At 39.6% G+C, this 72,089-nt stretch overlaps 1 protein-coding gene across 2 annotated transcripts; it reads left to right on the top strand.

Moving 5' to 3' along the window:
- The first annotated feature begins 26,039 nt into the window (after positions 1–26,039).
- On the top strand, positions 26,040–57,919 carry sema3d (sema domain, immunoglobulin domain (Ig), short basic domain, secreted, (semaphorin) 3D). Of its 2 annotated transcripts, none has more exons than XM_080505068.1 (18): positions 26,040–26,251; positions 32,896–33,154; positions 37,076–37,236; positions 39,174–39,236; positions 39,373–39,492; positions 39,587–39,680; positions 40,525–40,653; positions 42,569–42,705; positions 44,827–44,941; positions 45,961–46,030; positions 46,118–46,262; positions 46,890–47,112; positions 48,045–48,133; positions 48,418–48,459; positions 49,235–49,386; positions 50,449–50,513; positions 51,526–51,665; positions 56,450–57,919. In XM_080505068.1, the coding sequence occupies exons 2-18, from the start codon at positions 32,947–32,949 to the stop codon at positions 56,888–56,890; spliced, it is 2,394 nt and encodes a 797-aa protein (XP_080361194.1). In that variant the 5' UTR covers positions 26,040–26,251; positions 32,896–32,946; the 3' UTR covers positions 56,891–57,919. The 2 variants fall into 2 exon arrangements, with proteins under 2 accessions (XP_080361194.1, XP_080361193.1); XM_080505067.1 differs by having other exon boundaries at positions 49,229–49,386.
- The last annotated feature ends 14,170 nt before the right edge of the window (positions 57,920–72,089 follow it).

The raw sequence follows: 72,089 nt of genomic DNA, 5'->3' as shown, positions 1-72,089 counted from the left end.
GCCATAAACCCTCCCGTTGTTGTTTACATACGCCCCTTTTCACCACCGTTGACTCGGTTTATTGAAATGTCGGAGCTACATAGCACCCTGGCTTCCACTTTTAACTGTACTTACTGGGGTGGAGCCATGCGACAGAGTTGGGTCTGGGTGTGCTTTGCTTTACCGTACTGTCCCGGCCAATCCCGTCCGGCACGCACTGCACAGTGGGACAGAGGCTTATCTGACTAAGGTTGGTAAACAAGTAGCACAACATCAAATCTTTTAGATGATATTTAGACCATATTTCGTGTAATTTGATATATGATAGATTTGAATTAAACAACATTTTCCACTTGTAGTTTGAAGGATTTCAATTATTTCATATTAAAATCATAATAAGACGTTTCTTTGAAGTGAGAGCCCTAAAAACCCTCAAGACCCTTGCTCAGTTCAAACAAATGGGCGAGGAGATGCACAACATTTGAAAATGACATTAGAAATGATTATCTTTCTTAAATCAGCAAGCAATATGATGCATTGCCTCGATTAGGCTCATTTTAGGGGGTCGGGTGATTTGCAATCCATTAAGCAATATGTAAATGATTCTGTTTGTTTGGGGGGGTTAAAGGGATGGAGAGATGGAGAGAGGGGGAGAGAGAGAGAGAGAGAGAGAGAGAGAGAGAGAGAGAGAGAGAGAGAGAGAGAGAGAGAGAGAGAGAGAGAGAGGGAGAGAGAGAGAGTTTCTTCTATAATTGGCCAGGCTACTATCCTCTGCTGTGGGCTTAATGAGGTAGACACATGGATAAAGGCACACACACATCACATGAAATTTAGATAACAACCATGATGGTTGTTTGGCTTTGTGTATGCAAAAGCAGTTTCATGTGTAATCAATATAACTTGACAGGAAAATGTTGCAGGGGGTTCAGGAATACATTTATGTAATCACCCCCTGTCTTGCATCCTTGCGTTGTGAGACATATTCACCTTAGAATCTTGTACCTGCAGTTGCAAAACGTGCAAGTGAAGAGGACATGTGACAGAATACACTGTCTTTCCTCTGTGTAACAAAATTAATTTACTCTGGGGATGTCTCAGAAAAGGAGTACCCGAAACAAACCGCTGAAGAGGTGAAGAGAAAAGAATCAAACTGATTTGTAAATAAAGAGGTCCCGTCGAGAAAATCATCTGGTCGCCCTTTGGTTTCTCTCACTGCTTTTTACAGAGTGAGAAAAGTGTATGACCCGTAATAAGCTAATCCGTGTGCAGCCACGGTCAGGCCTGCTTGGGGAGACTGTGTTCTCTCAGGCTGAACCATCACTGCACTGTCGCCTCTCACTTAATGACTTTCTGCTCCACGGACAAGTTGGGCCAGAGAGATTACATATAAAAAAAAAAAAAAAAAAAGAGGGGCGGGGGAACGCGTGGCAGACAGACAGACGGCAGGGAAAGACAAAGAAAGCAAGAAAGAGAGAACGAGGTCGGTGTGAGCAGTGAAGCATGGCAGGTTCTCTAAGGTTGTGTAAATTGGCTCGGACTGGTGTTGATCTTGATTACTGATCGGTCTTAGTTCTGTACTCTGTTCTGCCCAACACGCCCTGAAGCCTGAACTACCACTGAGACTGTTTGCCTCTCCCCTTTACGATATGACCTACAGCACTGTAAAACACCATGCCGGTCCATGGAAAAATAGAAGATAATTTCTTTCACACCTGCTTGCTCAGCGTTTTTCCATGTACAGTATACACACAAGACACAATGCACAACCTCCATGGCTAAAGCCTTCAGAAGAAAATTCATCACGCCTGACATGTTTTCAATGTTCATATGTAAAGTCGAATTTATGGGAAAACCAATTTTCAGCATCTGGAATGGTTCTAATAAAAATGGAAGGGAATGAGATAATCAATCACATCAGTTTCTTTTCAAAATGTAAATCAATTGTTACATCCAAGCCAAAAGAGTTTCAAAATAATGTTTAGGTAAAAAACATGAAACTTTACAAATGTGTTGTTTGCTGTTTTCACATTTTTTCTAATGAATCATCATATCGAACAAGAAAGAAATGCCCCTCCAGGTATTTCTCCCTTCATCAGAGCTTTTCTCAGTGTCAGCCTGATGTTATGTGGCATTTCCTGACTGTTCTTGTAGTTCTGGAATGACAGAAGTCCAATGTCTTGTTGTCCTTATGTTGTATTTTAATACAGAATTTCTCCTCTAAGCTTTAAACCATTATGGTTTAATGATGGGTTATGTTGAGTGATAAACTCCACCTATCATAAAGTATGATGTGATGTCTCACCATATGAGGTTCCATGGACTCAGCACATATTTTGATGCTATCAATCTAAAAGCGTGGATCCTGCAACACAATAGCATAGTTTTATCTGTAATGATGACAAAAATTCAAATCAAATCTGGAATTTTTGTGTGAAAGCCATTACACTCCAAGGCAATAGAAAACAGTTCTGACGTGTGATTTTGATAAAGATTTCATATACATGGATATTGGAAAAAGAAACAACAAGAGAAATCTCATCATGTAATCTTTCCCTGACGTTTCTAGTGCTTCCTGACTAAAAGAGAACTCCCCCCTCCTGAAGGTTTATTCAAAACATTTCTTGGACAAAATCTTATTGATCAACGATTACTTAGAGATTATGCCTGGACTTTGAATAGAATTGCATTGACTGAATGTTCAGATTGTTTTCCTCAAGCAACATTTTCTGGATAACATTTAAAAAAGGCTGTATTTGTTTGTTTTTGATGATTGGAACCACGTCATGCGATCCGATACAAATGTAATTAATCTTGATTAGTCAAGGCCTGGAAACTATCACAAAATAACTAATAAATATTACATGTAACAATAATACTGAATGTTTTTCCTTTGTTTTAGTGCATAAAATATATAAGTACATCCTCAAAATGTTCTAATTAAAAAAATGGTGCAGAATGAAATCCTGCCTGTCGCAGTGCCCTGCGTCTCCTCCCAACATTTCTGCATTTCTGCATTTCTGCTGCCTTTAACACAAATATTGTCAAAAACTCAGTCTCATTCAATGACTTTGATACTAATAATACTAGATACATAGTTTTATATAGTGGGGTGTTATATGACCTTCACCCCTACTATAACAAGGTGACCTCCACTGGACAAATAGGAACAGTACTTACTTTCATCCAAAAATTGCATGCAATGTCTTCTTTAATATTTATACACTACAACAGCATCTGCTTGGCCTGCTTTCTTCACGTTTGACACACCTGGTCAACATTTATGTCAAAGAGACAATAAAAGTTGCATTACTCCTTTCATTCAAGTGTTGGCGATGCTATAAATATGTGTTTAGAAACATAGTTTTAACAGTAATGCAAGGTTAAGTAATCACTGTTGATCCAAAGTATGCAGAAGTCTGGCTGTTAATACTTTTTATTTTATTTTTATTTTTTTTTTCAAAACAACTCATTTTTATTCACGAGAAGGACACATTTTCTCTACCTTCATTTAAATTCCCTGACCTTTTGCACAAAAACTTTAGGGTTTACAGACATAGCCTGTGGTTTTGAAAACTCCACGCAAAGTTATTTCCCAGAATGTTGGCCACAGTCAACAAGTGTCGTGTCGTAACGGGGAGATGTTGACGACACCCTGCACATTGGGACGGGTGTGGAGGACTCAGGGTAAAGCAGAAGATGTCAAACCAGCCTGAATGAATCTCTGCCAACAACAGTGTACCAGTGTACCAGCAAGTTACTCTTGTCAGAATTTTTTCTCTAAAGTTTGCAAACCCAAACTACTTTCCAATACACACAAAAAAAACCCCAGCTTTGTTTCATTTGCAAGGTGCAACTGTGGTGTAGCATTGTGTCAAATCAGAGCTCCTAACCCTCGCTGATGCAAATGTGTATCCCCGTCTGAATATGAAATGCTGCTAACCAATGCCACTGTGATTTCAATATCAGATTGGCTGATTCTAACAACAATGTCTCTATTATGCAAACAGATGTTCTTCACAAAAATGGATCCAATTTTATGGGCAGCTCTGCAAAAGCAATGCTTATAAAATAAATGTTCCTTTTTGTCTTGTTGTCCCTTGTTTCCCTTTTTCTCTTGTGCCAATTACAGGCAGAGTGGAGTTTGTTGTGTATCTGTGCATCCCTCTTCCTGTGACCCCTGGGCTCATTCTCATGCTAAACTACTTTTCATTTGCTAACGATGTGGCACGGCTTCAGTCAGGCTGTCTGAATATGTATAGAGGCTGCAAGAAGAGAACAGGTTTTATGGAGATGTGAATCCATCACTGTCGCTTTCGCTTCTGTACTCTGCTCCATTACTGATGACCCTGAACTCTGCATGTAAGCGTACATGCAGAGTTTTTGAGTTTGTTTCTGTTTGTCTGTCTCCCAGAGTGTCTATATGCCTGAGCATGTTTGTCTGTGTGCGTGCGTGCGTGTGCATGGCCACCTCTAGTTTTGTCACCCCCTCATACGGTCATTATGTCCACTAACGCAGAGTGTGCATGGCTCTAGTCACAATCACACTTCTCTGATATGCAAAATGAGCTCTCAGCAGCACCTGGCATCCAGACACACACTTCTCATCAGCAACAGTATCCTCAGCCCCAATTTGCTTCCTGTTGAAACGTAATAGGAAACCACTCATACTGGAAAATGGTTTGTTTTGTCGGCCTTGATAATAATGTGTTAAGGGGTTTTGCTGAATGTGGCTGTGCGTGGAACAAAGGCTTTGTTCAGCTGTGGGAAACAAGAAGAAATTGGATCGAGGAAACAGGTTACAGGCGGATATAATAGAGTGGCTACAGGTGTGTACAATTTTGCATCTACTAATGTTGATATAATACTTTTTCTTTTATCTGCAGCAGTGGGGAACAAATCAGTGTTTCACTTATGTAAGCCAGTGGACCTTGGACAACAGCTCTGGTAAATGTATTAACTGGGAAAAAGCATTTATAATACATATTATAATTAATCATCCAGCGATGTTTCTATTACCCAGCATGTCGTGTGTGTGTGTGGGTGTGTGTGTGTGTGTGTGTGTGTGTGTGTGTGTGTGTGTGTGTGTGTGTGTGTGTGTGTGTGTGTGTGTGTGTGTGTGTGTGTGTGTGTGTGTGTGTGTGTGTGTGTGTGTGTGTGTGTGTGTGTGGGCAGAAGACAGAACAGAAGGTGTGAAAAGCGGATGTGACCGCAAGCTGCAGATAAGACAGTCAAGCCTGTCTATCCACACCTCTCCTTTCTCTCTTCTCTTCTCCCCGACAAAATCTAAATAAGATCAGTCGGGTGTTTAAAGTCGTGGCGGAGCCCCGAGTCCTCATTTCTCCTCCTTAATCGATTACAAAAGCCGGGCGTGAGAGTTTCGCCTGTTACCATGCACCTCAGGGGGTGGAGCAAGATAAGTTTTTATAATGGATTACCCATCAAATTAGAAGAAATGTGACTGAATCAAGTTTAAATGTGTCTTTTTAAAACAACCCAAAGGGACATGTTATTTTAAAACTTAAAATCCTTTCACAGTTTATTCAGGTTTAACATGAAGTCCATTATAAGCTTGAGGTGTAAGTTTAGCTTGTTCTCATGAAGCCAGGCTGAGCAACTTGGGGAATTTTTGGTTCGTAGCGCTCTGAGCTGTCGCCGTCTTTACTGAGCCTTTAAAATAGTATACCTCTGTGGTGGCTCTGCTGTATGTGTGTCAGATTGCAAAGGAGGAACAAACCTGCATACCTATCTAAAAAAAGGTTTGGAAGGGACACATCACCATGACAACACAGGGAGGAGTAGAACACACGCCATTAAAAAAATGGAAGCAGTGTTGTGTGTCTTGGAGTGTCATCTCCATGCTGATTCAGAAACGCCTTATGTGTGTGTGGATAAATAAAAGTACATGTTCACATACACTTACACATGCACGCATGTGCGCGCAGGCACGCACGCATTCACACACACACACACACACACACACACACACACACACACACACACACACACACACACACACACACACACACACACACACACACACACACACACACACACACACACACACACACCAAATGCACCCATTTCTTATAATCCATTTATTCAGTCCTTGCCTAATTTGCCACAGCAATGACAAACTGAAGTAATTTCCTCCACATCTTTTTATTCCAGTTCAATGAACTCTTAAACAATTCAGTTTGAACCTTGATTACTTGCTGCTCATTTGCATATTCTTAGTTTAAGCCAGTGTGTCCTCGTGCTAGTTTAAACGAGGTGACCTTTGAAGAAATGTTTTAACAATACAGCCAGAAGTTACACATTTATCATCTTTATACTTACCCAGTTTGGTTTCCTTTTCAAGGCTGTATTAATTTGTAGCCAGGCCAGATATCATCAGTTACTCTGCAATCATCAAACCTATCGATCACTTTAATGTGACTTTACTCACATATTCATTGGACGGCATAAAAATAACAATTTATTGCTCCGAAACGATTTTGGCAGCTGTTATTTTTGTGAGCCAAACATGTCATGAAGGGCAGTCAAAGTGGTATTTAAGACAGAGATAACAGTGACATCTAGCGGTCACTCGGGAGATTTAGGAGCCTCTTGTGCTTCAAATGGGATGAAAGATGAGGGAGACACTAACTGATGGTGACAAAGCATTGCTCATTACTCAGTTCAACAAGTTGTTTGTCAACTAGTCCTGTGTTTCAGTTTGATTATTTGAAATCATTTTGAAATTGCCTCCTTGCAAGTTTAAAAAATGCTATTATTTACGGACCCATCAAGTGCAGCTGTTTATGGTCTTGGGGGCCAGAGTCGATCCCAGCTACACAACAACCATGCACACTTTTCACATCATCAATTTACCTCACATGCATGTTGTTGGACTATGAGATGAAACTGGGAGAACTTTCAAACTCCACACAGAAAGGCTGTGTCTGTATTTGAACCCATGACCTTCGATGAGGGAAGTGTACAAACCAGTATGCCATCCCAAACAGGAATAAGCAGTCTAGAATATGGATGGATGGATAATCCTCATGAGCATTATACTTTGTATACTGTTCTCCCAACAATAACATGGAAATCTCACATTTGCTTGCATGCCAATAAACCTGTAATTTGTTTTCCAACAACTTTCTTGTCTTTTCTTTCATCCACACATGAGTGAAGACACACTCACACACGTGTTTTCAAGTACGGAGTACATTTTCTGTGTGACATCAAATTTATTTAATCAATCTTGCACAACCCCAGCTGTCCGACATGAAGTGTTTCACAATTATCTTAATGTGATTTGCTCCCTGTTGTTGGCTGCTACATCACTGATTACGGTGTAATAAGATGCTGAGTTTATACACACACACACACACACACACACACACACACACCCACACACACACACACACACACACACACACACACACACACACACACACACACACACACACACACACACACACACAAACATTTTTCTGTCTTCTATGCTCTGGTGTCACCGGATAGCCAGTGTGAGTAATGACAGGACAAGCTGTGACAAAGGGGGGGCTGAGGAGATATAAACCCCAGGAGAGGACGGGCGGTGGAATGGAGGAACAGGATGAATGTAGGGGATAAAAAGGCAGACAGACACAGAGCCTGCAGTCCCCAGCGGAGCATGCAGCAGTGGTTCCACTGTCATCAAATCAAAACAGCGTGTCCTGCAGAACGGCAGGGCAGACATCCTCCTAACTACGTGGTGACAAGGCAGACGAAACCTTAAATACAGATTAGGAGGCACGTTACAAATCCTACAGGGAGCAGAGGGAGAGATTGAATAGAGAAAGAAAGAAAGAGATGACAGATCGGTATATCAATGTACCGGCCTCAGAGGTCTCACCGATCCCAGCAGACAAAAACGGACTCCCGGTCCCTCCCTTCAGTTTAATCCTTAAAGTAACATCCAGGAGACATAACAGTTTTGGCGCCTAAGTGACATCATGATGACAGTGTGAACTCAGGCCACGTATTAGGAAACTATCCATGGAGATAGTGAATCAGAGGTGTCGAGATGCAAACCTTCTGGGCAGAGGATCACACGGTTGACAGTGTGAGCGTCGCAGCCGGTTTGCTGTCAGCAGAGTGGCTCTGTGACAAACGAGGGGAAGGAGGGTTAAAAGAGGCACCAAAAAAAAAAAAGTGGTTCTCTGGGGTATTCTTTGAAGACTAAAGCCAAGAAGATGGCCTGAGCCTCTGAGCTGCTGCAACCATCCCTCAAACCTACCTTTGTAACTTGGAAAGGAAACAAGAAGTCACTACTTACTTTAGGAGCCTTAATGCAGCCGAGAGGAAACAGATTTCAGCAGCCAAGTGTTTTTTTCATTATTAAGAAAATGGGAGATAATTGGAAAAAGAAGAGAAAATATGAAAAACTTTGGTCATCATGCATTTCATCATGTACTTTTCTGTATACAGCTTCAATGTGAGGTTGTGTTTTTAATATTTCTGAGATCTGGTGACAGTTACATGTCTAATGTCTAATGAAGGAATTAGATGCATGCTTCAGCTAACTAATCCACTTCTATCCAAATACATTAGAAAGAACTGATGAATGCCACCAGAAAGATCCAAGTGACTCTTCTAACCCTACAAATATGGGAACGAGGTTTTAGAGTCTGTTAAAAACACTTTGCACTTGTAGTTCTGAAGGTTGTTCTTTCCTCCACCTCTTCTTAACCTGTCTGTCTCATGTAACCATTATCTACGTAAATATTGTTTATGTACCCCGCCAAGTTCATCAGGTGTCTTTGTATTTTCATGCAAATGTTCCACTTCTGCACTCAAATATAATTTTGAGCAGAAAAGGAAAATAAAATGCATGTACAGTACTGCTATCGATTGCAGGCTATAACTTTGCTTCTGTTGTCTTTCAATCTACAATAAAGTAGATTGAAAATGTTATTGTATTATTGTAAATTTTAAAAGTTTTTCTTTGTTATTCAACAGTGCTACTTCTGGGGTGCTAGACCTGTGGAAAATGTACCAATATGATAACATTCTTCGGGCCTATTGGAATCTCATTGCTGTACTAATTTGCTCCATTTATTTTTGTTTCTGTCTGCATTAAGTGTGCAAGCCTGTACAGTTTTGCTTATTTGGCCAAATACTTCATTAAAAACATCTTTAGGCTTCTTGTGGAACCTAATTATGCATCTCACTAATGTCGGAACACACTTTTGGAAAGCCTGATATTTACAATGGCAACGCTCAGCCAGCTACAACTGCTTTTGCATGTTTTTAATCAACCTTTTGAACTAAAGCTACTCTGGGTGACTTTGAGAGTAAACGCATCATCTTTCAATCACCTATTGTATGCATATGAAAAAAATTACCCCAGACCTATTCAAATCTTTAGAAACATTGTATATGGTTTATAGAATTTTAAAACAAATTATACATTATCGCACGAAAAAAAAACCCAGAGAAGAAACTATACACCTTCCTGTAAGACATCTTGATGAACTGGCTTCCTGTATGACGACTATCTCCTGAAGTACTCATATTAAGTTTGGGCACTGACGTTATAATGGTGTCCCTGCCTCTGTTTTCAATTTCACACTCAGTGACTTCCATGTGGTCGGGTCTAATTGGGGCATCATCAGGGGAGTCTTTGAATCTGTGTGCATATGTAGGTATACGCGTGGGTGTCCATGCTTGCGAGCTATATATGAGCCCCACTGTTTTATTGTTACACAAACTTTGCAAAGATGCTTCTCTGGCTGAGCACAAAACAAAGCTGTTTCAAAGTGCTTTATCGTTCAGTGAAAATGAGCCTAAAAAAGAAAAAAATATCATTACATCAGTAAATTCAGGGCCGAAAAAGGAGAACCTGAAGTAAACATCTGGCCGTAAAAACACAAAGCAACCTGACTCAAGACGTGGTTTCTGTGAAGTTTTCAGTTGTAAAAATTAATAGGGAAACTTTTACAGCATTTTAAGATCGACAACTATTTGGGCAGTGGTGGCCGAAAGGTTAGAGAAGAGGTCGGGATCTCACGGGTTCGAAACCCACAGTTGACATGTCACCATTGTAGACTGAGCAGGACCCCCTTGACCCCTATGAGCTCCCTGGAGCCACATAATGTGGCTGCACCTCCTCATCCTATAACAGTGGTCGATAAGTAAAATTAGTTTGAGTTTTGCTTTATATGAAAAGATTAGGTCAATAAGTCAATACTGTAGATAACCACCTGAAAAAGTGTAATAAAAGAAGCAAGGAAACTCAAAAAAAAAAAGTGACACTGCTATTAATGAGATCATTAGAGAGTTAGTCACTGAGACGTATTAATGAGGGATACTGGCAAAGGTTGACTTTGCACAATACAATTAGGATTGGACATATAATATTTCATCAGAATATGCAAACTTAGTACAGACTCGAAAGAAAAAAAAAACCTGGAAATATTCACACTACGAATCTGTGCAGAACCTGTGTGGAGTTTGGATGTTCTCTCTATGAGTGCTTTTCTTCTATGTGTACTTCTGTTTGCGCCACAGGAAACGTGTATTTGTGGCAAATAAGATGTGGTGTGATCGTCTTTTTTTGTTTGCCTCTGTGACATACTGTTGGCATTGTTGGCTTCAGACCATTACTTGAATGAAGCGCCATAGAACCTGGATGGATCTTCTCACTGTGAGGTAAGAATACTAACCACTCTACCTCTTCTCAATAGAATTCTATTTATGCTTTTATCATGTATTTTTTTTAACCCCATTTCATAAATCCACCCTACATACACACAGATGCTCAAACAATTCAATATTTAGTTTTTTTTTTAAGTTAAGCTCCCTCCACACATAAAATATAATAAAGCCCTTCTAATATTCCTCAGAAGTCATTGGTCTTAACTTAAATATGAATACAATTTTATTGGTAACCAAATCCGTGTGCGACTGAATGCGTTTGTTCTCACAAGCCCCAAATAATAAAACTGCCCTAAAAGCTCTCTTTTACTGTAATCGTTCTTGGTTGTTTTTTCAAGTATTCGTCTGAACTTCCACACTTTAAGTCAGATATGGCAAATTACAATACTAAACAATTCAAACTTGAAGAATCCTACAGTAAATCTATTCGACAGCACTCCAGGTGTTTCCTCTGAGCTTCACTGTTTGACCTGCTGGGTCTGGCCAAGCTTACAGACATGAAACACATCAATCTGAGGCTCTATCACAAACTGCACATCAAACGTTTCACTTCTTTTCTGGTTCCATCTGTCCTTTCATGCCTTTGAGTCACTCCCCAGACCCAGAAAGACCTTGTCACCTCTTTTGGATGAGGATGCAGTAAACAGACTATTTACTTATCCAGTAAAAAAAAAAAAAGAAACATGGACTAAAGAGGACACCGAGTCCACGAAAAGGTTCACAGTCGTGTCTCCACAATATATGGCTACATTTATTACAATTATACATTTATTACACTACAGTCCAATCTTAAATCCAAAGACAGAATACTTGAGTTGTTGAATGCACCAAAACTGTTAGACCACAGCATCCAGTATGCAATGTTTTGTTTGGCTGGTGTTGTTCAGAGAAAGATCAATAGCACTCTGATCATTGCTCCATATAAACTGGATTTATAGTTGGAGTGAATTCAACAAGCTCAGCATGGTATTAAAAAACAGGTAATGTTGGACTAGAAAAACACTATAAATAATTTTCCTTTACAACTCAAGAATTTGATTTTATTCACTTATTTCAAACAAAGTACAGAAGTACTGAAAAGTAGATATATGCTTGTATAACAATAAACCTTTCCTTCTTGATCGGTTTTTAGTGCTCAAATGAAATGTCAGTGGAACTAGTTCATTAAAATAGATCAAATTGTCAGATTATATTATATTGTATATATGTTATGTGTTTGTTGGATGTTGTACCAGTCAAACATTTCGACACTCTTTTTTTAAATTTTATTTATTCATTAATTTGCATTTTTCTATGTTGCATACAGCATTCTCATCAACACCATATCATGCTGGAGAATTACTTTTACAGGAGTCGCCACACCAAGTCATTGAACCCTGCCCCATAGACATTGTTAGTTTCTGTGTAGCTTCCTGCTGCTACCCGGACAGAACACAAGTCCACACATCTCAAGTTTGTGAATGACCCAAACTTGTGAATGTACAAGTAAAGGTGAAGGTAATGTAAAAATGTAAAACTGCAAGACACTATTTCATGTCTCTCTTTTCTTTAACTTTCCCTTCTACGTACATGTATCCTCATTTGTTTTTCCACTGGACAATGACCATAAACATGGAGTATGGCGTATTCTGTTCTTCACATACATCTCTGCTTCCATTATAACTGCATCACAAATTTTGCTTTAACATGTAGAGAAACTTTATTGAAAAAGGCATTGCAAACATTTGTCATGCATTGCATGAAAGATAATGATGCACCTCATAAAGAACATGTAAACATTTACTGATTAAAGAAGGTTTTGTTCTCAAACTTAAAAAAAAGAAAAATCAATTGTTATACTCTTTATTTTGTGAACACAGTCTGTCTTTGACTTTTTAAAGCTTTGCTTTATAGTGGACAGCTGAATTGACAGCATGGTTTTTCTGACCTGTACAAGGGGTGACATTAATGAAGACATCGTAAAGACAGTCTTTTCTATAGGCACATAGTGTACACACTTTGGCTGTATGAAGAGGTATGATGAAAGGAGGGTGTGTCACATACAATGATATGGTACATTAACCACAGCGACCAGATGGAAAGGTCTGACAAAGACAGTTTAAAGAGAGAGAAAAGACAGCCAGACAAAGGGGATCAGCCCACTTCAGACAAAAAACTTAGAAACTTGAAGCCATTTTTTTCCCCAGTTATTCATTATGTAGGTTAAGCAGATGTGTTGTATCAAACAGTGTATTACTTCATATGAACATGTTTCAAAAGTCCATGAGAAAAGCAAGCATCCTTCCCTTGCATTTGTAACATGTAACAAAACATGCATCTGCATGATGAGTGCACATGCTCACGGAAGCAGGAAGCTAATCAAGGAAAATGCATTCCATATTAATGTGATGCATTACTGCTGTGTTGGCTGAATCTGATCTTGCAGACCATCAACAGAGGGAATTCATCTATTTCAATTCCAACTAATGACACATGCCACAGGCCCCAGGATGTGTTGTGTTCCTTCTTGCTGACAGCCTATGTTCTTCTGCTCTTCCCAAAGGAATTGTGGGATTAAAGAAAGCTGCACGAGTCTCGTTGTAAACTGTCTCTAAATGGCAAAGTGTTTAGGTAATGATTTTTAAATGCAAATTATTAGATGAACCCTTTTATCACATCATCATAAATTGTGACCTCAATCATTAATCAAACACCATCAATTAACTTATCACAGCTAAAATATACAGAGTTGCAGTAACACATAAACATAATAAGATATCAAGAGAAACAACGATAAAAAGAAGGGAGAAGGTACAAAATATTTTTAACTCAGATTCCTGTCTGTAAAAAGGAGAAAAGGTTGGGTGAATATCAACTCTTTTAGTGTGTCTAGTTGTCAGTCTGAACATTGCCACTAATTGGATGGCGCTGTGCTGTAACCTTGGAAACAGAGGGTCACGCTACATTCACAAACTACAAGGATGAAGGTCATGTAACAATCATGATCTCTGCAAGAAGGGCCACTGTTAAAAGGATGTTGTCGGTTCCCGCATATCAGCAATAATGAGGTCTCCTATCAGAATGAGCTCAAATTCCAGTGAAGCCAAAATTGAACAAGCGGCAACAGTGGCAACACAAAAATCCAAATACATGTGCTTTTGCTGTTTTTCAAAAGACCGGACAAGAATCCACGGATTCAGAGATTATTAGTGGCCATGATACACTGGAACATTTTTTTATCTTTAAATATGCGTGTGCACACACACCCACACACACACACACACACACACACACACACAGACAAACACACACACGCACGCACACACAGGTGACCTCACGCGAGACACCTGATGATTGATTACTGGCCGCGGGCTATCCCCCTGTCTGAACTTCCTGGTTTTTAAAGTCTTGCTTCCTGCAGGGATCATTGCTTTTGGTGATGTGATTAACTCACCAGAGTTAGGTCATGATTCACATGAGGGTCTTCCAAGTGGTAGAGGTTAGAGCAGAGACTAGAGAAAGTTTCCCAGGTCTTCGGGCTCAGGGGGTTCAGGAGGGGTGGGGGGGTTCAAACGGTGGGCTGGAAGGGCAGGCAGGAATACATCCATCAGTTGCTTACTACTGCTTGTAATTAAGCTTGTTTCCTTGTTGTGTTGCTCACAGTCGCATCAAGTCTTTGCCTTCAGGTCTGCTTTTCTCACCGTGCAGACATGCAAGAGTCATCCATCTCTGCATGTACGTATATCTCATTATGTTTTGGTCAACCACCATGAGTACTTTCCTCTTTTTTTGTCTGAGCACCCAGCTTTTGAAACCTAATGCCCTCATTTGACCCTGTTTGCTCACTAATTGAGTTTCTTCCTTTAACAACCATATGGAATTGGTTTCAGTTACACTGCTGCAATCTAATGAGCTATCCCATGTGGAAGAAAATAAAACCCTTTAGATTTATAACCGTCTCCTTACTGATTCTTCAGAATGACCCCGTTATTTGAAGGGTCAACAATTTACTGAAAGCTAGCACAAACTCAGCTAATGACCATTTCTTCAGATGAAAAGCAGATAAAGGGTTTCATTTTCCAAACTTTATCGCTTCTCTACCGTCTTTCCACCTTCTCCAATTTCTTGACTCTCTATTTATTGCGTGTATCTTTTGTTATGAGTGTCCAAGTGTTTAGGTGTCACAAACTTCAAAAATACGTCAAGGTAGACACAAATTCCTTTAGGGAAAATAGCATTTTATTCATATATCATGATTACAATAATGTAACAAATAAACAAGTGAGTGCTAATTTTGGGATTGTTGAAGGTGAATACATTTTCTCAGGCTACATATGTTTCTAATTGGCAGTGATCAGTTCAGCTTAAGTCATACTATGCATTTTCTGGTTTTCGCACACAACACTCCGTCTGTATTCATGCAATGAACCGTTAGAGATTATTGTTGCATGACACAATTAGGTGTTACCAGCCTGTGACATTGTCGACAAAGGAGGTGTGCTAACATGAAGCAACAGGGAGACTGGTACCGGAGTGTACAATTCCGAATGTCCTTTACATATTCACAACACTGGGCTGCTACATTTATCTGTCCCATACACACTCACTCCCACAGAGACACACAAAGGCTGCAAGTCACCTCCTGTTTCAAGCGCCAACACCCTGCAGGTTAATAAGCACCCTGCCACAGATCCTAGCATATACCTCAGGCTTGTCCCATTGCCACTTCCACCTCACAGTGAGTCATTGTACCTATCACTTCTCATTTCCTCTCTCGTGAAGGCTTGAGCTGTGTGGTAGCAGCCAGAGTGCAGTATCCTGCAGCCTGACACAGCACTCATTATGGCCTAATGGAGGTGAAGGTGTTTTTATGACTCAGTCTGGACCATTCAGCCAGTCAGGTGCCATACAAAACCCTCTCTGAGGGCCTTATTACAAATGTCCTTTACACAAATACTCTCACACACCTGTAATTACTTGTGTCTCACACGTTGCAGAGACATTGAGGATTTGTATGCTTCCATCAAAACCATTATGGGGCCTCAATCCCAGGCCCCTACAACCACTTCAGGTTTATTGATACTCCTAAATGCTGCAAATTGTCTCCAATTAGTCGAAATTGGTTGGTAAATCTGATATTTTACAGATGGATTGTGACCATTGTACAAATGAACTCGTTTATAATGGTGCAGAGACTCCACAATAATATTAATGTGTTGGTAATTGGGTACTTAACTACTTTTAATTGTTCTGAGTTGTTTAAAGTAAGGTACTGGATAGATTTATGACTTCCAGCAGCCAGACAAACAAGAGACATGAACAGTGAGAGTTCCCCAAAGTGAGGCAGTAGATTAAAACCACACGTATTTCCAATGTGTTCGTTTGAGATCCGATGAAAACCATGTGAATGCATTCAATTGCTTTAATGAATATGTGCAGAAATACACATCCAATAATAACCTTCTCAATAGGGGAGTCAGTGAAGCGGCTAAGGAGATTAGCAATAACAACGGAGTTGATGCTGTATCTGTAATCTGATCATCTCTCTTCATCTTTGACTTCAGTAAATTGGCATGTCTCCACTAGTCCAGCACCCAGGAGCAGAGGAACTGTAGCTCTTGACAAAGTTAAATAAATAATAGTTTATGTGAGGAGAATTCCAAAAAAGGGGAAAGAAATAAAAGGAAAACACGATACAGAAGAGGCCACTGGCATGCTACTGATCCCCAAACCTGAAGGTTTACAGTACTTGAATAAAGGAAGCTATCATCAGATCTATCTCCCTTACTATTTTGTACTTTTCCTCCTTTGTCTGCCCTTCTCTTGCAGTTTATGCCTGAGTGAACACAACTGCAAATTGAATTCTGCACAGGATGCAACAATGATTTGAAATGGCTCGTTCCAAAATCTTACAACCTCACACAGATACGCACGCACATATAAACACTATGATTTTAAAGGTTGAATTTTCCCTCTGGAATCTGGCCTACAACTGTTTCCCCTGCCTGATTCCATCTTTACATGCGACTGGGTCTCAGTGTTTATGAATGTTGGGCCACCTCAAGGGGACGAGCCCCTCACTGAGTGAGCTGTGATGTTTGATAAGCTGTGAGAACTCTGCTATAAACTCAACCGAGCCAGGATGCAGGTGATGCTTTGTTTCTATCTGCAGTCCACTCTGTTCCCCTGCGCTCCCCTTGGGATTTCTCTATCAACACCCCACCGCCCATTCCGATTGCTCAAAAGTGAAGATATAAATCAAACGGGTTTGTAAGAGTGAACATAAATAATGGAAGAATGATATAAAAAAAAAAAAGGCTTTTTTGTCCAGCTCTGTCATCTGAAGCAGAGTAACATGCACATGCTTCCTTCCCCTTTCTGCTGTCATTGTCTGAATGTTGATGATGACAACACACACACAAAAAAATGTCTATGGGGGTTTTACTATGTCATTGGTTCTAAGTGTTGCAAGTCATTGTATCTTCAAAAAGGAAATGAAGCTCCTCCAAAATAATTCAGAGAGGAAATGCATGACTTGTCTTAATGTTTGTGTGAATAAAACTGAAATCTACATTTCACTATATGACAAATGAGTACTATTCTTGCTTTCTCTTATAATTACAGATGCAATACTCATGCCTATCCTGTCCCCCTGTCACCCTTCTCATCATCCTGTTATCTTTTACTGAGCTGTGAGAGATCTTTCAGTTAAAGGTGAAATATAACACAATCTTTAGTCAAAAATCCTCTTATCTTCAAGTTGTGGCTGTAAATTTTGTGTGTGTGTGTGTGTGTGTGTGTGTGTGTGTGTGTGTGTGTGTGTGTGTGTGTGTGTGTGTGTGTGTGTGTGTGTGTGTGTGTGTGTGTGTGTGTGTGTGTGTGTGTGTGTGTGTGTGTGTGTGTGTGTGTACGTGTGTGTGTGTGTGTGTGTGTGTGTGTGTTTTTTTCACAGAAAGAACAGCTGATTGAGGGAGGAGAACGTCTCCCTGATATAATAACACAGAACACAGCTGGACCGTCTCATGCACACACGCATAAACTCACAAACTCCACCAGGGAGGCCGTTGCTTAATGTGTTTTGTTCAAAGACTCGCAGACCATCTGAGGCTGCATGTCATCCTCCTCCCCTCAAGGTCTAATTTACACTCTATCCTTCGACGTCTCTCCATTGGTCGCCTCCTCCTCTGTTGGCTAATCAGATGAAGTCCACAAATGTTTATTTCACCAAAGAGGAATGTGAAGGCCTATCAACATCTCAGAGGGATGACAGTTCAGCTATTTGGTCTGGATATTGTGTGAGAAAGATTTTATTTCATAGATTCCGTTGAGGTATACGTTCTTGATTCTACTTGAAAGACAGCTAGTGTCTATTTTTTGACAGGATGGAGTGAAAGAAGTTACAGTTTGAAAATCCTCAAGATCCACTGGCTATTCTGTGGAATATGAAGCTCAAAGCAAATAACTGTAAGTTCTGTCTCAATGTTTGTTTCTTTGAATATTAGTCATTTTTACAAGTCCTTGCGAGGTAACAGCCGCTATGACAGTTACTGCCCCCTTCATGATGGGTACTTTCCACCTCTCTGCTGCACCAAAAAGATAAATATGTGGGAGAAAGTGATAGATATTGGCAAGTCTACACTTCTTGGACTACCTGAAAGAGACATTATTGGTTTCCTTTTGGTTATTTCATGCACATAATAATTCCAGGTATTGAATAGTTTCAATTATTGCTTCTAATTCACAGTGAAATACACACTGTTCAGCTGCTGGGACCCCTGCGACCAGGGTTCAATTGGCTGAGAAGGATTTGGGGGGGGGGGCATTGCATAACCCTAGAGTAGATTAGGCAAAACACATCAAATAATTGTATTTTAAAAACCAAGTAAAGCAGAGCTACCAGCTCTTGTATATCCAAAGTGAAAGTCTCATGCTTTGTTGAAAATATTTTGATTTGAGAGGATTCTGCAATCCATAGACAGAACAATGCTTTATTGGAGACGTCTCGATTAAAGGCCTTTACCTTTGAAAATCAAAGTCAAATAGGTAGGATAGTAGGACCTTAAATTTAAGCTAGCAACTGTCATGCCTGTGTTTGTTCACTATAGCATGTTGAATTTGATTAGATTCAGTCTAAAAGATTGCCTGTGTTTGCCATTACACTTTTCATACTGACCATAGTTAGAAAGAAAACTAGCAGCAATAGAAATAAAAGAATAAATGCATTTATTTAATGCGCCTTTAAGCTTTAAAAGATTTACAGTATTTTTGCAAATCTTTACTTAACCTCCATCAAATACTTGAAATTTAGATTACATATCTGTACTGTTACATACCTCTCTGTGTCTCACACTTTCTCTATCCTTCTCTTCCCCAGCTGCCATGCATCCCACCTGTTTCAACTTTCAGGTCACTTCAATCCTCCAGTCGAGTCTGTCCCTCGGTGAGGCACAAAACTGCATGTTCCTGTTGAAAGTAAATAAACAGTCCCACGCTCAGACACTTGCCAATCACCTACAAGTACACAGGATAAATATACAAAATGCCGGAAGGGAGAAAAACAAATACATTTTCCAAGCATGTTCACTGTCTAACTCCCTGATTGCATGTTTTTACTGCAGTTTTCGGTCTTATCGCTTGACATGTATACTGTTTACCTTAGGCCGTACGGTTTGGTGAACCTCGGAACTTGTGTTTTGAAGGATTTGTTTGTAACCTATTTGGAGAATGTATTAAATTGAGCTGTATGTTTATTGTTTATACTCGATTGTGATGCTTGAGGGTGATTGCTGGCCTCCCAGGAACTCAGTGAAATGCAGCCTTTCTTGTTCTTGTTCTTGTGTATGTGTGCGTGCGTGCGTGTGTGTGTGTGTGTGTGTGTGTGTGTCTGTATGTGTGTGTGTGTGTGTGTGTCCACACTGAACGTTTTTGTTGGGTCAGTAACACTGTGGAAACACACCTGTGCGTCTTGTGGGAAAAATAAAAATGTATTGGACATGACAGTAAATAATCTACTAAAAAAATGTCTATTATATATATTTTTTTAACTAATATGTTAGAATTCATGTTTTGGCACAGATTTAATGTAGTTTGACTTCATCTATTTACACCAGTAGTTCAGTAAAGATACATGTTGTTGCTGTTGTGCACTGTGCTCACACATCTTGTCTGTATCACACAGATGACAGACAGGGAAACATATTAGCTCCATGCTGACCCCATAGGGCATATAACATGCGTTCTCCATGTGTTGCTGACTGTTTCTCTCATCCCAATCCAGCTATGGCGTGCAAGGGTGCTGACAAGTGTTTGAATGTTGGCCATATAATTTTATTGTGTCCACCTGTCTGGGAATTGTGAAAGGAGATGCCAAAAAAATAAAAAAATACTGCATGTCTGGTGATGAAGGTGTTTTTGTTTAACGAGACAGAGGATGTAGATTGTGGATAATGGCAACAAATGAGCTGTGAGTTCAGATTATTCCAAGCAAGGGGATGGAAAATATACCCTTACCATCTGTTCGGATGGCCACTAGTGTGGTTACAGCTTGAGGCAGGGGTGAGATACAGATCATTGCCCTTGTTTTATTCCATCCACACAGGAAAATACAAAATACAAGGACACAAACATCAGAAAGTGTATATCTCAAACGGCACAAGGTTTAAGCAGCAGGCTTCTTCACAGTAGGTGGCCACTTTTTATAGACTGCCTCTGATTGACCCTTCAGCTCTCCCATCCCACAGGGTGACTCGCAGCAGCAAATTCAATCCCATTCAAATAGATGAACTATGAGTATAACACATTGCACTATGTACAGTCAAAATGCATTTATTGAGTTCTCTGCCATGAATGTTTTCACAATGGGTAAAAGAATCCTGTGTTAGACACACAAGGTTTTAGCTCGATCCCCCTCACGCAACTATTTGGAGCCTCCCGGAGCATTTATATTGTGCTCAGTCTCACACGGACTGTTTCAGAGAAAGGAATTGCTAAGAAGAGGCAGGAAGAATGATGAAATACTTTACTATCCAAAAGAAAACAGGAGAAATGAACCAGTTGAACAAAGACAAGATTAATTCAAACATTGTTTTTCTTAAAACTATGGTGTAAATAGCACATGAAAGGTAACTAGAAACGATTCATTGGTCATTGTCATCAATACAATGAAGCATGCAAGAGAAAACAAAAAACAAATTAGACATATAAGTGTTACGCAAGTTGATCATGTGAGTATAATACTATTTAAATGTTTAAATAACCTAAAAGAAAAGTGATTGTTAACTTATCCATGACACACTTGAGGTCAGAAGGTGGTGCTGTTCCCATCTACTGAAAAGAGATCAGATATTTTTAAAGTGCATCATCCTGACTTCCATTCAAGTCTGACCAAGGGCCTTTCTGTGTGGCGTTTGCATGTTCTCCCCGTGTGTGCGTGTGTTTCCTCCGGATAATCCGGTTTCCGCCCACAGTCCAAAAACATGCATTTAAGGTCAGTTGGTGTGGTTGTTTATCTATGCGTGTTTACCCTGTGACAGACTGCTGACCTGCCCACAGTAGGCTGGGATTGGCTCCAGCGCCCTGCCACCCGGAACTGGAAAAGCAGGAAAGAAAATGGATGGATGGATCATCCTGACTTCCTAAAACTGACCTATATTGTATGCGCTTCTGTTCATTTTTCATGATAGCCCATCATCACCCATAACAATTCACAAGAAACTATAAAAAATCACACTCAAATCAGATCCTCTATGCTGATGTTGATGTCTGTATTTACCCTTCAACAAATACTTTGTTGCCAATGTGACCTCATGGCCTCCTTCTGCAGTGAAGAGAGCCTTCGTAACAACACGCTCATGGGCCTTTGCAGTTTCACAGATGTTTTTTTTTTAAGTCCTCTACATTTTGGAAAAGTAAATTTTAAAACTGTGAAATCCTCACATTGCTTGTTGGCATGTCTCGTTGAAGTCTAATTAATGATCCTTAACCGTAATCACTGAGAAGTAACAATCATTGATAATTAGCTCTGCTCCACTTCTTTTAGAGTACCACGAGCTTGGTGGTAGTTCATGTAATCAAGATTACTTAATCAGTTCAAGTCTATTGGCACTACAGCTTCGACGAGTGTGTGTGTGTGTGTGTGTGTGTGTGTGTGTGTGTGTGTGTGTGTGTGTGTGTGTGTGTGTGTGTGTGTGTGTGTGTGTGTGTGTGTGTGTGTGTGTGTGTGCGTTTTGCACCGTAAATGGCGTAGGAGCTCCCTGGGTGACCAGCCCTGGATGGCTGCCCTCTTGCAGGAGATCTCAACGATTACTGTTAGAAATTACTCACAGATTGTGCTGCACGCTAACATCCACTGTGTGTGACTGTGCTCAAGAGCCTCTCCCCCATGAATACCACAAGCATCTAAAACAAGCTGTTTCCTTCTCCAAATGAGGGAGGGTTATTAATCTACTAATGGAACATTAATGCCAAAGTTTATAAGAATTTCTGCACTCCCACCTCATTTCGGCCTGCTGCCGACCGTAATTCAACCCACGATGTTATAACAAATGCTTCAACAGAACCTTCAACTGCAGACCAAACCAAACATTAGAATCAAAAGGTCACTTCACATTAACCAACACTTAATGTACCAGTGAAAGTGTTTCAAAGTCTCGAGGATATAAATGAAAAAAAAAAACAAATGTCTGCTCCTCTTGGACTTGAGCGAACATGTTCCCTCTGCTTCATTATCCAGGATCATCTCCTGCTTATACTTTGACAATACCATCTGTGTTGCCGGATAATCAACATTACCCAGAGTGGTATATTCCTTTGAAGCCAACCAACTTCTGATCTTCTTCTTTCCACCTTATCCAAAACTCAACGGTTTATCCTCCATTAAGTAGGATCAGTCCAATTGTAGGAATGACTGGGGATTACAGCACAATTCTTTGGTTTGCTTTATCATATCTTTCGCTGCCAAATCCTCTCAGCTCACTTACACTCAATATTTCAAAGACATGTTTTTCAAAAAAAATGCTGTGCCAATCTGCAAGCAGTTCATATGAGGGGAAATAAAGTTGTGGTTATACATGTGCCCTGGTAAAAATATGTATTTATAGCACTTCCACACCAACACATATATTAAAAAAAAACTAAAATTTGCAAAATTATATTTTTGCAACCTTATGCTTAAATGAAACCAGGTTTCATGTGCGGTCAGCTTTTTATAATCTATACTTAACCACAGATCTTTCTTTCGTTGTATGACTAATCTTTTTAATGGCACCAGCCTCTGTTTGCCTTGGGTTAAGTCATTTCAAGGGGTTGAACAAAACAAAATCAAGAATTATCCATTTTGTCCCTCACTTGAACATCAATGAATTGCTCCTGCACCTAATTGGATAAATGGACCAATCTATGGGATGTTGTTGGTGTCTCCACTTCATTAAAATAGTCTTCAAATAAGTGTGTAAAGAAATAAAATAACCAACAAAAACACTTTTCATTAATATTGAAAAATATTTACATGGACGGTATATATGGTTCTTTTTCTACAATTATATTACTAAAGTCATACTCCTAATTAAGTAGACTTTATTATTTTTTATCGTAAAGGGAAAGGTGTATCCCAAAAAAGTTATTCTCAGAGCATTTAAAAATATAAGAAATATACACATGTGTATCATGCAGTTCTCAGGAGAATGGGCAGGATTGAAAACAACATTGTACTCTGCTACATGCGTATTTCTTGCCGTAACCATTGCTCGTCACTCTTGATTTTAATCTTCTATGGGTGTGCATGGGTTAGACAGTTATCCTAAGGAAGTGCACACCCTGACACAAAGCCTCCCGAAGGGGAGGGAGGATACTGTTTTAACCTGTTAACCTATAACCTAATCTGCTTAGGTAATGCGGATCCAACCACATCTGTGGAGAAACACACCCAGAAAAGGAGAAGCATTTGGTTAATTACCACCACAGCGAAAGAAATAAACACATCCCATCGAGTTTCACGATGACACACTGCTATCCTCTTCAGAGTCCAGCAAAATAACTGTGGTTGTCAGTGGAAATGACCCATGTGCATACTTACCTCCAATCTTTACGCAACTTCTTGCCAAAATAAGTGTGCATTTGTGATGGATTCACATCTGTGTTTTCACCTACGAGTCCAGTGAAATCCTTGGTTACCAAGGAATTTTGTCCATCACTTATCGCACACTCCTCTATGTAGAAACGCAGCTAATAAATCATCCCACCCTACAGAGTCAGCTGGATGAAAATCCATTGAGTTGTTCATTTTCTCCACTTTAGAGACGGATAGAGAAATATAATTCAAGTTAAAAAAAAAAGAAAAAAAGAAAAAGAAAGATCAGCATAAGCTTTAACTTGACATGCATGCCCACATGTCATATCTTTGACAGTTATAGGATTATCCCAAGGGCATAAGACATGCCATGGTCAAATCCATATGAACCACTCCCATTCACAACAAAATAAATCACACACACTCAAGCTCTTGGCTGTTTTTTGTACTGAAATGTTCTTATTTCTTTTACAGTTATTTATCCATCTGCTTCATGTCTTTATCCAAGTTATGGCTGCCTCAGTACTGATCCCAGCAGGTTATGTGTCAAGGCAGGTTACACCTTGTGCAAGTTCAGTCAATTATTCTCTGTCAATACAGTGATCTCACCGCCATAATAAGATATTAATTTTAATATTTTGTGAATCACAGGACATAATGAAGGACATGCAATCACAAAACTGTGAGGCCTCTGTAATATTTTAAAGGTTCAAGTTGCAAAAGAGCACACCTTGTACAGGATCTTTTTGCCCAGTTTAGTGACCAGTTTTCAGGCTTTTTGACATGTATTAGTGGTGGTTCATGTCATGTTTTGGCTGAGGGGAAAAAGCTAAGAAGTCATACTACAGTTTAACATATTCATGAAAAGTAAACAGCAGCAAATAGTTCAGTTCACGTCTTTCGTCATCTTCAAAAAACATACATTCCACAAATGGAGCCAGTAGATTCAGTAACTGCTCATTATAACTATCAGATGTAAGCTTCACCTTCACAAAACATAACAAAACACAGCTTTCGTGATGTCCTGAGCTGAGGCCAGAGCATTGTTTTCTGGCAGGAAAATGTAGAAGCAAAGTCCAGACTTTGTTCAAAACATTCCAAAATTTATTTGGTCTGTTGTGATTTTTTTCTGTATATATTTTAAAGACAGGTCTGCCTTCTGTAAAATCCTGTTATCTGAATATATAGTTACAATGGGTTGATTTTTTGTTCCTATAGTTTTTGAGTAGTTGTGGTCTAGAGCTTAGTGATGGAGTTTTGCGATTTAAAGTTTGCTGGTTCAAATCCCACTGCTGACAGTGGATCTGAGTTGTTGGTCCCCAAGCAAGACCCTTGACCCCACTGCCCCTCCCATTTAATTACTTGAAGTTAGCTCTGAGGAGGATAGTTTCAATTCAGAGAAGTGTCTACCCCAAGGGGATCAGTAAAGTATGCTTGCTTTCTATTTTCATATTACCATGTTCATAACAGCCTCATTCACAACAAGTCAGTGGTTATTGTTTTCAGATGTGGCTGCAAACATTGTTGACACCTAACTTTGTCAAAATCAAAACATGTCTTTAAGGAAGATCTCCACCTGGTTCTTGAGGAAGCTGAGCGCTCATTGGCCCCAAAAATCCCCTAAAAGATTATAACATGACGTATCTGGTGAAACACAGCACATAAATTGATCAAAATTACCGTTTACTGCAGTTTAACTTGTTTGTTGGCAGGTTTAATCAGTCACATCTGTGCCTGAGGCTGGGATGAGCACTGTCACTTCCTTTCTATCAACAGTGAAGGCAGAACAGGAGGACATGATACTGCTCTGTGGGGAGATGCTCTTTTAGAGTTGAAATAGCAGTTTTTGTTCAGATTATACACATTTCTACAAAGAACACACATTTTCTTGATACAACTTTCTTTCTTTCTGTCTTTCTTTCTTTCTTTCCCTTTATATTACATGTGGCCGATGAGCACTCATATAGCAAGTACAAACTGATATTGTTGTTTGTCCATCATAGAGTAAACACAGCCATACAAACAATCACACTCACTTTCACACCTTTGGAATACTTCAAACACATGTCTTTGCATGCACAGGTAGAACATGCAGACTCCGCACACAGGCTATGTATTAATTTTGTTCAGGCATAAAACACAAGTGTAAAAAATAAAATACAAAAAAACCCGCTATTAAGATAGTTTTCAAGGGTGAAGTTGGAAATACGCAGTAACCAATAACTGTGGCCTGGCTGGCAACTGTACAGATGCTGAGGGCCCCTCCCCTCCAGCAGCAACAGCAGGGGAAACAGAGTTTGCTCTCTGTCTTTCCCGGGGTGAACAGCCGCACCATAACCAACCTCTTTTACGCACACACCCAAACAGTGCGCGAAGAGTTCAAGAGCGGACGTTTCCGTTTAGGAAACATTAAGAAGAGTGGAAGTATCTGTGGAAAGTTTGTCCAAAACGTGTTTGGCTTCCTATCGGTGCACTGGGTAACTTTGAGTCCACACAGCATGTGGCGCACGTGAGAGGAGACGGAGTTGAGTGCGCGAGCAGGTGAGTCGAGACGCGCAATCCTGGCACTTAATTCACTGTGAAGTTGAAAGCAATTGTTTAAATGTTGTTCTAAAAGTTTGATTCGGAAGGTAAAGAAAACCTGTAACTTATATTTACTATTTACTTTTAATCTGCATAATTTTGAATTACTTCAAATGAATGCTTGCGCACGATCTGCTTTTGAAGATTGTTTTAGTTAATCTATCTATCTATCATATGAGTTTAAGATTAATGTCATCACGCCACATGACGAGCATACTCTCACCCCCGTTTTCATTCTATAGAAATGTAAAAATATAATTAATTGATTATGCGTATTCACTAGACAGCAGTGACTTAGAAGTTATTATTCAAGGGATGATCTGTATTTAAACATTTTATAGTAAAAGTGTGCCTATCTAAAACAATGCAGCATGAGTTTCTTATTGTCTGATTGATCTAATTGTCAAGTGACAGCAGCAGAACCAAGTTGGTACCAAAGGTGTTTGTGTGTCCTGACAGTTTTTCTAGGCAATGACTTTTTTGTTCCAAGTATTTTGAAGCTGTTGTAGTAGTTTTCTATAAAGTACCTGGGATTCACTGTGCCGCCACAGGGGAAAGCAGGTAAAAAGTTTTGTAATGATTTTGAGATTTATGTAGTTTCAATGACCCTCTCTTCACTTACTGTGCTTAAGGTTTTTTTTTTTTGTTTTTTTTAAATGCCTTTATTTAATCTAACTCCCTACAAGGAGCTGTGGGGGTGTCACTTGAGAGGCAAAGAAGCTAATGAAGAGAGGCAGAGTGAGGGTAAGATGTGCTTGTGTATTGATTTCTCAGGCAGCATGTCGGAGTGTTTCAGGGTTTTCGATCAACATGACTGGGTGAATAAATGATTTCTGCTTCAGGCCATAGAAAAAGGACTCTGAAAATGTTGTAAGAGTTTCTCCTCTAAACAGTGTCCAAGGGTTGCGTCACAAAGATGGTGTCCCAGCATACTTATTACAGAGTGGTTGTATACACAGTCAGTCCCAGGTTATTTGGCTGAGGATGTAGGCTAAAGACTGCTGCTGAAATCTCAGCCTGCAGAGAGCATTCTTTCTGAGAGATCTCTGCTGTGAGTGGTTTCTAAAAAAAAAAATGTTGAGACTAGTCAATAGTCTTGGTTGAATATGTGCCATCGTTCACTATATTAGTGATTTCAAACCCGCATAGCTCTATCCCACCTCTGTTTAATTTCACTCTAGGTAAGTATGGCGTGTCTGGACTGATCCAACGTTGCTCCACTACTCATAGCATCAATCTGTGTTAACGGCTCATAGCACCATTGCTGTCCTCCGTGACAGTGTTGAGCTCTTAATGCCAAGATTTTTTCCACAGTGGTGGTGAAGGGTCAAACATGAAATGGAGCTGCGGTCTGTGACCTCAACAGGTTTTTTTTTTTTTTTGCTGGAAAGTGTTATTAAAACATACTTTTAGCCACGCTGCTCACAAGCCTTGCCTAATATGGCCATGTTTCCAGTATCCTTCTGCACAACTCGGGCACGTTTACTGCGGTCCTGATGTTAGTATGTTTAGAGACTACAGCAGCTAGGTGCCAATGACTTGCAGACAGACAGCCCGGCTGGGTTTGCCTGCCCTGCAGCTCTGTGGACCCTCTGCATAATCACAGTGAACGGTGCTGAGCCTGATGTAAAGTGAAACTGCATGTCAACTAATGTTCCCACCACTCACACTGAACAATAGAGTTGCTCCATAAGTTGGTAGATGACCCTAATTCTCTTGAGAGGAGCTGTTGCATAGCATACACGGATGTACCCCTGTCTCCTCAGGCCATCAGGAGACAAGTGAGAGCACTTACAACTGTCAGTCACTCGTTTCATGCCCTATTGCTTCCATCTCCTACCTCAGGAAGGTATTAGCTTACATACACACATACATGCATATACTCATTCAGAATTGCACAGCGGGGTCATGCCAAGTTCAGTGCGTGTACAGCTTCTTGTTTGGTCGCCTGTTGCCAACAAAGCAACCTGCATTTCTCTTTCTCAGTTACATGGTTTGCTCTCTGTTTTGAATGTCGATCGACTTTGTTTCCATCCCGTGCTTTCCTGTTTCCATCTTGCCTATTGAAGACTTAAACAACAGATCAGGTATCACGTCCCACCCCTCCCTCTCACCCACCTTTCCATTAACCCCTGTGTGTGACAGCAGAGCTAAGCTGGCACCATTCCAGTTGCCTTTGGTCTTCCATTGTTGATGTAGGAGGATTAAACAGAAACATAAAACATAAAGTAAGTCTTTATTAAAAGGTGCACACGCATTATTGTCTGGCTTTGGTATATTGTGTTACCGCATGAGCCGTTTTCTGTTGTATTTTGTTACCAGTGTTTTGAGATAACGCCAAAGGGACGGACACAAAGTGGACAGACGACCTCAGGGTTGGAATTTTATCCATCTCCTTTGGTTTTCCCCACAGACATACTCTTCTCATCCAAAACGGAAGGAATTCCTGTGGAATGTCCCCCGCCTGGGCATCGCCATTCACAGATTTCATACATAGTGGTTTCCAGCCAAGTATAATTGCTATACAATGTTTGTTATTTCTTAAAGTGGTTCTTTGAACTTGTTTACACAGAGCGAAGTGTAGCATTTATAGAAATCCTCACATGAACTCTTTGACTTGGGATAGTGGATATAACTGTCAGGAGTCTACTGATGTTGCTGTGTGAGAGGCATTCTTTAAGCAGACATATCATGATTTATTGGATTTATTAGAAGGTAAATGGTTACAGGAAATACAGACTTTCTGAGCGGCTAGGAATCAAATAATCTAGTGGTCCATGGAGAGGTATTGAATATCTTTCGCCAAACGTTTTGTACTGAGAGTTCATTCATTATTTACAGCTAATTTACTGCAGTGTTTTCAACTTCAAAGCTCATCTATGTCTCCATCACCATGTTTCGATGATTACATTTTGTGTGTGTGGATATTCTAGCAATTTATTTTGCATTTTTAAAGTGATATGTAATTTCCCAAGGGATACACATGCTGTGGTGACAGATGCAGTGTTTCAGGCAGATAAGGTGGTGTTATTGTTCACCACCACCACACACACACTATTTGCACCCCTGATATTTACTTTGTAACCAGATTTACCACAGTGAAAAATAGGCAGGTTATACTTTGAACATTTTAATGTGAGTTGAGGAGTTTTGATCTTATTCCAAGTATAGTTTCACAAGCTTGTGAGTGAAATTGCACATGATCCTTATCGTGGAACGTATCCTATAATTTTTTTGTTCTTCACTAAGCTCATTCCCAGGATACAGGTAAACAGAGTGAGAACTGCACCACCTGCGTGTGTGCAGTGTTGATATTGTAAAGGAAAACAGTTTAACTGGAGTTGGAGGATATAAAGGTTGAACCCCTCACATGAGGTTTATGAACACCTTCAGGATGTGGAGCCGACAGTGTTAATTTATATTGTTCGTGAAGTCTTCTAACTTGCTATTGAAAGAGAAATAAATGACCCTTTCTTTAAAGTAAATGGTACATTATATTACAGTGCCATGACATAAAAAGGAATAGTAAGAGTGGTTGTCTGTACTGGAAAAATGTTATCTTTCTTTCTTTGCCATCAATGACTGAGTTATAGAAACACAGACCACTGTAAAGATTTAATGCTCCTTGTATATGCTTTATAGTTTGTATTTTGTCAAAACACAAACAGTGTGGCCTGTTGGCGATCTTGTATTTTCCTTATGAGACATGAACTCACACAGACTCACGGGGGACCTGCATGCTTGCTTAAATGCACGGCTAAAAAAAGATGATTGACTTGCCAAAAATAACAACTAATGTCTCGAGAGCTAGAAACAATTACCTATGTTGTTCTGCCAGGTCAGTGCCTGTGGTCAGGGAATAAAGACAAATAGCTGCGCTAATGCACTCTGTCCTGTGGAGATGGAGGGGTTTGATAATGGTGTACTCTACAGGGCACCTGGGTGTTGCTAAATGCCTCATTAGGGGTGGTCTCGATGCAAGAATACCCATGGCACGAGCACTTCTTTGCCATCTGCTTCTTTCTCTACTTCTGCTGGGAATAATGTTCCTTCATTTGAGCTTTTAAAGTCCATCTACTTTAAGTGTGTTATATTGTCTCTTAATTTCTAGATTCAGCATTTAAATTAATGGGTGCTGATGAGTTAATGTTTTATGCCTCATAAATTCTTTGCTGAGCCCAAACTGGAAGAGCCAGTAAATTTAAAGTGGTGACACTTAATAGATGGTATATATCGGTGTGAGATCAAAGGCCAGCACCACTTGGCTGCGAGCTTTAAATCTGTCACCATCTCCATCAGGATGGTTTCCCATCACCCCCTGCGCTGTGTGCTGGCCACGCCGCCAAAGACAACAGGGACTCTCGCCGACAGGAAATAGTGGTGTTAGCTTAACCCACATGGCACTAGCTGTCTGTTTCTCCACTTTCTCACCTCGCACTTGCTCTTTTTTTTCATCTCTATTATTCTCACTTTCCAAAGTAATGACAGACTGATGGCGCACTGAATGCTTGCTAACCTTTCCCTGCTTCAGTGCATGTGCTATTGTTATCAATAGATGGGGTGTTTCTTTTTTCTATCTACATTCTCCTTTGTTTGGGGGCATTTTCTTGAGGGATGCTGCACAAGCATGTACTGCTGAGAGATGTGAGCACTCATGCCGTGAAGAGAGAGGTGCATTACTCAACTGCTTCTCGCTTGGGTGAAATTGTGTCGCCTCTCCTCTGATGATACTGTAGGGAGGATAAGCCCCACCATCAGCACTATCACAGTTGCTCACCAAGTGCAAAGACTGCTCGGATTAAACTCTTCTCACTCTCTGTTGATTGCCCATCCATCATACAGAGCTCCCTATCTGTATTTCTAACCCTGAAGGTGTGAAGGTGTCTCAATTTGTCATCTTAAATAAACAGCAGTCTGTTTATCTCGGCCTAATTTTCTTCCATTTAAAGCTATGGGGTATTTGGAAATGTGCCACTCCGTCTTGATTCTCCTCTGCAAACTCAACTTTCAAACACCAGATGACTTTAATGGACAGAGAAAAAAAAAACCCAAATAAATGAGCTGTAGTTTTACTGCCTATATCTGTTTGCCAGCAAGTCACTTTATATTTAAGTCTTGCAATGAAAATCTATGCGCATAAGTGTGAATGGAAATGACATCCTCAGAATGTCACCTTGTATAAGTTCTCCCATGCATAAATAAACAATTTCGTGTCCAAATTTTAATTGTTCCTTCTCTTGGTAACATGTGCTAACCGACCACCTAAAGTCAGTGTGTTGTGGTTTCTGGCATAGTGTGTGTGGCATATCTACATTTGATCTACTAATTTAACCTGACATTGTTTACGTTGTCGGTTGACAGGCTGATATGTGTTATCTGTAATGTGGGGAGTGTGGAGCGGGGGAAGAAACAAGTTTTGCAATAAAGTCTGACAGGGAGGCCTGCTATTGATGCATTCATTAATTTTTTTCCTTCAATTATTTGGTTAATTAATAGCTCAGAGGCTGTGAGGAATTTGCAGAAATGCAGTTTTAAAGCCAAGGGTGAGACTCGGCTTGTATATTTGTCATTCCAAGTGAATCCAAATAACAACTTAATGTAACTAACCAAATTTGAGGTTGTGCACGAGTACCACTAACATGTTAATCCTGGATTGATAGGCATAACATTAAAACAAAAATACCCATGTTAAATGATACCTATAAAGCATTACTGATTTCCTGGTTCTAGTCATGGTTTTCCAGAGCCATTGTAAAAGCTGAAATGTTATGAAGCACAGAGTTCCTTTACATTATAGTTAAAGATTGCAAAATGATATTCAGAAACTGATTTCAGTCTGCAAAATCTGAAATTGTATTATTATGGGAGAAAATAAACTATTAAGGTATGAATCACAAGCTGAAATAGTATGCTATATATTTGTCAGTGTTATATATTTTTTATTTCTTAAATATTACACTTTTGTCTGACAGAATATCTCCTTAATTGTGTTCAATATCTTTAATTTAAACTACGTTTTGCAGTTCACTTCAACAAAGTTTTTTTTGCATACATTTGATTTGATTTAAGTTGTTTTCATGAAGCTTCATGAACCACGACTAATATCTCACTTTTCACAGCGTGAACTATTGTGTGTGCCACTGCCCTCTTTTATTCTGAGTGAAGTACTAATCAAGGCATGGCCCATTTTTTTTGCAAAGTATAAAGAAGGAAGTGACAGGGTCATCAGCCAATGTTAAAACTATTGGCGAGAATCATTAAGTAAAGAATTAAATAAGTTATCCACATGAAAAGGTGATGGAGGAGAGGGAGAGAGAAGCTAAAAGGGGTACGGCCGGCTAAAAGAGAGTAGAATGCCACTGTTTTGTTAGTCTGACCTTTGTTTTGGGCAAACAGATTTAAGGACGACACAAAAGGAAAGTCGGTGACAGGCAACAGCTGATGGAGGATATGCAAAGGAAGGGGACATGCCTGGAGGGCTCCATGGGAAACAGCTGAATAGTCACAACAGATACATATCGTCTGTGAAGTTAGATGAGACTCCGCCACACTCTTATGATTGCTCCTCCCTAACTTGACTCTTCATACTGGTCTTCCTCCAGGGTTGCAGAGAAGGACACACTTAAACCAGAAGAGCAACTACTGCACACACCATGAAGAAACCGGACTCGACTAATCAGAGACTGAAAAAGGTTATGGCTCTGTTCTGCTTGTCTGGCAGTAATTATGGCCGCAAAGAGAAGAGGATTACTCCACTGTCCCATCCCGGGGTCCCATTAGTGGGACTGCTTTTGTTGGCCACCCTCCCTTTTGGAGCAAGCATCAAACAAAGTGTCCCCAGGGTCAAACTCGGTCACAAAGGTAAGACCTGAAAATGTGTTGATTGATTCTGTCTTTTAGTATATCTTCAGATTCTAATATATACTTTCATATTGTTTAGAATCTAAGGCAGTCTAAGCAAAATAATATTTTAAGCTAAATATGTGAACTACATCTCTGTTTTCCCCTGTGTCATGTATTGTGCACCTTTAAGGCCATGTGTGCAATATGTTGCCAATGCTTCTGTTACATTTTGTTCCCATTTGTCCTGATTTTCTTAATTTTGTGCAAAAGTGGAATGAATATTTATGTTTCCAATTCTCGGTCTGATATATTTTTTCTACTTCTAGTTACATTATTTGACTTTAATTCCAGTCACGTTAAAATCCACAAATGTTTTAATTTGTTAAAAATATTTATGATTTTAATGACAAAATGAAAATGCTTGTTTCTCATAAATTGCACTGTTGTTGCAGTCCAGACATGTATATCTTCGCCACATGCAGGCCCTATATTAAATGTTGATGTTCGTCCCCTTGGCCCACAGGCGAGGTCATCCAGCCTGCTGCGTGTGTATATATTTGGCCTCAGCAACACGTACTGTGTCCATGTGTTTAGATTGCATTGTGCCATCAGGGGGAACCTGAATTATTGCACCCTTAAAATCACATTCTGAACTTCGGTATAGACTTTACTTAAAAGTCTCTGTCTCACATGTATCGCAGCAGCTACAAGAAACCACACAAATGGACTCCAGTCTTGGTCCATAAAAGTGAATCCCCTCTGTGATCTAAAAGCAGACTCACTCTTGACTTCAGTCTCCAAAAGCACCCTTTTGGTCAAGGTTTCCAAACCCTCATATGTCTGGAAATAGATACACGTGTGTCGTGAGTGTCCAACATAAATACATGCAAGTGGCTGCAGGAATAATGATTGCTCGGGACAATGTTTACTCAGCAGTAAGGGTAGCATTTAGGTCTACAGTTTGTCTTGTTTTATGTTTTTATTCCGAACAAACCAGTCGATAACAGAAAGTGTTCATCATGATTGTATTTTAATGGTGTTGTACATCTGAGACTGCTTTGAGGCTCTATCAGGGTGTGCCTTGGCTTTGACTTTAAGCCCAGCTGACTAAACTTTACTGTTCATTCAGGAAAATAATTTTTTTTTGTATGAAGCGGTTTCCTGTGAACTTTAAAGTAACAACAATGGAACAATGTCCATCTTCGACTTTCAGTAGGAGTGTTTGAGACCTGTCAGAAGCAAAACTATGACCTAGGGCACACGCACGTCATGCACGCATCTTGTCATCATCTCAACAGTACTCTCTGTGTGAGAGCACCACCACCCAGCAGTGACCACTCTTCAAACATCACCCCCCCCTCCCCCCGTGAAAGCACAGCTCCAGTGAGTGAAGGCCGAGTTGATCAAAGTGAAATCATCACTGATCGAGTGAACTCCTCCAGAACAACAGTTTCAACTGCAAACTTCTGAACTTTACTCTGAAAATCCCATTATGGAGTTTAGGTTTCATCCACAGGCACGACTCGGATAACATGGCCTTCTGCCAGTGAGAAGTGAAATCATCTCCCCTTCATGTAATTCTTTTTTTTCTTTTCTTCTAAATAAGATTGTTGGTCTGCCTTTGTTCTCGATGTGAAGTTCCTCCATATGCATCTCATCCCACATTATGGGACCTTAATTACTCAAATCACAGTCACAGTAAAAAGATGACTCATCTTGGTTGTTGTAAACAGTTTTCCATTACATTCATTTGCTTTGTGAAAGTAAATTTACCACGCATTTCACCAAATTACTCAAGCCTGTTCACGATCTCATCCTGATTAGCTGCAAATCAGAATCATTGTGTGACCTAAAGTTTAACACAGAATTTCACGGCCCTCTGTCTTTAATGTCAATAAAGACATAACATCCTACACTGTGAAACAAAACACAACTGCCCATGTGATTGTGCAACCCAAAAGAATACAGTACTGATTTGAGTACTTCTAGATGCAGAGTACAGAAAAGCTACTTCTGTCAAGTTCTGTACTCATTTGGTGGCCTTGTCTTGAGTATATACAGCATATTATAATATTGTGTGCGCCTATAAAATAGCACATATCATAAACTTGGTTTCTTTTCAAACTCTCAAAGCCATCGCTTCAAACGGTCATGGTGATATCTCAATAATGCCTATCTAATAACTAAATAAGCATGGCTCTGCAGCACCTCTGAGGTCCAACAGAGGGGCTAATCAAGAGATTGTTCAGGGTGTTGAGGGCTCTTCTCTTTAGAGGGAGGTGTGATCTCTACACTAAGCAGCAGCCGCTAAGCAGACTGTTTCAATGGGCTTATAGTGCTGCGTGTTTACAGAACAGATTACTGTTAGCTAAGGGCCAGCAGTCCTAATCTCTCGGTAAGGTTTAGTCTTCTAGGGGCATGATATGTATGTGTAGGAGTGAGAGATATCAGCATGTGGGGGTTCTGCGTGTGTGTGTGTGTGTGAGCCTGTGTATAGGAGGAGGTATTAAACTGGGCTACGTGGTGTGGATGGGGTCCCAGAAGTTCAAATATTAAAGGTTGGTAACCTCTCCAATCCTTCACACCAAGAGGGTAATCACAATGTCAATCCTTTCAGAGTGACTCCCACAGGACTCTCCCACACTGGGCCTGTGTTTACTCAGGGCATGTTGCTATACTGTTGCACTGAAAAGACCCTGGTGATGGAAGAGATTTCCTCAGATCGAGAAGATCATGTCAGAAAAAACTGAGCTGAGAAGACGGACAGTTCTTTGTGACTTTGAGAATACTTTCTTTCATATTATGAAGTCCAAAACCGGTGAATGAAAACACCCTGTATATTTGAACTCTTCATATACAGTACATAATAAATGTGAAGCATCAGGTAGCCCACCTGCTCTTACAATCATCTAATCCAGTGGCTGAGAGCTTCTCGGCACAACAGCTAGAAAAAACCTCGGTGTGAGAGGGCTTCCTTTTTCATAGCGCTTTTTAAAGATAAATTAAAAAAAAGGTTGAAAGTATTAATTCTTATCAGAAGAATTGAATTCACTGAAAGTGTAACAGAGAATAATTTGAATAATAAAATCAGCTTTGATGCAGAACAGGTGTGGACAATTTATAGATTTACCAGAATGCATCTAACAAGCAGGAGTTGTGTGATGTTGTGATAAACTCGGCTACTAGGTGTTGAAACATCCTTTATCCAACTTAGAGAAACCCTGATCTACTGCTGTGTCTATTAAATATCTATTATGTGAAGTACTGTATGTGCTGCTGTACTTTCTTATTTGATGCTTTTTCTTATTCTGTTCTTCTACCCTTGTAAGCTGCAGCTGCACGGAATCTAGCAAAAATTTCCCCACGGGGACAATAAAAGTATATCTTATCTTATCTTCTCAATGTAGCATAGCCCAAATTGAATATCTGTTGCTTTGTGTGTGTGTGTGTGTGTGTGTGTGTGTGTGTGTGTGTGTGTGTGTGTGTGTGTGTGTGTGTGTGTGTGTGTGTGTGTGTGTGTGTGTGTGTGTGTGTGTGTGTGTGAAAATAGACCAATGCAAAATCTCTTCACAAAGATATCTGATCGTTCACCTCTTGAGGCATGACACTGCTCAAACTTTTGCTACTGTATATCTTCTCTGTCAACACTGCAGCTCAGGTGTTGAACCACAGAGGATTAGCCAGTTTTAAAACAAGTCAAGACTGTTTTTCCCAGGAAGAGGCAACCTGGTGCTTGTCTTTGGGATTAAACGGCATAGAATGGGTTAAGCCTGACAGCATAATCCTTTTGAAATATGTTTTCAAGGACTGTAATTTGATGTGAGATGGCGCATTCTAAAAAGTAAGCTGTATACTTACATGGTACTGCAGAGATTTGTTAATCTCTCTCTGTGTCTCTGTCTCTCTGTCTCTCTCTCGCTCTCCGTCTTTGTTGGCTAGAACTACTGCAGGCTGGCAGTGTATCTCTCTTTTTGGGCCCCTCAGACGGCCTCCACTCCCACTCGCTGCTGCTAGATGAGGAAAGAGGTCGTCTTCTGCTGGGAGCCCAGGATCATATCTACCTGCTTGACCCTGACAATCTGTCAAAAGCTTCCAGAAAGGTACATTAAAGAGAGGAATGTGAAGATTATATATAAAGGTAAAAAGAAATGGTATGAAATGTGCATTCAGAGCTGAAAATGAAGCCAAGAATGAACTGAGCATCATAAATACACCACAGCTCTTGTTTGTTTCTGTTTAGGACATTTGGTATACTTGAGAGGTTGTTTAAGTAGACTTCAAAGTGTTTACAGCAGTTCTCAGAGCCTGCACTCTTTGACAGGTGGGTAATGTGGAAAGAAATTGAAGTTTCAGTCCTCTGTAAACACTGACTGATCTAATCCTAAGACACATGAAATCCCACCCGGAGTCACTTGAGACGTCACAACTTGTTTGTGACACACAACCCATAATGGAATAAATAATCACTTAGCTTTTACAAAGCGACTTTACTTGATCACACTCAACTATTGTTATAGAGGCTCTTTCACCTTTCAGTAAAAACAGTTTGAAGACGTCTATCTGGTAAGGTCAGGGTCATCATGTTCGGGTCACTCACATTGAACTACACAAGTTACGTATACATTCAGGTAGCATGCACAATGGCCATGACATTTGGAGAGACACACAAATGCATTTGGATCAGTGCCATATGCTCAGGTTTGTAGATGTGTGTGTGTGTTTATGCAGCTGAGGTCGATCTGCAAGTATGTTTATTTGATCTTGGTGTGGTTGTTTTAGCTCACTTCTGCTCTCAAAGGGTTGCCTGTCTGATAGCAGTGCCGGGGAAAAATGCACCTAAAGTGTATCTCTATGAGCCTCTTGGTATCGGCCCTTGATGGTTAAGATCATCTGTTCACACATACTTGGGATTTATCAGTCAGTGAACAGGCATAACTTCAATGGGCCTCACAGCCACTAAAACACAAATATGATGCTCTCCAACAGTCCAGGTGTTACTATGGTACCTTGATTTCTGCTGCAGATAGCTGCTGTTGTAAACTTTTTTTACAGAGTCTTAAAAAAACCCAACCCAAAACCATTGACTTGGTTAAAACTAGGTCAGTCATAATTGTGCACTTGGAAACGCGTTAAAGCTCTCGCACAGGCACACGGTGCTGTGTCAACACATCACGTTGTAGCGCTGATTTTCTGTGTGAATTCCTGGGCTTTGAATACATTTGGCGATGGCTCTCCTTGGTGGGGTTTAGAGGAGGCAACACGCTAAGCACATAAGCCTGTTATAACACATGTATGAACATGGTGAGGTACATCGAAGGGACACTGCACATTCTACTTAAAATGATTTCTCGTACCAGCACGTGGAGATGGGATAAGTCTATAAGTGGCATCAGCTATTTAGTTAAGGATGGAGAGGATTAGCAAAATCAAGCTGGTTCTTATTAATCATTTTATTAGGCTCATATGCCCTTCCAAAAAAACTAGTGAAATAGAGGGGAAAAAATAGATGATGCAGTCTTTTTAGAGCAACATATATGAAAAAACAGCATTAGGATGCAAAACTCACCCTGGAATCTAATAAAATGTTTGCAACACATGCTTCTTTATTCTGAATTTTGGGATAAATGGAAACATCTTCCACTTGAGATTTTATCTTAACTTGTGTGACAATGGGAAGTCAGGAGTTTACTTTGTAGACAGACATTTCAAAAGGTTTGATAAGATCTTATATTCTACTCTATAATTCATCAGTGATATGCGCGCAGAAGCTTAATACAGGAATGACACTCTTGTGAATGATTTTGTCTTGTGTGGCTGTGGCATTTTGAACAAGGCTTTTATAGCTTCAATACTTAAATACACTTAAATACAGAACAAAGAAAATGAAGATATAATTGACAATTCTAGATTTTTTACTATCAAACCAGTGTATACTGAATACATGGGAATCTATTGTCAGAGGACTGGCTGATTGCAAAATTTAATGACTCATGTTTTGACAAGAAGATATAATTAAAAACAATTGTTCTATTATTAGATTCACTGGCCTGCTCCAAGGGACAGAATTGAAATGTGCGAGCTGGCCGGCAAAAATGCAAACGTAAGTGTTTCTAAAGTCTCTTCTTCTCGACACTGAAGTCTGTCCACACCTCATAAGTTGAAATACACACTGATCCTGTTTAATCGGGCTTTCCTTCATAACTCATCTCTGTTCTTTCTCTCTCTGCTTGCTCCAGTTGGAATGTGCTAATTTTATTAGGGTCCTCCACAATTACAACCGAACACATGTCTATGCCTGCGGGACAGGAGCCTTCAACCCCATCTGTGCTTTCATTGAAATCTCTGGACACGGAGAGGTAAAAGATAGGAGCGACTCACAGTAGGAAAGGTTCATCTTTGTTTGCCTCGGATTATTGAATTTTGTAATAAATATTCTCCCTCTTGTCTCAGAATGGTGTATTCCAGTTGCGGTCTAATACTGAGGAGTCTGGAAGGTTGAAATGTCCCTTTGACCCCGTACAGCCTTTCACCTCAGTCCTCACAGGTAAAATGATTTTGGGAAGATTATAATACTAAAGTAGCACTTATTACCTGTAATCTATAAGTTTAATCATGCTCAGCATAGTTTCCTCGTGAATACATGTTTCTGACTTCTCAGATGCTTATACAATTGTGTGTTCTTGGATTCTTCTCCCTGGACCTATCTTATCAATTATTTTGGTCATTTTATTTCTCTCAGGCAGAAATACATTGCTCGCCGGATAGTTGTAAACAAGTATTTAGTGAGACTCTTTCATATACTGTCTATGGTAATAGAAATCTTTGAAAGTCTGCGTCTTTAGGTCCACTGGGGTTAAAAGGAGCAGTCAGATTTCTTTTCTGTCATACTTATTTCTGTGTGTAGCATTGCAAATATAGACGGCTAACACTTTAACCTTTCTAACTGGATCTATTTCAATTTTATGGCTGTACAATCATAAGAAATGTGCAGTTATTCTGCTTCAAGATAACTTTAACTTTCAATCTCTGGAAGTTCTTTGATGTTTTAGTTTTTTTGATGATCTGGAAAAACTCGTATTACAAATGTATGACACACTGGTTAATCTTGTCTGTGATGGAAAGTGTGTAGTGCAGAAGTCCTGTGGGCCACCATAATTACTGGTACATGGGCACAAAGCTCTATGTTTATGCTTTCTTGTATTTATTTATTTTTTTGTTTGTTTATTTTCCATATACAAAAAGTTAAAAAGTTGTGGTTACAAGTATAGATACTAAATCCTTTCAATGGTTTCAGGAAAGAAATTTTCAAGATTAATTTTCAGAATGTGCTTTTTTCTTCTTTTTTTTTAGTAGGTGTCATTACTGACTTGTTCCTGGTTTTGCTTCAGATCAGTACCTGTATGTGGGCACATCGTCAGACTTCCTGGGCAAAGATTCAGCATTCACTCGCTCCCTCGGCCCTCCACCTGACCAGCACTACATCCGCACAGACGTTTCCGAAGACTACTGGATCAATGGTACACATGCATTCACGCATCCACACCAGCACCCTGAGTGCACTCAAAATTAGTTATTGCTTTTTTCACTAAACTTCCAGCCTCTCTGCTGATACAAAGAGCCTCCCTGTGCCCTCAGGATAGTTATTGGCATTCCAAAGGGAAGGAAACAGCCCACTTATTCATTTAGCTTGAACTTTTATATGAATGCCAGAGCTGAGCAGGGACCACGCCTACAGGGGAATTTACAGTGGGCCAGAAAGTTCATAGTCTTAGTCACACGGTCACATAGCCACAGACATACATGCACAGTCATCACTGAGGATGGAAGCTTCTCTGCATGCATCTTCAGTCTGGAGTGTTTTACCGCCGCTGATGGGTTGTCATGTGTCAACAGTTGTCACTGAGATCTAAATCCTTACACATGGTCTCCACTTTTCACAACTACGTGGCCAGAGAAGTTCGGAGTAATACTCTCTCTCATTTTCTCCCTCTCTCTTCCAGTATGTAAACAGTGTGTTTGCGCATATGGGTGTCTGAGTGTGTGTGTTGGGACAGGCAGACAGAACGAGCACACCACTTCTCTGTTTTTGTTCCTGTGAGCCTGTGGAACATCTTTCCAGTGCTGCATGACTAACAATGACCTTCTGTTGAGTGTGTTTGCAGCCGTACATTAAGCTGTTCCAGTTGGGGAATCACCCTCTGGTGATTGGCTCGGTTTCTTGGGGTTGAGCTAATGTTGATGTAATGTCACTGCAACTTTTAAGCTTTTGGATTTGCTCCCCTGTGAATTGGGACACTGATAGCAACATGCTGTTGCTATTTTATCTTTATTCACTGCTGTTTTCCGTCATTGCCCTTGTTCAGTATCCTCGAGCAGGATTTAAACCTAATTTGTCTTTTAAAAATAATTCTCCAAAATCTTTACAAAGTATAAATATTGAAGTCTATCTGTTTCACAACTGTGTGTTTATCAACAAACGTGTTGTGGCATGTTTTGAATGTTGCTGCTCCAGAACACCTGAATTTGATAAATGTGTCATCATGACGCCTTAAAGGAAGCCTGACAATAAGTCAACCATTACAGTGTTGCCGCAGGAGCAAGGCAAAAACATGCAGGCCTGTAGCCCTCCATCCCACCTCTGGTTCAGAGGAAATATTAACTCTTTAACTGTATCATGTTTTTACTTATTGGTGTTTTTAATTAATTTTGCCATTTTGTTTGGCTTTCTTTAATGTACAGCTTACAGGTAACAGTTGAACACATAACTGGACATAAACACAAGAGAATATTGCTTTTAAAAGACTGTTAAAAGAATAAAAAAGACATAATACTCTTACTACCAGAGACATTACTCAAAACTATTAAGCTTTTTTTTTTTAATGGATGTATAATATTGGGGGGGTCGCTAAGATACACTGTACCTTCATAATCTCAAGGGAAAACCATTTTTTCTTCAGAAAACATCTATGTTCAAATGTATAAGCTGATGATAGTCACATTGTGTTTACCTTCTGCTGCCCCCAAGAGGCCAAAAATGCTAATGATATTTTTTTTTCCTGTAATGAATGTTTTAGTCAAATTGTTTCATATGTTAGTGAGAGGATATCAAAGGATCACGGCTGCATGATTAAGTATTTCAGAACCAGTTTGAAATTGAAAGAAAGTAAACCAAAATGTTTCTGAAGTAATCAACATTGTCCTGAAATTGCCCCCTTAACACCAGTAAAGGTTTAAGATCTGTGCGCAGCCCAGAAGAGCTTTAGTTTAGTGAAACGCTGTAGTGATAAATCAGAGCCCTCTGCACAAATAAGACATAGGCTACAAATAAACATGTGGTTAGTGCAAAGTTAATGCCACCTCAAGACATGGCAAAACCATTATCTCTCATGTTTTAATGCTCTCCCCTCTCTCTTCCCCTCTCTACGCCTTCAGAGGCCAGGTTCATATCTGCTCATCCCATTGCAGACACCTACAACCCAGATGATGATAAGATATATTTTTTCTTCCGCGAGGTGTCGTGGGAGGGCAACGACAAGAGCGTCCTGTCCCGTGTGGCTCGTGTGTGCAAGGTGAGATATTACAGGGGCAAGGTGTGGAAAGTGGGCAGTACTCGGGCACAAAGGGAGCAATTTGATGAATGGGTTGAACAGGTACTGTACGTGAGATGGAAGGAGATGGAAGAGACTGCAGGATGTTGAGGCCAAGGTAAGAAAGGAAAGGACAAGAGAGAGCGTGCTTTGAAGAGTGTATTAATTCTTTATGGTGCTTTCACTGAAATACTCCACTATTTACAAGATAAAGGTAAATTTATGGATTAAAAATAACATAAATAATAATAAAATACCATTTCAACCTTTTCCTATGATATTAAAATAACAAAGGTGAAAACATGAATTAAACATTCTCTTTTCTCTCGTCTGTATTAATCTTATAAACTAATTCTAAGCTACATGTCATTGAGTGATACTGTCCAACTGAATAATGTACCGGTAGTCTGAAGTCACCAAATTTCTTCACTCTCCTCCCGATAAATGCTTAAGATGCACTTCATGTGACACTGTTGCAGTTTTGTTTTTTGTTTTTTTAAGGATCACTACTTTTGATCGGATCTGCTCTTTGTGTAGGAAACTGTAGGGTTATTTCATCATCCTCAGGAGGAAGCATCCCCAATATATTCTCCCTTTGTAGTCATCAGAGTTTGTCAGGGGCATTAAATCATCGCTTTAAATCCCCATGTGCTCGGCTGAAGGGTCATTCATAGTTTTTATGCCTGGATTGTCACTTAGATCAATGTAGTTGAGTGATATGTTATGTGTACAACATCAATGTATTTCTTTTCACTTCAAAAGATTTGCTTTTGCTTTCTATGAAAATAATAATAAATGATCATTCCTTGTGATACAGTATAAATAAGGCATTTAAAGAAATTTAACTTCCCTGATAGAACTTGCACGTGTCGCATTACACACAACATTTTCACTCAATCACACTTTAAGCCATTTGAGCCGTCATTCAATAACATTATTTTTGCTACAAGCACCTTCACAGACGTCAAATGCGTAACCAAACGTGAAGCCTTTTAGTGGTTCTTTCTCTCCGGTCGGTTGTTGGACTTTGCAAGAGCTTTGATGATCATGTTTCATTGGCTGTAAAGTTCAGTTTGACAGCATGTCAAAACAACAGTGAGCTGTGATGGGCACTGCACAGCTGACTGAAGACAGAGGCATGACAGATTCATGATCGGGGAGCCTTCTGTAAACCACATAGTCTGCTATTAGTCATTCGAAATGGAACGAGCCGACACAGCAAGTTCGCGAGCATTCGAAGATCTATTGCTACATTCTTAGAGAAAAGCTTTTGGTGTGTTTATGACTTCAGAGTAAGCTGTAAGGCAGACTGGAAGGAGATTCCTCTGGTTTACAGCCCCCCTTTTTTTTCGCTTACTCTCCTATTTCTCTCCCTCACTCTCGCTTTCCATTTTTATTTCACTTTCATTATCCGCAAGTGTGTTTTTTTTCCCTCCATGTAAAAGGAATAAGGGCACTTCACATCAGACCTCTTTTGAAGATTGTGAAACATCCTCATTAAGTGCTTACATTTTTTTTTTTTGGGGGGGGGTCTGTTAAACACAAGTGTGTTTTTGTGTGTGTTGAACCATAACCGTCTCTTCTTTAGTGCTCAGTTTGTGCCCTGGTCTAAGGGGTTCTCATAAGTTTTCCATGTATCACAAAGAGATGCACTTGAAATCTTTCACCAAAGCTCAGTCAAAGGTTGCAATTTAAAACAGCAATTCATATGCTAAGAAGAAACCTGCATTATTAATCAGCAGCCTCACTTGATTTTAGTGCTCGCTTTCAACATGCACTACTTACACTTGTTTCTTTTCTTCCTTTCTCATTTTCCCTCTTCTCTGAGTTCTTTGTATGCTCTCTCTTACTCTCGACTATAATTATATTAACAAGAAGCTCCCCTTTGTGCGAGTTAAATAAGCAACTCCACCAGAGGCATGCGGTTCACCTATTTATTTTCTTAATTAGTGAAAGAAATCTGAGTCAGGCTGTGGCGTGGTTTGAGACTGTTGGATAGTTTACAGTTGGGCTGTGGTTAAGTACAACATGTGTATTATTAATTGTGGTTGTCTCCTGGTCCTGTCGGACGGCTGACTGTATTTTTGTATGGTTGTGTTTCAGAATGATGTGGGTGGGCTGAGAAGTCTGACCAATAAGTGGACAACCTTCCTCAAAGCCAGACTCGTGTGCTCCATCCCTGGACCCGACGGTGTAGACACTCACTTTGATGAACTCCGTAAGTCACTGAATTTAAAAAGTAAAGACTCTGGCCTTTTAGAGACAATCCCATGAGAGCACTTAATACATGTAATACATGTAATATTAAAACTCCCTGGTAAATAAAATCGCTGACCAAGATGGAAGCTACAAACTGCATAAAAATATGATGAAAACTTAAAACACTTCTGCCAGGCTTTTAATTAATAAAATGTTTGTTTATTTGAATATGTTCATTTTACTTTGGTTTTTCTTATACTGTCTTCATCTTAATATATTTTTTTATCTATTGGCTTTTTTCATCCAGACTAATTTTGTATCATTTAATTTACATTTGTATTATTTAAGTTTGATATGACGTAGCTTGTGAGGTTTTTTTTTACATTAATTTTTGCCATTTTATCACTTTTTATTTGTTTTGTATTCATTTTCAGTCCACTTTGTATTCATATAAATGCTATATAAATTGAGCTCATTTGATTGAAGATGTAGGTAAAGATAAATATGTTGAAGCCTGGATACGTTTGGCTGTGCTCCCATCTCAAATCTAGTCTTCTCAGAACTTATGCATTTGAATATCATCGAATGAATTGATTACTAAAATCTGCTCAGCACTCCCTTGTAGATGTGGGCTGGATCATATTTTTTACTTTCTTCAGTTAATCCCTACCAAACTCCATAATTCTGAGATCAGGACTCGAGGGATATCATCTCAATGCTTCCAAGACTCCAAATACTTCTTCATTCCTTAAGATAGTTTCTAATTGCGTTGGCTATATGACTTGGATTATAGTTCTTTGTTGCTGAGTGGATTTGGAACCAGTCAGATGTGTTATTTTCGGTACTGCATGACGGATAAGTAGCATTGCTTTCAGACATGATAAAAGCTTTTCTTTGTCATGTTAAATCTTGATATTGTAAGAAATCACACATCAATATTTAGTGACAATATATAACTGTTTCCTCTTAAATGGTAAAGATGGGGCTGCTCCTAAATATATGATGTGCAGGTTTTCATTGTTTTCCTCTGTCTTACAGAGGACATCTTTGTACTTCCTACCAGAGACGATAAAAACCCTGTAGTGTATGCCATCTTCACAACTTCCAGGTAAGATCCCCATCATCATGACCACCACCTGTGATCTTTTCCTTTTCCTGTTCTTGACCTGATCTGCTGTTTCCGCTTTGTCTCCAGCTCTATTTTCCGTGGCTCTGCAGTGTGTGTGTATAGCATGGCAGACATAAGGGCTGTGTTCAATGGACCTTACGCCCACAAGGAGGGGCCTGACCACCGGTGGGTGGAATACGAAGGGAGGATCCCGTATCCTCGCCCTGGAACAGTGAGTTATCAACCACACAGAAGAGCATGGAGACAATCACAAACACTCACCCCATCGCTTCAAGCGACCGATGATTCTGTGCTTACACATTAAATATAATGCTCCGCTTTCGTCATAATTACAAAATAATAAACATGGCCTGATTCTAAAAGTGTGCCTTTATTGATTCAAGGGTGAAAACCTCAATGTGCTGTAGGGCCCACATCTGTACATACAGTCTCATTATGTATGACATAACCTTGAGTTTGATGAGGTTACCGACATGTTAATTGCATTCTCATTTCACTTTGTTTAGAAAGATACAATCAAGGGAGGGAACAGGATGCATGGGGAATTTAGTGCAAACCTCAGGTGTACTGCTGAGAAAGCTCTTAGTTTGAGCTATACTGTTGCATAAATGGCGGGAAAGACAGATGTTCCATATGTGCTTCTCCTGCTGGAGTTTTCCGGTTGACCACCAGGAGGAGGCACACACCAGTAAATTGTCATTAAGAGAGGCGATGGAACAATTTTACATTTAATTCAGGCTTGCTTACTTTTTTTTTTTTATCTCAATCAAGGAGCAAAATCATCTTTTGATTTAAGAACACTTTGACAAGATGAATCATTTCCCTTTTTATCTTGTAGTGCCCCAGCAAAACCTATGATCCAAGGATCAAGACCACCAAAGACTTCCCAGATGAAGTTGTCAGCTTCATTCGATTCCACCCTCTGATGTATCGCTCGGTCTACCCTCTGACTGGCCGGCCTGTGTTTACTCGTGTCAGAGTGGACTACACCCTGACACACATTGTGGTGGACAGAGTTATGGCAGACGATGGACAATATGAGGTTATGTTTCTGGGGACAGGTAAGACACTTGCAGTACATTTTCTCTTAGGTAGCATTTGAAAGTCTAACTTTGACCAGCAGAGGGCGCTTGCATGAGGGCATTATTGTTGCAAAACTATGTCAGTGGTATGAAGAGGCGTCTGTCTGTATTTCAAGCCTTCTGTCCAAAGTGAGAGTTGTCAATGTGTAAAAGACTTTGTTAATATGAATTTTAATCTGCAAAAGTCATCTCGTAATTTGTCTGTCAGTAAATGGATATTTAAATGTGTTAAATGATCTGCTCGTCTGTATTAGAATTTGTACATGTAATAAGATTTGTCAACTACAAGTAGTTGTCAATACGTACATAGATATTTGTAGTTGAAAAGCCTGTTTTCAGCTTCAAATGCTGAAAATACAGACGAGTCCAGCAGTTTCATAATTGGCTGTTTTGGTTTTTTTTTACAAGTGATTTTTGCTACAGTTCTGCTTTGACAGGATTCAAAGCTGTGAAGCCTGGGGTTTTGCTGCCCTGAGCTCAGGTTCAGATTGGCAAATTCTTTTACACATTGACAACTCTCACTTTGGACAGGTGGATTGAAATACTAACAGAAAACTCTTTATATGCATTGACAAATAGTTTTGCTACAATAATGCCCCCATACCACTTGGTCCCTCTGTATTGTTCTCAACCCATACTGGGAGTCCTCATGGTGTTTTGGTGTAGTTGTTGGGACGCTATTCGGGGTTGTCCTCTAATCTCACACCTTATCCTATAGCGCAGAATTGTCTTATAACTCTTAAATGTATTGCGTAACCTTTGAACCACAGTCAAAAAATGGTCGGGTGGTAACTTTGATTGGTGCTTCACCACAAAATGCACCAGAAATAATCACCTTTTGATGAGGTTTTGATTTTTTGTGAATTAAAGTTATTCAGTCCACCTTGTCGCCTTCGCTTGCTGTGTTGTAGACGTTGGCTCAATTTTGAAGGTGGTGAGCATCACACAAGAGAACTGGTCCACTGAAGAAGTGGTGCTTGAAGAACTTCAAGTGTTTCAGGTTTGATTCACAACACACACACACACACACACACACACACACACACACACACACACACACACACACACACACACACACACACACACACACACACACACAAACGTGTCCATTAATCTATCTGAGTTTTGCTTTTTGATAAATGTTTTGCAGTGAAATATTCATCGTGCTGTTGCTATAAAAACTCTGCGACATTGATGGATTGTTTGAGTAATTAATCCTCAACAACAGCCATTCAGCAATGTGTGCCGATTCCAATCTGATGGGGTTTCTCTTACTTGTTGCAGAGTCCCACTCCCATTCTCAGTATGAAGATGTCTTCAAAACAGGTTTGTTCTCATTTAACTGATTGCATTCTCATTTGACTTTTACATGCCTTCCATGCAGTGTGCATTCATTCAAGCCTAATGTAACACACAACATATTGCTTTTATTTTGTCCCTCTCTGTCTTTAGCCTATTTCCCTGTACCTTTTTCAGTCTACTGCCTCATTATCTAGGGGTCAGGGGTGTCAGTAGACACTTCAACCCTAATCACAGCTTCCATTAATCTCCTGCAGAGTTTGACCTGTGTCTCTGTGTTTGTGTGTGTGCTCGCCTACTTGCTGGTGTCTTCCAGACAAGTCGGTGCAGATTCTCAAACCTGCAGTTTTGAAGATAGTTTGCATTGTAAAAGCGTCAAACCTAGTTTGTTTCAGGTGACATTTTATCATTGTAATAATATGTATTAGTTACATAGTCAGTGAATAACATAGGTGGAACATCGTTTGAGCCAAAGTTATTCTTGAGCATAATCTCGGGAAAACATTTTCGTCTATGAATAACGTCAATGTTTTCTTTTAATAAAATGTTTTTCAAGGAGCGATACAATATTTTAGCTTTATCCAAGCATTCTACATGAAACACGGTTTCATCTCAGGATCTTTCACAGTTCAGCCCTGCCTGCTCCTGTTATACTTTCTATATGAATGTAGCATACTTTTACACTGTACATGTTTCCTTCTCTAACCAAATAAATGCTTATTATGGATAATAAACTTGAACTTGGGAAGGATTTGTATGTTTGTCTCTCCTGAAGCAGTGTTGTGTTTTACTGTAGCAACAGCTCTACGTGGGTTCACGTGAAGGGCTCGCCCAGGTCTCGCTCAGCAGATGTCACCTGTACGGTCAGGCCTGTGCTGAATGCTGCTTGGCACGAGATCCCTACTGCGCCTGGGACGGACACACGTGCTCTCGATACATCCCTGCATCGAAGCGGTATGCTATAAATATGATACTTGGCTATTCAAATATTAATATGAATAAAACAAATAAATCCTAGATTGCGGTGTAGCTTGATTTTAAAGCAATAAACCTTAGACATTAAAGCGATCTAACAGAACAACAAAAGAAACTATGAAAGCAGAATTAGATTCCTGGTGAAGCCCATATTTCTTGTACGTTTCCCGGAGCTGTCAGGTTTTTTTTGCTAAATGTATTTGCGTTTCGGATTGCTTCACTTTTGCAGCAGTTTTCCGTGCCGGAGGGTTTTCGCTCGTTTCAAGTAATGATTAGCGATACTGTTCTTCAGCTTATTAATGCATCTGTCATTCCACACCACCAGAGTGTTGTCCTTGAGGTGCAAAGGATATCCATGTTGTTTTTCTCTGTTTCTGTTGTGTGCTTGCTTGCACGAATCTAAGCTCTACAGAATCCATACCCTACAGTTGGGGGTCAAGCGGTCATATTATTGGCCAGTGGGGATGCTGTTACACTTTGTGCTGCAGCAGAGGCCCCCGCTTTTGAAAGCAACCCTTTGAAAGCAGATCTTCAGTGTCACTGAATGTAGGCTACAGATGTCTCATCACATAGAACTTGCAGGAAGTGGAGGAAGAAATCAATACAAACTGATGGAGCCCACCATCAAATCAGTTTCTTTCATAGTGAACACTATTTTGATTGAAGAAAATAATATATTTTTTTAAGTTAACTTATTCATATAACAAATTATTAAACACTGTTATTTTTGAGAAATGGAGAAATGGAGTTAAGAAACGCTGTCAGAAATGACTCCAAACATAGTCATAGACGGCAATACATAGCTTTAGGATTATTGCTTCAGGTACATTCCCGACATGCAAATTTAACATTTGAAAAAGTCCGACCATTAAACATTATTTGAAAATCAATTTTGTTATTGTTTCCTTTGCCAAGGACTTTATTGTATCAATACTGATTAGTTACATTAATAAAATAGCACATTTTGAACGTCATGGTGTTTTAACAACTAGATAATTAAATTAGCCGTTTATTCTTAGACTGTGTCCTTTTGTGTTTCAGGCGAGCGAGAAGACAAGATATCAAGAATGGAGATCCTGCTAATCAGTGCTGGGACACAGAGGACAGTATGTACTCTTGGGAGATTTTTCCTGTTTTTGTATTTGCTTTGCAAGTTAAAAACACTCAGAGTGAACAGATGCAGTGCACACGTTATTTAAGATTTTGCATTCATCATGAGTTGATTAGAGTCATCTGATCAGCCCCAGATTCATTTTACGAGGTGGAAATGAGCACATGCAGCCATAAAGAAGAATCATTAAAGGCAAGAAAAAAAAACAACTTCTGCATTCAATAGAATAGCTTCTTTAAAAAAAAAAAAAATAATGTTTTTAAATGTCATCAGTTTGAGATTACATAAGGACAAGTAACAGTCAGACAATATTCATATAAAAATTTAAGTAGGTTATCCAATATCTTTGCAATTTATCTGCCAAGTATCTTCAACAACTGATTGCATCTTTGGAGAGAGTGTCATAATCCTAATTAAAGAAATGGTCCTAAAACAATTGGGTATTCAATTATAAAACATCCAATGATTTGATAATCTTATAAATCCACATTTCATTCCCAATAGAGCATAGAAAGATATTTAAAAGAAGAGGCATTTTACAATATTACAAACATGTGAGCTAATTTTAAATTTGATAAAATGGAATAATCTAAAACATTTTTTTTAAATTGGAACAGTGGCAACAAAAGACTGAAAAAGTAATGTGTTGAGCAGCCGGACTCTTGCATCAGACAAGAATAGGACAACATTGCTCTACAAAACTCCAGAAACTGGTCTTCTCATTCCCAAATGTTTACAGGCTGTGGTTAAAAAGGATGATCCACAATGTTAAACGCGTTTTCACATGTGTTGTTGCCATCAAATTCAAAATCGTTTTTTCATGTTTCCTCATAAAATGGTTGTGTCTCAGTTTCATAGTTGTTGTTGTTGTTGTTGAATTGTGAACAAATGGGGGTTTATGACTTTTGCAATATCATTTATGCAATTACTAGTGGAAGTATGGCTTTGTGAGAAACAAACAAATCAACGCTCTTGGATAACTAGTTATTTCTTCCCTCTATTTTCAGGTTTCGGTGTGGGGCGTGTGGAAGAAAAAGTACTGTTCGGGGTGCAGAGCAACTCCACGTTCCTCGAGTGTCTCCCCAAGTCTCAACAGGCCCAGATCCGGTGGTACTTCCAAAGATCTGGATCTGAACGAAGGGAAGAGGTCAGAGAATAAACTCCTCTGCATTCGTTCACATGCACCAGCGAAAAAACTCATTTATCTCTCCCTGGCGTCTGGAAGTGTTTTGGGACTCTGAACACTACCTGAAGGGCTGCATTTTTTCATGCTTGGTCAAAAAGAATAGAAATAGCGGAGCCAAAAACTATTGTTTGCCCCTGCAAGAATTTGTTATGTAAGACTTGTAAGAAGTATCCAAAGAACCTCATACTTGCCCTTTGCCTCATTGGCTCTGAGATCTGAATTTCGAAGCCTTAAGCAACTGTTTTTGCACCATCGGTTGATGTTTGCTTGATATTTATGAGTGTCCAGGGCTTTATTTTTTTGAAACGCCTTTGTCTTTAAGGAGAGTGAGGGATGACTTGACCTTTACTAGATTCTCCCAGTGCGAAGGGGATGAGCAGTCATCATTCTCTTACAAGAAAAGTTATAAAAATAACATTATTTTACACCATTCTCAATTTTTTTATCCAGGAATTCTTACTATTCATACGTGAGGAAATCTGCCATTGTTGTGGTTATTTATTGTCTTCTTATACACTGCATGATTTCTGAACAGTAGTAGGTGAGAAAAATCAAATATGAAGATTTTCTCCAAACGAGGATTCACAGTGAAGCTGTCATATTAATGGTATATCACTGGCAATGGGTAAAGGAATTTAATTTATACTGCGCATTTTGCGGAAACAAGTCAATTCAAATCTACAAACCTGAACAGCAAACAAAGCAGAAAACTAGCAAGTAACGGTATAAAAGTCATTGAAAACATTAAATTGTAAAATAAAGTATGGAATAGAATAAAAAGCCAATGTAAAGATAGGGTTATGATATGATGAGTGGTTGTTTCACTGAGGAGCAGCAGCAAACTGATAAAGCTCTTCAGTCTTTTTTTAAGAGTTTGAGCTTTTTTACTTGTTCCAAATATTTGGTGCATAAAAAAATAAAAGCAGTTTCAACATGTTTTGTTTTCAACTTTTGAAACAAAGTATGTTCGATCCAGACGAGCTGAAGTCCATGTGATTCACTGTTTAGCAATCGATCAGGAATGTGTACTGTGTGCCTGTATACCTCTGCCAACCCTTTTCCAGTGGAGAAATTAGGGACAGCAGTTACCACGAGAAATTATAGCTAATGGACTGTTTTGAGTTTAAATGGACCATCAGAGAGGCACCCCTAACCAAAGCTGTACAAACTTTTCTTTTCACATAATTTACTACTTAAAGACATTTTCAACAGCCTCTCCACCTAGATAATCAACAGGTATAGGACTGGTTTGTTAATGAATAGATTCAAAAAAGACATTGACAGCTGGGTTTTGGAGTACTTTAAAAAAAAGTTGTTTTTTGTGTGAAAAGGAAGTCATTGATTATGTCACTTGTCTCCTGAATGAGACGACAGGGACGGGCTTACTCAGCACCTCAGTGCCCTCCTCCCCTCTCCCCTCCCCTAAAAAAAACATCCATACTATCCCAGATCCAATGCCTCTCTTACTGCTTCGCCCACTCACTCCTCCTTTCACACTAGAGTCATTTACTCCCACCACTGTTCTCCGTCCTCTCTCGTTCACAGGCGACTATAAGCACAGAGACAGGTGCAGAGGCCACTAAAGACCCATGTGTTCCTTTATGGGCTCGCACAGCAGAAAGTCCTGTGTTTTCTGTCTGTGTGTGTCTGTGTGTCTCTTTATGAACCCCCACAGCGGAAATCATAACAGAGCACTCCCTACGGACAGCCATGTGTGTAGGGGTAATGAACACAATGGGGTATTTTCTGTGTTTGTGTGTGTAGGCATACAATGATATGTGACCTATTGTACTGTAGACAAAGTGATGAAGTGAACGCAGGAGTTCTTCCTCTCTCAGGTTTGTTATGTGTTAGACAGAAGCAAAATAAAAACAACCAAACATGTTTAAGATGGTGGATCGACGGCAGTTTGGCTAGTTTTTATTAGGACAAAGTGGCAAAACATAGAGTTGTGTATTTATTTATGAGGTTGTAATATTTAGCATCAGAGGCTTTAGCAATAAATTGGAAGAAAGACCATCTGGATGTAATAATACCTGTTACTTATTGTAATGTTGGTCTTAATGCTGGTTTGTTGTATGAATGGATGTAATTATGACCAATCATTTAAGAAACCAGATGGTTCACGAGGATTCAAACAATATCTTGGAGGGGAAAGCAAATCTTAATAGTACAACAGACATTGCATAAATAATTCTATTATTCTGCATGTAAACATATTGGGTACGTGTAGCTGAAAATACAAAGACATCAGGAAACAAAGGCACAAATACTTAGGCATTGGTAAAGTCTGAAACTTGATAGAATTATTTAGCAAATGTTGTAGACAGTTGTTAAAATGTTTGGGGTTTGGTTATAATAAAACAAGTTAAGTGGAATTTCTGGTTACTTTCACGTTTAGTTCATTAACCTGCTCTTAACATTTAAATTAAAGTCAGTTATGAACAGTGTCAGAAAATATACAGAGGAATTTCAATTATATCTGTGGGCATCATCAGGGTGCAACATCAACTGAATGTTCATGTCAGAAGTGACACATTAGGCTGGATTACAGACTCCCGTCAGCTGTTCAGAAGTCTGGCGGCAATAAGAAAGAAACGATGCTTTAATCTTAAAGTCCTGCATCTCACACGTCTCTACCTGGAATTTGTTTACACTGTAAAGTTAGTTGGATATCGTATTAAAAAAACAAAAACAAAAAAAAAAACTGTAGCACAGTTTTATCGAAAACTATGTCTTCAATCTTTTGGGTTTTCTGTTTTTGTTGGTGCAGTGAAGTCTCACAGCTGTGCTTTAACATACAGGTCTAAATTCATCCTGTCACTTGTCCTTCTCCGTTTCCTTTTGTCTGTCTTACCTGTCCTTCAACCTGCCCCATCAGTCCTACCCTAATCTTTCCTCATTTCCTCCCTTCACGCCATTCAGCACGTCTATTTCTTTTCCTCTCACCTTTTGTGATGTCTCGACAACTTCTCTGTTTGTTTTTCTCCTTTTGTGTTCCTAGTTTGTGGCTAGAAATCTTCAGCAGCCAACACCAATACTCCCCCTCCTCATGTGCACCTTCTAATAAAAGTCAACTATTAAAGATATGAGTGGGAATAAATGCTGCTGTGTTTCTCTATATGTGTGCTTTTTGCGCATGCATGTGTGTGCGCACGAGTATGTATTTACCTCCGAGAGCCCTGCATGCTTGCCCAATACAAACAGGCTAATAAGAAAAGCATGGATGCTGTTTAAAATCTCCCACAGAGCCCATTTGAACAAAGCTTCCTAAAATCGTGGGAAATTCTCAACTTCTTAACCTTCTATTCTCATTGTTGAAAGTAAACAAAAAAACCTGACAAATATTATTTTATTTGGTTCCTCCACATGAATTCAAATGTCTGGAAATTAGCATTTCACTTTTTCTACAAGCACAGAAAACTCATTACAATAATACAATTTCCGTTATACTTTACTACTTTTCTTTTTTTCTTTTTAGGAGTAGATTTAATCACATTCCCAGAAATACACAGACACATGCACGCAGGCCCATAAATGAAAGCAGACCATCTGTGTGACTTTAAATGTCTGGCGTGGCCACTTAGTCTCAGATGCCTCGACTTTTTGGAACGGGGTGGCATACAAGACAAACAAATAACCATATCAATAAAGATTAAATGGATTTAAAGTGAACAGATACTTGGAGAAGTGCGATTTTTTTTATGTGTTGAATACATATTCCATATGTTAAGTCAAGTTGGACAAGTGTGTCAGGAAACAAGTACGTGATAGGAGACAGGGTGGTGAGTCTGATGTGAGTAAGGGTCAATATCCAGATCGATTTCGAAGCTGGTGTGTCTGCCTTTGGCTGGACAACACATCATCAGTGTCAGACCGGGAAGCCACGAAAGGGCTCCACATGCAAGAAAAAAAAAAAACCCACAGAGACCCTCAGCGACATAAAGCTACAACACACACGCAGAGGCAAATTTATGGTAATATTCTGCCCCTCTTATCAGCTACACCTCAGGGGGGGGGTCATCACAGGGCTGTGGGAGGTATGCTTTTGAAGCAGCCACACGTGCACTGACACTCGCACACACAAATGCACAGTTCTGGCTTTTCCTCTTTCCTCTCGACACAGCTGTGTTGTTTTAGGCTCTGACAGCAGCCACACCACCTGATGAACTATGGTTACTAAATAAAAAGAGCGCTGTAAAAAAAAAAAAAAAAAAAAAAATCACATGCTACCAACCATTAGAATTGACTCACGAGCACGCAGACACACTTTCCCATAAACACTTACCACTTGCTCTCATTATGAACCTGAAGATCTCTCCACACCATATCTTGACCTCTGCCTCGCCACACCCAATTCAATATGCTTCCTCTTTCAGGGGTCATTACCTTGTTTAACATACCTTGAAGACAAATCCTGCATGGAAATGTATGGGTGCCCACTTGTAGAGGAATGTCATGTGCAGGTAGACTGATTCCCAGGAGGTTGGGCCCAAGAGCCAAACTGTGAAGTTTGCATGTTTACCCTGTGCATGTGCAAGTTTCCCACCGAGTAAACCGGTTTCCTCCCACAGTCAAAAAAAATAAAAACAAAACTTGTTTCTGAAGTTAAACTGACTGTAGGGTGTACTCTGCTTTCACCAATAGTCAGCTTGGATCCCCTACACTCAAGTTGAATGAAGAAGTATAAAGGATGGGCAAATAACAAAGCTACTATTTCACCATTATCATCTTCTTCTTCCTAGGTTCGACCGGATGATCGAGTTGTTCACACTGAACGTGGTCTGCTGATTCGCTCTCTCCATCCCTCCGATGTCGGGGTGTATATCTGTGTTGCTCAAGAGCACACGCACTTCACACACACTCTCCTGCGTCTCACACTGCAGCTTGTCACGCATGGACAACTGGACAGGAAACCAAAGCCCAGCGAAAGCCCTGCAGAAGCCCGTCAGCGGTACAAGGACTACCTGAGAGTGATGAGCTCTCCATTCAGCTCTCTCGAAGAGTACTGCGATTCACTGTGGCTGGATAAGAAACATTCAAGGGGTCGGGGGCGAGGCTTAGGGGTTGGCAAGTGGAAACATATCCAGGAAATGAAGAAAAGCAGGAACAGGAGACACCACAGAGAGGAGGAAAAGATGGGACAACAGGAGCGAGGGAGGATAGGGAGGACGGCACAGCAGTGAGGAACGAGATGGAAAACATCAACTATTTGCTGTGTATATTCATTCACTGGTTCTGAAATTAAGCTGAAATGACATAACTGTAAAACTGAAGTCTCAGATGTGAAGTTTTACTCTAAGTTAATGTAGCATGAACAACATGGACCGTTGAAGAATGCAGGGGGTCATTGCAAACCTTTGTTGGTTTCGTGATTTACAGGTGCATATCATAAAACATTGAAGTTAAATTCCCCTCGACTTTCACAGGAATATTACTTTTTTTTTTTTATTTTATTCTCTGCCTTAATAATACAATATACAATATCTCAAAATGTTGCAATATCTCACTAGATCAGATGTTTTTCAAATTGAAAGCCACAAATATTACAGTTGAAATTTAAATAAATGCTGGAAACCTTTAGTTTGGGTTTTGAAATAATTGACGAATCAATTATCTTTGTTTGATATTCATATTTCTATATTCATATTCTTTAAGATGCACCTGTATACACCTGCCCATTTTTAACTCCAACCACACCTCTGAAAATATTTTGGAATTTCTTATATTTTTCTTGGAAAAACTTCAAATATTTGAAATACTTTGAATGAACTGAAGTTACCATTGAAGTTGAAAACTGAGACTGATGAAATTATGCATGAGAATTACTTCTTCTTTTTTTTTACATCTAATATTTCAGTAACGGTATAGGTAGAAGATGATGACATAGTTGGTGACTCAGATCCAACTTTTATTGCTTTGCTGAAAGTACACTCACTGTTGATGTGGTTGAAGTACTAAAATTGTGATGTCATAAAAAACGTTTGCTCATGTTGTATGACTGTAAATATTTATATGAACATGTACAGGAGACGCAGCAAGCTCAAGTTAGTCGTATTATTGATGTGTGTATCTCTAGTGATAATCATGTTACATTTGACAAAATTACTTATTTTTGTACAATTCCTTCACTCGTATGTACTGTAGGATCGATAGATGTTTTCATTATCACTGTTTTTGTTGCAGATATTTAATTAAAATTGTTTTCGAGTTAGTGTTGCCTGAATTGCATTCATACATTTGCTCATACTGTGCAGGGTTAATATCGGTATGCAGAAAATCTATTGCTGCAGTTGGAGGCACTGTCATCCATACAGCAGGCATGCTTGGAATGGGTTAGGGTTAGTTCAACTGAGCCTCTCCTGATATAGCAACACAAGTCCCTGTACACTATATGCGGATGTCAGAATGATTCAGTGTGTGTGTGTGTATGTGTGTGAGACCTAGCATCTTTTGGAGGCGCCATGCAAAATATGAGCTTGTGATCTAGCAAGTTTCCTAGAATCAAGTGATAAAGCTGAGATGGCATCTATGTTAGAGACATGAGTGTGAAATTGGAAGCTTAAGCAACTCACTGTGTGACCTGGGTTGTATATTATTACATAAGCAATAATAATAATACAGATAATATACTTGTGTGGGAACTTTCTGTTAAAAAAAAAAAAAAAAAGCATTATCAGAGTCAGGTTTAACAGATTCTGTGAAAACCTCCTGAATTCCAAGTATGAGCAAGTAAAGAGTGGGCCATACATCTGGATCAAGATGGAGCACAAATATGTGGATACGTATTTTGTCCAAGATGCATACTTTAAATGTCCCTTGTTTTTGACTGTCCTCTATATACATATGTATAAATAAACTGCATTCTAGTCTCCCTGTTGTATTTTCCACAGTGATTTCTTTTTTCATGTTTCTTGTAACAGAGACAATGAATATTTTAGGCACTTCCTGCTTGTCTATAGTTTATTTATCAGTGAGCTGCAAAGAACAAACCACATATCCCCCAAAAAGGAAACTGCAAAAGGGACTTCAGGAAAGGACTCGTCAGACTTCAAGAGAGCACTATTCTCCCAAAATAGATTTGAATAGCTTGTTTGCACAATACAAGCATGAAAGAATGTATTGGAAACAAATGTGGTAATAACAGAACAGTCCAATTTGGAGGCATATTTTGGCAAAAAGAATTGTGCAGTGTCATGCATTTCATTCAATTGGTTAAGCATCTTATTGCTTTGTCCCTCTGCCCTCTCATGTCTCTAAAATAACACGACTCTTTGTGTTCCTTAGTTTACAAGTTTTTGAAAACTTTGAAGAATGAAGAAAACAAAACATTTCACTATTCCAAGATGTGATGTTTGAGAGATTATGGAAAGTCACTTGAGCTGCACTAAAACGTGTGAGAGGCGTCACATGGAGTCCGTCTCACTAACTGCAGCCTGTTGACGTCACCATTAATCAGTGTAAAGATTATACCGGACGATAGACTGGGCTGAGGGTGTTCATAATCACATTGTCGTCAGTGTTCACTGCTGCTGTTACCGGCGTTTTCTTGCACAAAAGAAAAAGTCTCAAATATTCTTGATACATTTGATTCTTCATGTTGATTATTTTACAAGAGAATATAAATCACAGGCTTTTAAAGTGCTACCAGCCCCTTGAACCATATTGTGTCACTCTTGGCACCCCAACTTTGAAAACAGGAGTTTTTAGGTAAATGCCGAACTTTGTAAAGTTTATCCCTCTGTCAGATATTATTCTTAACTGCTGTTGGGAACAAGACGTAATAAAAACCTGAACTTTTCACATTATTATCCCACAATTTTATCATGAATAGGTAGTTTTATTCTGATTCAGATACAAGTTAGTTGTTTTTATTTGAACATTTTTACACTTATTACATTTCTAGTGGATTCATTTAGAAGGATCTGTGTATTAAATGGTAAATGGAAAATGGATTTCACTTACATATCGCTTTTCAATTGGTTCAGGAGTCCCAAAGTGCTTTATATTGTTAATCACATTCACCCATTCACACACACATTTACTCACCAATAGATGCAGTTGCCATGCATAGTGCTCAATCCATCCATTTCCAGCAATTTGGAGTTTGGTGTCTTGCTCAAGGACCCTTCGTTAAAAATGAGAAAGAAAAGAATCAGGATGAGAAAAAGCATCTTCATGACCTGATTATTCCTGCTGCTTTAACCGTATTGAACTTTTTGGTTCCTTCCAGAGGAAGCCCACCCCACACTTTGAAAATCACTGATCTAAATACTTTTGATCTATTGATTGAACAACTCAATCAAATCTATTTGATATTACTTAACAAAGGGCTATTACATGGAATATCTTCAGCTGTTTGTGCAGCACTTCGCAAACAGTTAACTTGACCTTCACATTTGGTTGGAGAAGAACTGTTGAATGGAGATGACAGGCAGACTGAAGCAGCAGGGGTTCAATGAGGAAACTGAATTCATGGAAAGAAACCAGGCACTCCCGAAGGAAGTGGGTAATTTGATGTGATTGACATAATGAGCAAGCAGCCTGCTTAGAAACTCCCGCAGTGGAGCCTTCATATATTATCACGCGCACATCCTATAGCTCTATCTCCAACTGTAAACCATAGTTTCTCTGTGTCCCGTGATCCACACGTGCAACTGACATCAGGATTAAGTACTGTGCTTGGAGCTGGGGCGCTCCTAATGGTATTGTGCAAAATTGTTGAAGTTGAAGCTTTGTAAGTGGATTGCAAGAAATTGTTTGATAGGGCTTTGTCAGATATTTCATTCAATCTACATCATAAATCTATGAAATAATAATATGTGTATGCACTGTATTAGGGGTAGTTGTGAATCAAGCTTTTTCTTTATAATAATTATATTTATAATGGAGATTTAATTTCACACAGTGAGGACATTCTGAAATGACCAAACTTATTTCATTGTTACGTATGTTTCAAATCGTCTGGAGACAAATCGATGATACAACTCAAATTCAAGTATCAGCTGGATTCTAATGTTTGCTGCCCTGATTCTGTCAATCTGCCTATTTTCATTATCTCAACACCAATGATCACATCTTCATATACATTTTTTGCATCTTTGCCCAGGTGCATAAAATGAAAGCAGCAGTGTGTTCTCAGCAAACCTCCACAACGTCGTACCAATATCAAGATATCAAATGCCGTGACAGGCAGACCAAAGGAGAGCGGAATTAAGATGTCAGTCCACGGACGTGTTTCTGGTTTTATATTATAGGGTATTTACTGTTGCACAGATGTGTGTTTTGCAGGCGTTGACAGTGAACTTCTGAGCCTGGGTGGAGACAGTCAAACGCTGTACGGGAGCTGTCGGACTGGACGGTATTGATGGGCGCCTCGGGGTATTGGGAGGCAAGAGGTATGTGCATATGAGCTAGAAACAGTTGTTCCCTCAGAGTAATGACTACCTGTGCTCCCTCTGCCAGATTTAAAGACATATGTGATCTCTCCGCACTCCAGGATTTGTGGCAGGGCAGACAGGATATTCGAAACACACCCCATGATGGATGCTTTCATTAGGTGCAAAGACCTGCTTCGGTTCAGAGATGTACTGTATGTAAACGAGATGTCTCTGACCCGCTGTTTGCTCTTGCAGAGGGAAATGCTCTGCAGATTGGACATTGTTATAGCTTTTCCTGTGTCCTATGTGTATGTCATTTGCCATTGTGCGACCATGCATGTGCTCCTTCACAAAGCTTTTGATCTGGTCAATGTTCTTCCAAGAAGAGGTCAAAGGTCACAAAAGATGCTAAAAAAGCTTTCTTTCTTTCTCTGCTGAGTTAAGAGACTTTGTATGGCAACATCAGACAAGAACACAGGAGGTATCATTCCGACTCCATTAATAAAAACATTTACACAACAATTCAGAAGAAATGTGACATTGCAGATCTTTATTTTCGTGAAGGATTAATGTTGTTTTTGTGGCATGCAGTAACACATTCCTTTCAATTCATTTGAGGCATTTTCTCATTCCATACAACATAAAACCGTCAGTCATATAAACCTTGTGAAGTATTTTCAGACAGGAGAAAACAATCTGTAACATAATGACTCAACACGTTGGCCATGCTCTGGTGTGTAGTCTTTGTGAGGAAACCAATGATTTCATCAACGTGCTTGCGCCAAGTACAGCTCTGACTTTCTCTGGGTGATAAAAACTTCCTTGATTTCTCCACAGGAACCAAGCTTATAGTCCAACAAGAAATGGTAATATCTATGATTGTAATAATTGTTGTGATGGGAATGTTTTCATCCATAATGTTTGGATTTGGTGGTGACACAGATATGAAATGATGCTAAAGTCAAGGAATGGATTACGTAAAAAGTAATGTCTATATTCAAAGTGCTTTCCATCAAGAGTCATTTACAACTGGCAAGAACAAAAGCCACGAGAAAGATGTTGAAGAAACATTAAAAAAAAAGAGCTGAGCAGATAAGAGTTGAGAGTAATAAGAGAGAAATAAGAGTTACGCTACAGCTCAACAGAAAATATATTTTTGCTGTACTATTTACTTAAAGGCAGCAGCAAACAAGAATGACTTGAGCCTCATTTTCAAAGAAATCCTGCAGTTTTCTGATAGTTAAAAGCTGAAAGCAGCTTCTACGTGTTTGTTTCTGATTCTTGGAACAGAAAGCAGATTTGATCCAGATGACAGGGGAGGTTTGAATGGCGCGTAACATAACAGAAGATCTAAGATGTATTTTAGGCGTAAACTATTCAGATCTCTGGAGACCAGGAGTAATAACTATTCTCTGTGTGACAGGAAACGAGAACCTGAACCTGAACCTGAACTTGTTAAGGCCAGCACACACCACAGGGTAATCGGGACAATTTTAGTTCCAAACTCCCCCTTCCCGAACATTGGGAGCAGAAGGTCAGGTTGTCGGATGTCTACAAAGAAAAAATCATGTCTGATTTTCCTGTGGTGTGGGGTGTGCTAAGAGCAATTTTGTCAGGTCCGATCCACTCGGAAGGTCTCGGAAGGAGAGATTGGAGATAATGAACATGTTCAATATTTGCGCCCTGTAGTGTGTGTTCTGATCCGAGAGAAGTCAAGCAGCAGGGTGTGTGACGTCACGAGTGCCGGTTAAAAGCAACTGTTCCTGCTGCCAAAGCCAGAAAGTTCCCGACTTGTTAATGCTTGTTAACTTCATGAAATGATATGATATTAATTCATTGGGCAATGCCTGATCACTCAGTTTTGCTTTATATTTCTTAAACTTTATATGTTCCATCAGGTTCTTTTGAGGCTGTTTCCCCGGTGTGAATGCATTTTGTGTTTGAATATTAATTCCTCACCGTGACGGCAGAGTAGATGTGCACGACATAAATTCATGTTTCGCAGGTCTGTCAGACGTGACCATCATTATTAACCTCATTATTACAGATAAACCCTCATGGAACTAAACAGACTTGAAGCAAGCCAAGAACAAGAACATTCTTCAAACTCATGGCTGCTTCAGATTGAATGCATTAATTCAAAAACAAAGGCCAAAAGTTACCTCAGAAAATTAGCAAACTAGCAATGTTGTTACACCTGACTGTGATTTGGAAAACACATGAGTTTTATTTTCTGGGCTGTTGCCGTGTGATTGCCATGCATGCAGGATTATATTTTGTTTTTACAACACGTTGTGTGGCTTTGTGTTCTTAAGACGTCTGGTTTATATGACTTCTGCTTGCTACCAACATTTCACAGGTGAACTTTGACCCCTTCTCAGTGCTCGATGTTCAGGATTTGCTTCCCCTCACATGCTTTTTCTTGCTTCTATTCACTTTTTTCTTTCAGTGGTGCCTGTAAAGTTTATTCTGGCCAGTAGGTCAGTATCATATGTGAAAGTGAAAAAATATAAATGAGGGTGGAAACTGAGAGGAGAAAGTGTTGTGTAGCAACAACCGACAATGCTATCCAATGTCAGCTCTCTATTATGGAAACCTAATTTCACAAGAGAGCACCTTCAGTCATGAAGGTTAAATAGCTCAGTAAACATGTAAATCTTCCAGAACATTGTGGTCCATTGAGGATTTTCAGCTATTTTCCATTCCTAAATGTTAAGAAAGCACTCACATTTCACGTTTGATTTTGGATATCAGCAAACAAATTGGACTGCTTTGTTTTCTTTGAAATGCCCCTTTCAAGCTGCTTCCAGGCTGAGCTTCCAGGCATGCTGTCAGAGCAATAAATTCACTCTTTGTCAAAATACAGACGGCGCTGGTTTCTAGGTAAGCGCGCCAGAATTATCTTTCAGTGTAGGTCAGTACTGTGTGGGCCAGTGCAATATGCCCTGAGGGGGAAACTAAAGAGAATTATGTGAAACTGGGTGGTTAGTTCATTTACCGTCGTCAAAATAATGTGTAACTCATCTTTGACCCACAGAGCAAGTTGTTATTTAATTTATGGTTGTCAATATAATCCAAAGGATTTTGTTTCCCCAGTGTTGAAATTCAGGTAATTGCGAGCATGTGATTGAGTTCCTGAGAGGAGAAAATGTTTAGCTTCATTTCTCAGCTGACACGTTCAGAATTTGTGACACTCAAAATGTACAACAGATTTCTCAGTATGTATTTTCAGTTAACAAATATTTTATAGACATTATTATTATTATTATTAGTAGTAGTAGTAGTAGTAGTAGTAGTATACTTTCTTCTACTGTGCTAACTGCTGCACTTTTGACGGCCTCAAAGTGCTCAAATACTCGTAAAAAATGTCATGCAGTGGCAAATTTTTTTAATATTTTATGGTAATTTCTCATGTGTCTGGCAAAATGTCTCCATACCACCCCCTTCATTGTTTTTACATTTGCACCATCTACTACGGGCAACTCATTTAACACATTTCACAGACATCCATGACATTTGGTAGACGTATGCAGCACGTAAATGTCACCAACACCCATACTCTAAACCAAACAGGAAGTCTGCCATTTCATGTAATGCGTAAAATGCGTGAAACACAATCCTCCTAGGCATTAAGTCCAAGAGATCTGAAATTTGTCCAGAAAACCCAACAGGCCTTCCCGATGAAAAGCATCAAAGTATTACTTAAAACTCAAAGGGCGTGGCCATGGCACTCCAGTGAATATCTGATGGTTTGCCATAAAACAGGAAGTGATGTGTAACTCTGCTCCACATCATGCAATCTGCCTGAAACTTCACGGGTGTCATCATAGTGCAGCCCTGAACACATCCATATGCTAATGTCCACTCAACAGTCACAAAAATCAATGGATTCGGCTGAGGCAAATGGCTCTACAGCACCACCTATACATACTTGGAAATAATCATAAAAAATTAATGGCTTGACGTAGGAGGATGAATTTTGGAACAAAGTCAAGATGAGATTAGTATGGAGTCAGAGATGAGGAAGTTAGTCAGTCGGTTTCTCTCTACAGTTTGCTGGCTTGACCTGAAAACAAGAGTGGCAAAAGGCTGGGACCAGCCTGACCACCAACGAACTAACAAAGGAAGAACTAAGTCTAAACCACGGCAACTTCGCTCCTGTCGAGACCAGTCATTCAGTAGCAAAGTTTATCTGATGCTTAAGGATGTTTGTAAACATTGTTGTTCTCTGGGGAGGTATTTACAGACAGCTCGCCGACTGTGATTTTTCTGAATCAGATAAGAACCCTAGAACCCTTTTCTGGAGTCCAATAACTGGTGGAAGATTTCACCAAAGAAGAAGACACTTTGTGATTCTTCAAATCAGAATCAACAAACTCCACAGAGAAGCGTTTCTCCACACAGAAACTGGACTTGAACATAGAGCATTTTTGTAATGTGGTAAAAGTGTCAATCCCTGCACCACTGTGTTGCTTTCATTCACCAGTGAACCTCAAATGGATGTTTTCTGTGGAAAGAAACTACATTCAAACCCATACACACACAGCAAGAGCACACAGGCTCTGCACAAAAAAGGCCCCTTTGACCCAACCTGTCCTGAAGCCATTGAGCTTCTCAATATGAAATCTGAGTACGAGCCACGACAACACCAAATGGCCCACACACCATACATTTACTATAAACAACCTAATGGATCCATTTTAATGTTAGCACAGTTGATACATACATTTTGAAGGGGACTGTCCGAGTTACATATGACAGTGTATAGGTGGTAATGTAAAGACAGTGAAAGCATGATTGATGTGATCTGTAGAAAACACTTGCAATTTAAACTGTTGATTTTACATGGCAATATGTAACCCAATACCCACACAAGCACAAGGCTAACTGCACTAGGAGTGTGTGTGTGTGTGTGTGTGTGTGTGTGTGTGTGTGTGTGTGTGTGTGTGTGTGTGTGTGTGTGTGTGTGTGTGTGTGTGTGTGTGTGTGTGTGCGTGTCTCATATTGCTGCAGGAATTTACAGATCCCAGGGGCAAACACAGCATGCATGTCCATGAAATTGATATGTCTTTCAGTACAGTTTGATGCTGCACCTCATTGACCTTTAGCCTTTTAATCTAGTTTTCCAATTGGTCACATATCTTTACTTTATCCTTGATTTGCTCTCCTGTCACACAGATGACCCTAATTTCATTTGGAAAATATTCCACTTCATTTACGTAACACATATCAAGTGAGCGGAAAGGATATACAAAGTGACGATCATGATTTCAGTTGATTCATATGCGGACATATTTGAAATTTCCTATCTTATCTTCAGTGTATCATATTAACCATTGGAGACTGTTAGGAGTCCTGATGTTTAGCTACTGGAGAGGGATTAAACCCTCAGAGTGTCCATCTGTCCCTCTACTCTTTAATCCCCCCACAAAACAAGTTTAAAATAATTAACAGGTATTAAGTCATTCAGTGAATGAGGCACGGTCAAATAGAAATAGAAATGAAAGATTGATCCTCGGCACTTCATAGGATAATAGGCAGCTCGAAGGGTGAGACGAGGCCCAAAAGAAGCAAAGTAGAAAAGTAGATCCTTGATTGGAATCAGTATTCTTCCTCTTCCTGGTGGCATGCGATGGCATTTCCTCGGTCATCAGTCATGCCACATCACATCATACCAACGAAGATTTGAAAGCTGAAATGGAACACAGAGCAATGCAAGCCTCGGTCTCCACTGCCTCTGCCCAGCTTTAAGGTGAGAAATCAGTCACATTTGTTTTTACGGTAACTGGCAGCTAAACAATTATTGTTTTTCTTTCCTGCTATTGTTTTAGAGATGATATAGGATTTTATTTACACGATTCCACTGGCTTACTCACTGATTATTTATATCACTATTTCAAAGGGAGTTTAAGAAGCCCTTTGTATCATTTCCATAATTATTATACAATAAGCATTGTACTGACCAAAATGACACATATTTCACAATTTCTGGCTTCAAATGTCTTTAAATCAGACACTTTTATGACTGGATTTTTCTGAAAGATCGACTAAAAGCTACTGAGTACATGTCTAGAAAATAATATGTTAAATATGACTCAAATGAATATGCACGTGTTTTAAAACGTGCACTTATTTACAAGAATATGATGCTTAGCTCCAGCATTTTCATTCCTTTATTTACACTTTATTTTAACTTAAATGCATAAATCAAGTGAATGAACTAAAAGACAAATTGCATTGCCAGCGCAAGAGAACAAAACATTGCAGCAGTAACAGCACCTATTGTATCTTAATGTTAAGCTTAATCATTTGTATCATGTATTATATGAACAGTTGTTGACTGAAAGAGATGGAAAGAAATGCAGTGCACTTGCCTGATGAGGGATTATATTTCTCTTGCTTTGTTTGTAATAGCAATCATGATAGTGTCAAACAGTGTGACAGCATGTTTGATTGAAATCACAATTTAAATTTTACAATATTATATACATGTTTAATGCAACTGGCAAAAGTTTGGCATTTGCATATTCTAAATCCAAATTCTTAAAAGTGTTCTCTTAATAACCTCTATGAAAGTCAAAAATGTGTATTTACTGGTAGAGTTGAACAGTTTTAGTCCTGTTTCTCCAGATTCATTTATGTCGAGTATTGGAAGTGGTTCTGATATACAGAGATTGTCACATTGAATAAGATTTAAAAAAAAAAGTATCAGAAATTCTTGTGAGGCTCTAAATGTTAGTGATTAATGCAAAGAAAAATAAGAGGACAGCGTGAACTAGTGCAAGTTTCATAGTCCTGTTTAACACATTAAGCAACAAGGTATGTGTACAGCCATGTGTGTGCATGCTCGGTATGCTCTTAAGTATTTTTTTTCAGAAGTGTGAATGGTGATGGGCTGCCAGCGCCAGGAGATCAAAAGCTTAAATGAAATGTTTGTCACCGTAACAGCTGCAACGCAGTGGATTGCCACTTGATGCTGATAAGCACATGCAAGACTCCAGGCAGCTTTAATTACAGATCTATGTACAATGAATACAAATTCTGTTACTATATTCAAAACATTTTCTCCTGCATGTTTATTCCGGTTTGTCAAGTTAGTTTTACAAGGTCCACGAAAGCTGTTTCTCAATAACGTGCACAATGTTCCTTTCTGTTCAACGGTGGATACAGTCCAAAAAAGCATCGCTTTATTGAGACTAAGGGGTGTTGGATTAAAGTCTCCAGGTGCTGAGCCAAATTCACAATCGCATTGCATAATAAGAAATAAGGCCAAAGTTTACTTCCAGGCACAGCAATAAAACAAATAAATACAGGCTGAATAAAAACAAAAATCACACCATCAAACTTGTTAGGTGAAATTGTTGTGCCTTTAAGGGCTGCTCGCCTAACTGCATGGGGAGTGCAATATCATCAGCAGATATATTTAGCCATACATGTGTCGCATTTCTCTCTGCAGTTGTTAACAAGATTAGGCATTGGCATGACAGCATACCAAGGCTATAGCATTGTCAATACTAATCAGCTTTAGCTTGTAGGAAAAACAGAGGGCAATACTCATAGTGAGGGAAATGTGCCTTTCCGATTTGAGGCCATTCAGATGGTCGCCAGCTGGCTGCCAGTGAGGGGCAAAATGGTCCAGTTTGCGAGGTCTATTGTGTAAAGCTGTCAAAGAAAAAAATGACATGTGTGGCTCTTCAACCCCATACATTACTTCGTCATTCATAAAACTGGCCTGGTGATCACAGCTGGGCTTCCTGTTTTTTTTCAAATAGATTTGTATGATGGATGATTTAGTGCTTTCATAAAAGAGAAGCTGCTGGTGCTTCTTTGGCTGTGATAAGCCTCCGTCTCCTTGCATTTCTCTTAATGAGCTCATTCTACATTCATTGCTCGCTAATTACTTTCCTTAATCATCCCCAGGCACATGGTCCGTTATTATGACTATTATTTATAACAGACAGTATAAAATGAATGTATTTTATGTATTTATATACTTCTTCTAACTATTTCTACACCTTCCTGCCTTCTTGTGTCCTGTGGATTTTGTAACCCTACCCATATGGCTCTGTGTTTGAAGTCTTTCCGAAATCCTTGTGCATGTTGGTTGTCATGTTGCTTCATGGCAGGAACACTCCTGTTTTCCACTATGAGAGCTTTCCAACACTGAAATACACACATATAGTTTGATTATGTTGTGCTTGTGTTGTCAAGTAATATAAAGTATCACTCGAAAGGTTTATGTCCAGTTAAGTTTTCTGTAAATCCTCCGTATGAATCTTACAGCATCTTCTAAACAGCAGGAGCCAACCTTTATCCAAGCTCTCAGCTCATTGCAGCAGTACAATACAATGCGTGTGTGCATAATAAAAGGCACCTAGGCACCGCTTTTGGCAAGCATGAAGGGCAACGCTATCATCAGAGCCGAGGATGTTCGGTAGCCTTCTGCATGAGACGGATGACTGCGCCCACTGCTATTTTATGGCTTCGTCAGCCATGCTCAAAGTTGAAATATGTGAACGAATAAGCAGAGAATATATTTCATGCAAGAAATGGAGGTCACACTCAGCCTGCTATGAATTTTATAGAGGTTCAGATTCCTGCTCATCGTACGTGTGTGCGTGCCTGCATCCATTTGAGATTCACTGAGAAAGAGAGAAAGGGAAAGAGATGAAATAAAAGTCACAATCAAGTTGATAAATGGTTTAGCATTCTCAGTGGAAAGTGTCATTTCCTGTGATTCATAAGCCTCAGTCTTTGCAGTTGTTCAGGTCTTTTCACTGGACTCAAGGCTCTGCTGTCAGTAGCATCTGCATTTAGTTTGTGGACTGACAAACAGTTTAAGACAGTGAATTAAGATTCATTCGGTGACACGTTTTACAAAAATGTATTACTGTTGGTAATGTGATTGCATCACAGTCTCCTCCTTAAATAGAGGCAAAATCCAAATGGTTTAAATTTCTGTCATTGTTATTGGAAGGAGAAATGCTGCTGGGTCAATGTCCAAAATATTATTGTTCCCCATAAAATTGAAAGCGTTCAACACCAGAGGGATACATATGAGCAAATGGTTATTTGGCATGATCATAAATTATGCGCACAAATGTCCTTAACACCCTTTAAACTGGCTTTGTGTATGCAAAGTGTATGCTAATGGTAATTTGTTCTTGTGTGGAGCAGATTGAGTGTGTGAGTGTGGATACGTGTGCCAGAGAGAGATAAAGCGAGTGAGATTGATCACAGGGAGATTTTACTTTGCTGTGAGTGTTGTAAGGGCAACAATATTATGCAGACAAATGGCTTGAATGCAGTTGGACAACACGCAGCATGTCATTAAATCTAAAATGATGATGGGACCTTAATGTTACATTGTTCCTGTAATGTGCTGTCTTTTGTATGCTGAGCAACCCCAAGGCCCCATTAACCACCTGGCAAAGCATCTCTTTTGTATTTATATATAAACTCATATTTCTCATTCTTTTCATTACTTTCAGTTTTATTGTTGTATTTTCTATTTTCCTCTTCTGAATCCTTTCTATTTTGCCTTTGTCTCCCTATGCTCTCTTTCTCTTTTGCTATGTGTCTGCTTTCCAAAGCTGAAATTAAAACAAAGTCAGATGCTATTACTTCCAGCTCATCCTTTTAAGCCACTGGACAGCTAGTGTAGATGGCACAAATATAGCAGTCCATACCTGTTTGCCATGACGAGCCTAGGGGATCACAGTGAAACCCATTACCCCAATTACCCAATTATCTCAAATGACGGGTGATTATCAGGCATCATCACTGATATTGCTGTAGCACCACCTTCAGAGGAGCTGTTTTACTGACCTGAATATAGGCATTCATGTCTCAATTTTCATAATGTCAACACAGATACACATTCAAACCTGCACACACATGTATTTAGTTCTTGGCCTGTTGCCATGAGCTTATTTTCACTGGTCATCCAGGGCAGAGTTTCCTTTTCTGAACCTTTCAGGTATCCTGGATGGAGCTGCCATATTTAATGGAAAAGGAAACAGAGCTGTTAGTGCAGGGTCGCAACCTCTCACCTGACATGTGAGAAGACTGTGTATATGTGTCTGTGGCATGCGAGCAGCATGGTTCCCATCATTTGCCATCGGCTGACGTGTTGTCTTTGTAGCTCCTCTGTGAATCTCTGTCCATCCATCTGTCCTCAAACAGAGACCTTGAAAACACCAGGTATGTCAGGCTATCACAGACAAAGAAATACCAGGGAGATGACAGCAGCAGCAGCAGCAGCAGCAACCAGGTAGTAATATAGACTGCAGCCCAGTCCTTTAATCAGTGATTATAGCCCCAGGTCTTCATGAATCTAAAGTTAAGGATGTGCCCAAAGCACACCGGCTGTCCTACTTCCTGATGATTATCGACCTCCACCCCCCAGTTCCCTCCTCACTGATCTTCACCCTCTCCTTTTCCTCCACCTCTTTGTCTTCTCCAACCCTACACCTCCCCAACTCATGCACTCACGCCCTGTGACAATGGACATCTTAAATATAGTTCACTGTTTATTTAGTGTGAAAACCGGAATTGAGTTTTCAAACGGCATATGTCAGATGTGTGAGGCACAGGACGAACCTGAATTTGTGTGCATGTGCATTCTTGTCTCTGAAAGGGCAGAAAGGTCACTGGTTAGGTCATGGGTGTATATCTATCCCAGGTAAAAGAGATGTCCAATGAAGGACGAAGGCTCCTGTGTCTACTTGTCATCTCCCATGAGGCATAGTGTCACTTGCCCTCTTGCCACTTGCCTGTCCTCCCCACTAACCCCCAATCTTCCTCCCAACTGGTGGTAATGCAGCCAGGACTATTCTTAGATTTGGTGTCAAGCCTGTCTCTAGGGAGCAGTCAAGGCAGCTCTATTACATTGTGTGCACGCGCACGCACGCACGCACACACACTTGAGTCTCAACACATTTCTATCCGATTGATCTTTATGAAGCTCTTCTACTCCAATTTGAAGAACAGCCCTGTAACCAGA

This window comes from Blennius ocellaris, assembly GCF_963422515.1.
Source record: "Blennius ocellaris genome assembly, chromosome: 11".
Classification (NCBI taxonomy): domain Eukaryota; kingdom Metazoa; phylum Chordata; class Actinopteri; order Blenniiformes; family Blenniidae; genus Blennius; species Blennius ocellaris.
This window is presented reverse-complemented; position numbering and strand designations above follow the sequence as displayed.

Excerpts from the sequence above, each read along its gene's own strand:
- sema3d (XM_080505067.1), top strand. The coding sequence starts at position 32,947 with ATGAAGAAACCGGACTCGACTAATCAGAGACTGAAAAAGGTTATGGCT. Across the intron at positions 39,237-39,372 it reads TGGCCGGCAAAAATGCAAAC|TTGGAATGTGCTAATTTTAT; the intron begins GTAAGTGTTTCT and ends TGCTTGCTCCAG. Across the intron at positions 39,681-40,524 it reads TTTCACCTCAGTCCTCACAG|ATCAGTACCTGTATGTGGGC; the intron begins GTAAAATGATTT and ends GTTTTGCTTCAG.